Source organism: Echeneis naucrates, chromosome 20 (genome assembly GCF_900963305.1).
Source record: "Echeneis naucrates chromosome 20, fEcheNa1.1, whole genome shotgun sequence".
NCBI lineage: Eukaryota > Metazoa > Chordata > Actinopteri > Carangiformes > Echeneidae > Echeneis > Echeneis naucrates.
The window spans coordinates 14,501,421-14,552,151 of NC_042530.1; the positions used below are offsets into that span (position 1 = coordinate 14,501,421).

The following is a 50,731-nucleotide window of genomic DNA, read 5'->3' on the forward strand; positions in this document are numbered from 1 at the left end:
CTTACTGTGCATGTGGTGTCCACTTACTGAGCCAGCAGCCATGGAGCTGTGAGAAAAAACCCGGCCAAGCAGCTAGTGTGTCAAAACTCACACTATGACTCTGTGACGACAGCTTCTCTCATCACAACACACAGAAAAATTATTGATAATATTAACATGAGGTCATGATGTGATAAAAACAGATAAAGTTGTTTTTGCATTACATATCCATGAGCACTTGTGTAGAATCTAAATAGCATTAGGTGGATGCCGGACTTACAGAAAGGCTGTGGTCACTCAGATAACCAGTCTGTCTAACTGTGGTGAACAGAGAAGATTCTCAGGTACATGTCCAACCTGGAAGTGGAGGAGAACACAGTGTCCGGTTCCAATCCCTGTCAAGAAGTGACAGAAACACCAGCTGAATGGAGACAGCAGCATCACCATCAGACATGTTTTAGGCCAGCATACCTTTCTCTGAGGTTTTCATTTCAGAGAATTTGCATTGCAATTAGACTTCCTCACAGTATGGGACAAGGTCGCAAAGACAGCGCTGACAACAGTAATTTGGGCCATGCTAAATGTGGAATCCAAGGTGACCGAGTACTCTTAACAGAACAAAGCCTTATTTTCAGTCCAAGGATGTTTTCAGAGACTTCCTCTGAGCAGATCAGTCCCATTTTTTGATTGCTGGCTCATCAATCGCTTTCCTACACGTCATTCCTATTTTTGCTGTTCCCTTTCCTGTCTCTCTACATGTCCTATCAAAATAAGAAATGAATAAAATTGCACAAAAAATAGCCAAAAATAATAAATCATGAATATTTTGGACTTAAAGTTGGATATAAATTTTCAATTAAAATTGTCAAATTTCCTTCCACATATTCACACAATAATTTCAAAAGTTGCTCCTTATTGAGGCAACTTTTTTTTTTTTTTTTTTCTTTGTGGGGACATTTTGTAAAGGCATGCTTTGGCTGCAACCTTCAAATGCCTTGATGCTATCTATGATACTGCTTTTACATTCATACCAGAAGATGCTTGAAATACTCATTGCCTGATGATTTATGCTCCTGACCCCCCATGTTCATGCTGATCGAACTCATTCCATCCATGTTTTGACAGACAACACGAACAGCCAATGATGAAACTGCACTGCAAATTGTGTCGAGCTTTTGACTGGTCAAAATTGAGACTTTTCTATTTTGTATTACCTATTTTATTTTTTTGTAAGTGACTTAAAAAGACTGTAAAAAGAATTTAGTTGTCGATTTGTTTGTGTTCTCCTGTAACACTTGAGGCTTCTGACTGGTCAGAATTAAGATTTTTGTTTATTATATAATAATTGTATTTATTTGAAATACAGTTAAATAACATTTAAACCAACATTAACATAACATAACTTTAAATTTGGCAGAAATAGTTATTTGATTTATATCGTGGTAGGATTTTGTTCCATATCGCCCAGCCCTACCTTGGACAATCTGCTTTTAGCTTCTTTGCACCATACACCTAACAATATCACTACAATGCATAAAAAAAATCCTGTTTGTTTATTAATTGTATTTATTATAGTTTGTTTTACTTAATCGTTGAATACAATTTGTTTGCCTTGCTTTTACTAAACTTGGACAGAATGGGGGCGGGGTATTATTAGCTATTTTAGGCAAAAGAAGTTGAATAAGACACTACACTATGGACTATATTCATGCATGATGAAAGTTTGTGTGAAATAACTGATCTTGTACTAATCCCAGATATAAAATCTGCTGATACATACCATCACCAGGACCTGGTCGTGACAGAGGTCACTGCAGCTTTTAAGTGGCGACACGGTTAAACAGCTTCAAACGCATCCTTCCAATTTTAAGTGTCAATGGTCAACACCATATGCTGTCAGCTCCCCTCCTCCTTAGTGCGCCTGCGCTCCCTCTCCTCCTCCCTCCATCCTTCCCTCCCTCCCTCCGTCAGTCGGTGATCCTCCGCTCTCTACCTGACAGCTCGTTGGAAGACGTGCACAGAACCGAGTCCTCGGCGGCAGAGACTAAGGACCGTTCTGATCTCGGGCGTCGGAAGCCGGATAAGTTGTGTGCCATCGGCGGTCCTTAGCATCCCCCCGCCCCCAGTTTACAGGCAACCGGCGAGCGGCATGGAGCGCTCCTGATCGCGGCTGGGAAGCTTGGAAGAGCTCGGCCATACTTCCATCGCCACCTCTCCCGGTCTGTGTGGATATTCCGGAGGCCTGACCATGTCCGCCAGAGAGAAAGGAATCCTGACCAAAGACAGCGTCAGCCTGCTGCCCTGCTTCTATTTTGTAGAGGTGGGTTCATGCTGCGTGTCTGCCATTCATTCCCTGCACCTCCATCAAAGGATACTACAACACAGAGGGGATGCAGTCGCATGTCGAGGTGGTTGTGTGTAACTGTCACCAAAGATCCACATATATGCATATGACATGAAAACGTGTTGCTCTGTGTGATTTTCTTGCAAGTGTATGAAACATATCATCTTACCCTTCTATAATCTGAGCAATGTAGCCATCTGCATTCATCAGTTAAAAAAATGGTGGGATTTACAATAGTAACAATAAATCCATCACTCAGTCTTTTATCTTTCTTCTATCACTTTGAGCCTATATTTCTATGCATTGTACCAAAAGCCTATATATCAGTGGATGTCAGTTGTCCCCACAGTAAATAGCTGGTGTGGTAACTGTTGGATCATTCACACAATTGTGTATGTTATGATGTGTGTACAATTATAATTTTTTTTTTTTCTTGTCAACTTCTCCTGCAAATCAAACACAAGACTACACAAACCCTCCCCCATCCCAGACAGACACAGACACGCACTTTACGATGATTTCGACATATAGTTGCATTTTGTGTAGAGAGCAGTGCATCATGAGCTGAAAATGGCTGCAGCATCCGAAGCATCAAATGGTTTTACACACATGCACAGGCTAAGTAGATTAACACTGTGTGCAGTGGAAAGATGCTGAGAGAATTTCCAACAAACAGAATGGCAGCCTCACTCTGTCAGACAGCTTTAAATATGAGAGTGTGATGACAGGTTAGTGCGGCCATGATAGATGTGGATGGCAGGGCTCCTCAGTGTTAACAGCTTGTTTTAGAATGGTGTTAATCATCCTGATTCCACAGCAGATTGAATTTTTGTTTGTTTCGTATGAATAGCAGGCGCTGAAAAGGTTCATCGGTAAATAATTCAAACTGCCTGATGATTTCAAACAGTTAACTACAGATTGCATGCAGCTTGTTCTGAGTGTCACTCGCTCCCCTGCTGCGCTCTTTAAGCACGCTCTAATTCACCACTGGCCCGTGGCTCTCCAATCAAACTGGCATCTCCTGTTATAAATTTGCTTCTAACACTGTATGATGGATGCTATTGGGATGACAGCGTTGATGCCATAGATCCCTCCCCCTCTGCAGTGACTTGCACAGGGGATTCCCTCATTGTTTTGTTTTTGGAGCATTTTCTTTGAATTTCACTGCACTTTCAACATCCCCGAACAAGAAATGTTTGTATCAAGCCTTTCAATTTGCTAAAGCTATTTTTATTTTTACGAACAGAAGGAGCCATTTAAATTAGGTCAATGCTGAGAGTTAATTCTTCTCTGTGAACTCCACTACTTGTGTATTTAATTTGGCTGGCTCAGGCTCATTCCCTGAGTGTCTCTTTCTGTGTCTGTGTGTTTGTGTGTGAGACAGAGAGAGAGGCTGGTCTCCAGAAATCTGAGGTGATGGACCATTCCACTCAATCGCATCCTGTCATGCCATCGGAATGTGTCAATAATAATGTGTTGCTGCGATTTTACCTCCACAATCAAAAATCTTGGTTCATCCTGTCATGTTCCTCTGTTATCCTCATATGAAAGAGTCTTAAAGAGTTGGAGGCAGATCTCACCCCAGATATAAATGGAATAGAAATTGAATTTTGCTATGCCTTCATAAGTTCACCCTATTTGCTTTTCATTCATCGTTCATCTTCTACTGCTTATCAGTTTCCAGGTCGCGGGGTATTTGCTATTTAGAAAATTCAATATTCATTTACTAAATTCACTACTAATTAGTTTGGCTAAAAGATGTAGAACTTAAATTTTCTCACCTGACATGGTTTAAATTGTGTACAAATCCTGCTATGATAAATTTTTGTTCAACATGGTTTTTCCACATAAAAAGTGAAAAGAGAAAAACTAGAGGCTGTAAGGTCATCTTCTTCCGAACTGAGGACTCATCTCCATGTTTGAGCTTCAGTCAGACGCAGACTGATGAGGAAGCTGATGTGATCACAATCAGAGAGTGGTAAACATACCAGAATTGTCAGCAAAGTTAGGATAATTTATTTGCATACACTCGCTACCAATAGTACCTAATGCTTGCCCTCAGACTAAGGTACATTGATCAACATGAATTGAATTGATCAATCATTCAGCATTATGCTCCTTCTTGGACACTGTGTTCTTCCAGTTAAATGTTATCTGGCACAGCTTTCCCTGTACAACCTGCAGACCTTTCTGGTTTCTGATAGATGACAAACAACAAAATGCAATCGTATCAGGATTGTCCCTCTCCATCTTTAGGAATCTCTTGAGCGGGTAATTTTCTCAAAAAGCATCTCTAAAACCCAAACATGACTAACCTGCACTTACTAAGTGCGGCCAACGTGTTTCTTTATTTGGTCCACTTGCATTTATGAAATGGATCTATTACTGCATTCGTATGCCAAGGTCCCTGACTACACTAGAGCTTGAGTGATGTCTCTCACCTTTAAGACACTGTAGCCAAACACATCTGTGAAATGAGTAAAAGTAATTGTAAAGGGAACTTGACATATTTTAAACATCAAAATCAGTTTATTAAGTGTGAGCAACACTACTCACACTCACACTCAGACTTACAGACAATTTAGAGTCACTGATTAACCAATTTTCTTCCCACCTTGGAACAGTGGGAGGAAATCAGAGTACCCGTAGGAAACTCACGCAAGCAAAGAGAGAATATGCAAACTCCACACAGAACCCGCAACCTTCTTGTTGTGAGGCAACAGCGCTACCCACTATGCCACCTTGCTGTGGTCAAGGAAAGATGAATGACCTATTTTGTTTCATGATGGAAATTGTTTGTCCCACAAAATCAAGACATAGTGACTTTGTGGCATTGAATTTGACAATTAAAGAAAAAAATGTGACTCATGTGAACCTTCCATCTTTTAAGACATAAGGTGATAGAGCTTAATGCTGTCAATGGTCAGTGGGTTGTACTTTGGAAGATGCTCACTTCATTTGATTAACAAAGATTCCTGAACTGTCACAAGCTTCAGATAACAAGTTGGTATCATCTTCAAGACTTGTAATTGGAATAAAATAGAAAGAGAATCACTCAATGGCTAACGGGATTACACAAAGCAAGACCTGCTTCAACTTTCACATGGGCTCCTAATAATTGTGAGGAGACCACAATGTAAAACTGTGGATCTCCTCTGTAAATGTGGTTCAGGGGGTTAGCGTTACGGCCTGTAATCGAACTGAATTAATGTAAGAGACTAACGAGGTCCCTGAAATCCATTACTAGCAATCAGTTATGAGCCAGGTTCACGCTGAAGGACGAGCATCTGCAGATATGATCTGTGTGTTCCCTCTAACAGGCGGCTGCTCCACTTTTCTTTGGACTATGAAGTGCAGTGAGGCTCCACTGTGGCGCTTCAGGCTGCTTTTCCTCCAAAGTGGAACAAATGGAAGCATGAGGAGGGCTGAACAACTGTTATCTAAAACTGGGGAGAAACAAAAGATTAAATCACATGTATAATTGTATAGGGAGGGACCTGACCACCAGCCTAAATAACGGATAAAGAGTCTCTGTGTATATAAGTTTAGTGTTCCCTAAGGACTGTTCACTCAATGATTTCCTATGTTGGTTGGTTTATACCTCCCTTTCTCATACACATCATTTATATCTTATGAAGTAGCATGTTTTTGGTGCTGTACATTTTAAGGGGAAGCTAGAAAACATCAAGCTCTGGGAAAATACACGTGTATTTCTCTCCACTTCATATCCTCCTGACTACCAGGGGAAAAAAAATTGTCCAGTCACATGTCTATGAATATTCTCATTCATCCAGGTCATTGTTCTCTATCTCAAAATTGATTTGTGTTCAGTGATATCTCTTTTAATTTTTAGATACTTTTTTTTTTTTATCTTAGAAATATCACATGTCCACTTCAGTGGACATCGGAACCCCATACATGTGAAACTGGCATCATGTGTTTGTAAACTAAAATCCACTTCTTTATGGACCTGCGGTCCACAAGGCTCTTGCTCTTCATTATTAGCTCAGAAATAAAAGTGCTGTGATAATGTACCATCTTGTATGATGGCTTACATAGTGACAAGGGAGGGAGCTAAGTTACTTGAGCATTTCTTGTCTTGCTTATCTTATCTGTGCATTTTGTGGATAACTGTGTAGATACAGTGGATTCAGGATGTCTTGACCTTTGATGTCTACAGACATGTTGCCTTCACAGGCTCACAAACTTCTCAGTACTGATTGAAAGGTGTGGACTTGGGAAGTGCTTCAACCAGGGCTGATGCTGCTCTGTGGTGCTTCATATAGACAGAACAGTGGTATCCTATGAGGAGACAACACATACTCAGTAAGGAGCTCTCACTGCTTTCATCAGCTGAAAGAAAATCAGTACATTGGGAGCAATTTCTATGGCGTCTTTTATGTTAATTTGGTCGCTTCTATTATGTAAAAAAATATTTGTCAAATCTAGAGTGCAATTGATGAATGAAATTCAAGTTCACAACAGTTTGCAGCTCCTCCACAGTGGGAATGAGCGCAGGGATCAACTTCTCAGTTAGTGCCAACAGCGTTGCCTCCAACGCTGTGTGATGAGAATGTGGGTAGACACTAGTTCAGTATTATCACATGCAGAAGCCTTCAAATGAGACCAGACACTTAGAAAATAAAGTAATAAAAAATTCAATCAGATTAATTGACGATTATCAAATTGATAGACTTGGCTCTCCATAGGCAGTGAATAAAATATGAATGCTCAGTCCCAAATGTCTGAGCAATCTCAAAATCTCAGGCATGTCACTGCACAGCAAGACTAATTAGACTGGCAGGTTTCCTTTGGGAACTGTGCAACAACTTAAACTTCTTGAAGTAGCTAAAGAAGTACAAAAAACTACCAAAAAATAAATAAAGAAATAAATAAAATAAATAAAAATACATCCATCTTTATCCCACTTCTTGTTTTATTCATATTCTGTTCTTGATCTTTAAGATTTTCCTATCAATAACTTCATTTCTTACCATATAAACTACAATTAAAAATGTTATATATAAAAAATATGATATATAGTATATATTATAAATTTAGTTCATTAAAACTGTTCGTATAACCCCAATTTTTGTAGGATGCCACAACAGAATATGAATTAAACAGTTACCTCCCAAAGAAAATGAATAAGGACTTGTCATGTTTAATCAGTGATGTGTTCAATGTTTAGATCAATCTGTAGACTGCAAGAGATGGTCTAATGCCAATACTGCGCTTTAACAAAATTCTACCTCATTTATATAGTACTGAGGTACATATGTCTCAACATTAGTAAGAACATACTGACTGTGTGCAAATTTGTAAATAAAAATCATTTTCCACATGTACAAAAATATTTTTAAATGAAACAGGGATTTGCTGATACATAAACAATTTCCACCAATGCACAGCATATCTTTAAATACATTAATATGAAAATATAACTGCTAACATTTTTCATACCTTTTGAAACAAACAACAAACAATCAATTTTTTCATGTACAACAAAACAAACTGCACAAAAATCCACTTGTATTACTCAGCCAATATCAGAAAGTACCTGATTGCTTTTCTGTTTTTTTAAAGTAAGAGCATGTAGTCCTCTCTTCAAATCTAATTGGCACTAAATAGGGTTAACAGCTGTAAAACATGATGACCAGTGAAAGGTTTGGTCTGTGGTATTATAGCTGTTGGTGATGATACATCAAACATATTAAACCTTTCATACAAACCAAAGTGCTTCGTTATAGAATTACAAATCTGTTTCTGCTTTGAGAGTGTTATTCATTTTTCTTGCACAGATGTATATTTGTGCATTATCAGCGTAAAAATTAAAATTGCTGAAGTTTTCCCACTAGAAGTATACATATAAGCTCCTGGACTTTAGGACAGGAGTGATGAGAGTAGAGGGATAGCACACTGAGGTCAGCTACTTGGTCGAAGAGCTCAGTGGTGATCAGTATAAGGCCTGCAGCTATAGAATTTATCAGACGGGACAGAGACTGAACCTTATGGCACAGTCCTGGTTCCTGAGTCACGTGGAACTGCCAAGTTAAATCATTATTTGGAAAGGTGATTTTAAAAGCTCTGAGCCCTTCTGAGCTCAACCTCCTGTAAGCCGTCTGTTGGAGTAATGTGTATTTTGCATGGTCTTGAGTGTTGTTGTTCACTGTGATGAAATGTTGTACTCTTTGTCATCTCCTCAGTCCCCTAAGTAGTAGTAGTATTTACTCAGGATTTGCTGTTGTTGCTCTTTTAACTGCTGATATGGTCCTTTAGAACTTAAGTGATTAATGTTGAGTGATTCAGCTTCATTCATCTCTGCTATTGCATTGTTCACATGGGAATTAATGTACCTGCCTGTAATTTTAGTGGCCTCATTAACATCTATGTTATGATACAACAAATGTCCCAGTCAGTACATGGTAAGAAGTATTTCAACATCTCTGCCACGTATGAGAAACACATTTACTGTTTGTATGTACATTACATTATAGATTTGGTTGTGTCCTTTATTTATCATAATACTCATAAGATCCTGGATCCCATTGAGGTAATACTGCCATTGGCACAGCCATGATTTGATTCATAAATGCTGGGTGAAATTTTCATAAAGGTTTATAGTTGCACTTTCCTTTCCTTTCCTTTCCATTTTATTGCGCGGTGCTAATGCTGTTGGAAGCACACTGTCAACACAAACCTCAGGGTGTTGAAACTTTCCAGATCAAACGTTACATGTTGGTAGATTGTTAAAAAAAAATCTATATATTTCTAGTGGATATCACTATTAAAAGTTCATGGACAAAAGGCAAAAACATAATTCATTTTATGAATCTATCTTATCATACAGTACGAACTCCTTTCATGTTTTGTTGGTTAGTCTTTATCTGTATGACCCAGGTCAAATCTCAAGGTAAACGCTGGGAGAGCAAGATGCCCTCCTGATTTTGTGATGCTTTTAATTTCCATTCTCTCCCCAAATAATGTCTGTATCTTTCCAAAAACCCATATCCAATGACCCCAGGCCATTACGGGGCGATGACAGCCAGAAGAGACTGTTAGCAAGATAGGAGTGATAAAGAGTCTTTCCCTGTGACAGGGAAAAAAAGAGACGGAAGGTGGAACAATTGTCAGCTGATGTCGGGCAATGGAGCGTCACCACTGAGCTGAACTTTTCCAGAGCACAGCTGTTCAGAGACAGATATTGTGAGGAATAAGACATTCTGCGCTTTGGATTTTTTTCCCTCTCTTCGGATGGAACTGTTTACTCCGTGAGCCTTCAGCAGATTCTCTTATCACTGTCAGTAAAGTCAACTTGTTACTGCAATCAGTCAGTCGCTAAAGTCTAATAGTTCTAATAACAACAGAGAGTCAGTCACAGGCTCATTGTTCGAAACAAATGAAGGTAGACATGAAGCTTGAGCAGTGTTTTCCTTGTGAATGCTTAAACTTAAAATCAGGCTCAGCTGTATGTCTACCTGTTGTTGATTTGAGTGATTCATAAGCTCCAGTGACATATTTCCTTTCTTGACTGTGTCAAAAATGAGTTGCTTTAAGGTGCTAAACAGTTTTCATGACAGTTTACACTTAATTTTTTTCCAGTAGATTTTAGACGGAACCCAAGTCATAAGTGTCATAAATTAATGAATCTATTAAAATGAACAGTGCATTGTAGTGCTTTAATTTTATTCTGATGATATAACGCTAGGTGTACAGCCAATGTTTGCTGCCGTTTTATCCAAATCATCTCCATTTGTTGGCAGAGTTCACCTCACAACACATTCGACTTGAATAATTACCAGTCAGGCGTCTGAACTCACTGAGAAAGCTCCATCACTGTTGGCCCGGCACCCACCAAAAATAACTGCCAGCCAAAGCCCACTGGAACCTGCTTTCCATTTTTACGCATCTATTATTCAGAGTGCTCTGTATCTTCCCTGTTCTGTCATCTCTGTTATCACTGAGGGCCTGCCAGAAACACATGGGAGCAAGCCGAGGGATTATTATTGGGAAAACTCCCAGACGAGTGCCGTATGGTGGAGGGCCAGACACTTATCCAAATTTAAACATGCAAAGAAGCAAAATCAAATGACATGATGAAAATATTAGCCAAATGCCATAATGACTCCTACAGAGGGTAATGGTCCTTAAAGAAGGTTAAGAATGCATTTATCCAGAGAGTAGACTGCAGGTCATTCATTAAAATCTATGGTTTTTCTTTTTGGAAAATCTTTATTATTAATGGTGAAAGATGGGCGAACTCCAGAATGTGTTATGCTTAGGATGTTTATTCAAGCTCATTCAAGTGTTACTGCATGATGTCACCTCAAATCTGAAGCAACAGCCCCTGAGGATAGTGTTATATAAGATAAGATAAGATAACGTAATCCTTTATTGATCCTGTTTGATCCTTCAAACAGGAGCTCACAGTAAAAACAAGATAAGTCACACACGTAGACTAAGTAAAAAGAAAATAGGGGAGAAAACAATTTAAAACATAAAGGCCACACAGATAAATATGTTTTATGCAGCGTTCTTAAAGATGAATAAAGTGACTGGTGACTATGAACTGGGTAGTGAGGCAGTTGATCAGTCTGACTGCAGTTTGAATGAATGACCTGTTGAAACGCTCCTCCTTACTCACATTACCCTCGAAGGAGCAACTTACTTTTTCATTCCAATGTGGCCATTAGAATTTGAAGTTTTCTTTGACTGCATTGCCGAAACAAAACACAGCTCCAGTAAAATGAATTACAGTGAGATTCAGTATTTTCTAAAGTGACTCTCCATTTTCCCTGCTCTGAATGCCGCACAGTGCACCAACAGATTGTAGTTGAGCACAACTGATTTATTTCTACGTTTGTGTGGTACTAGAACTGGTAAAACAACAGCAAAACTAACAATAGTTAATTTTTCAGTTTTTTTTTTTAACCTGCCTAAAAAAGAAAACAAAACAAACAAAAAAAAACTACAGGAAAACTCAAGGTCAGCTTTTAAAAGATATTATACAATCATTATATTTCAGGTTGCTCTGAACATCTAGACAAGGTCACACGAAGTCAGCAAGAAATTTACAGCACAGAACAGCATGGCACGGTCCAGTTAGGAAGCAATTTTCAAGCGAGGGCCATCACGCTCTGATCCAATCAGCATCTGTCACCTAATTCAAATGCAAGGTAGGAAAGAGTCAAAGGGCCAATGAGCTGCAGCCTCCTCAGGCAGATAGGGAGGACAAAACTCAAGTACAAATAGAGTCACAAATTATGAGTCCAAGCATTAATGCCGCACAACACAGCCATGTTTTCTATAGTGAAGCTGTCAGGGTACAGCATGAACACACTCTGGAGATTGATTATGATTAACTTTTCTCCCCTGCCAAACTTTGAGAAAGGCTTGCTGCTTGCCTTTCTCTGACTCATGGAGACTTGTTGTCATGGTGATGGCAATTCTTATTGGTGACAGGCTCAGGCACTTCGGGTTTAAACAATCAAGAAAATGTCTTCATTTAAATCTCCACACATATTCATCCCTATGTTGCCACTGTCAGGAGAGGAAACAATTGTGTGGCAGGCAGATTTCGGATTGTGGTTGCTTCCATACTTTATTTAATTATTCTTTGCTAATCTCATTTTCAATGTTGTTTATGGCCGTCTGCTACACATGTAAATCTTGAATAAATGGGGAATAGGTTTCTGTGAACTGACCATGTTTTACAATCAAATGACCTATTAAAGAAAACATTGTGTACCATCATGAAAGTGTATCAAATGCAATCAGCTCCCACTGGCCGTGAATGAACGACACTACACAAATAAAAATACAAGATCATAGAATATCCTGCAGAACTGCAGCTTGATGTACAGAGAGTACAGTATTTCTCCTAGTGCAGCTTGATTCATGGAGCATGAACAGAGTGAGCTCTGACACCACTGACCTACATATTTCATTTCCACAAGCTGAGATGCTGGACGAGAGGTGAGGGAAGCTGCCAAGGAAGCAGAACCTGAGAGAGGGTGGGGGAGGGGTGTGGTGGAGGTGGTGGCGGTGGTGTGGAGCTCAGCGGGGGGCCTTCAGAGAATGGTTTCAAAATTGAACAAGTAGGATGCAAATAGTTATTCATCAATTGCAGTATGTATAGCAGGGCATTTTATGGGCTTTTATAAAGGAACAATAAAAACGCAAGGGAAAACATTCACCTTCTCGTCTCCTCTTTCAGAAGGCGTTCTGTCATAAAGTGGTTCTACGCTGTTAGTAAGGTTCACTTCGCTGTGTGCAGGTTAAATACAGCCCTCTATAGCATTTCTGCCTCAGAGGATATTGAAAAACAGTCAGGTTGCAGCTCCAACTGCTTCATTTACTATAAACAGCCATGTGACAGTGGATGCTGTCCCAGGGTTCACGTTTATGCTGTACTCAAAAAGACGCTGCAGTGTCTTTATGAGTGGCTCCTGCATTGATCATTCCAGTCATAGCAATTCAGGACATGCAGCCCGTTCCTGTCCATGGATTGATGCCATCTTATCTGCTCTTTCTGGCTCAGAGGGGATGAACTTTGCCATTGCGACTGCCTCAGTGCATCAAGACACAAAGCAGTGAACATCGGGTGTGTCCCAGCTGCATTTGTCACTTTCTTGGGTCCCATAGAAACACCTCTACTGTCATCTGTGCTGTTTGATTGTATTCTTAGCGTTTAGCCTGTGTGTGTCGTCAAATTTATGAGGTTTTTTTTTTTTTCCTCTGAATTTCCTTGTGTTTTCTCTGTTAGCATGTGTTTTGGTCTGTTGAGCTCATCATCTTTCTCAATGTCTTTATTTTCCCCCAGGGTGCCACAAATGCTAAATAAATTGATTTGCTCAGGGATAGATGAAGCCTCAGTCTTTGTAAGGAAGGAGGGAAGGGAAGGATTCATGAACAAAAAAGCTAGTGTGTTAGCAAGTAAGCCCTGGCACAACTGTGAGACACACAAAGTGAAGGAAGTGCACAAACAGGGGCTCTCAGTATAGTTGTGTGTGTGTGTGTTTAAGTGGGTACGTAAAAGTGACTCAGCTCCCAGCAAGAATGTGTTGATTTGAAGAGATCCCCCTTTGTTGGGCTCCCAGCGGAGCCGTCCTCCATCACACCGCTCTACTTAGCATTAGCTGAGCGAGGAGTGTGCCTGCCGCTGCATACGAGTGAATTGGGGTATTAAGCTGCATGATGAAGCCCACAATGCTGCAGGCCACATTCAGCTCTCACTGATGTATCAAACTGCAGTCCAAATGTTACCGCCTTCAGTGGCACACAGCTTTCTGCCTACACATACAGCACTCTCCTTAATGGGACAACACACAGCCTAGGGGTGTTTAGAAAACATTTGGGAAGACTTTCTGACATAACAGAACAGCTGACTTTTGATTCATTCATCTTCTACCATTTATCAGTTTCCGGGTCACAAGGGGTGCTGGAGCCAATCCCGGCAAATCCAAACTCTGCACAGAAAGGCCCCAGGCTCAGGAACCAAACCCACGACCTGCTTGTTACGGGGCAACAGCGCTAACCACTATGCCATCATGTTGCCCAAAACAAATAACTTCCATAACTTTTCTGCCTCTCTGCCATCTCTTCCTTATCAGCTGCTCCCAAAGAAATACAGTGTCATTTCCAGCTACTTATTGACATCTAGGTCTTACTTACTCCAAAGTACCATCTCAGTCTATCCAATTTTGTTTTTAGTTTACTTGCAAAAGGGAAAAAATAACAAAAAAATATTTGAATTAACAGAATGCAATGCAAAATTTGCAGTATCCAGATAGTAAGAATTCTTCTGGTTAGGGCTCTTGCAGTTATGTACAGATGCTGATGATTAATAATGACTAACAGAGCTCCTTATACACAAATATAGACAGCTTTGCCCCACAGAATCATACCAACAATTGAGAAGACTCTTGTTGTTCATGCAAGTTTGGAGAAATTCATTTAACGGTAGGTGTTCTATACCAATACAATGTGAATGTGGTGTGTACAGTAAAATAACCATTCATCAAGACCAACTCCCAGAGCGATTATTCTTTCTTAGGTATTCGTTCATATACTTGTCAGATGTGGCTCCATGAATCAGGTCCATGATGTCAATGCTGTGGGGTGAAAAAAAGTTTATGTGGGCTCTGTCCTCTTTAGCTCCTCGTCTCTGATCTCTCATTGCTCTTGACAGGACTGGACATCCACTGGTGACACACCAACAGCTCGTAGCTCACAGTATAGTGACACTGTGAAATCGTTGCAGCCAGCAATTCAACAAATTCAAAGAGGAAATTTACATAACCAGCCGAGCTCATCCCCAGCTATAGCTTCCACACTTTGATTTGCTCATCTGAGAGATCAGAACAGCCTTTATGGCTCTAACTTTATGTCATATTTGGGATTGAGCTGCTGTTTTATTTTATGATTTTAGGACCCCAAGCTGGCTGTAATAAACATGAATTGCCTGTTTCTCATTTTGTTTGCTCGTATGAGAAGAATTCGTACACGAGATTGGAGCTGAGATCAGTGGGAGCACTTGAGCAATTAATTCCACATGCCGACTTGCATCACCCTCAGCACCAACCTTAACACCCCACCTCACTGGGGTCATGAAAACTATTTTCCTCGCCTCCATCCTCATTATCAAATCAAATTAGCTTGTTCATTGAACCATAAGGTTATGGGGACATTTGCAGCGTTCACTGCTTATTTATCTATTTATTTATTCATTGGCAATCTGTTAAAGCTCCTTCTGCCCCAGCAGTTTGTGACTCTGAGCCAACCCCTGACCTTGTCTCTCCCGCTGTGTCCGTCGATAGCTGCCGATCCTGGTGTCGTCTGTGGTCAGTCTGTACTTCCTGGAGTGGACGGACGTGTTCAAACCAGTGAAGTCTGGTTTCACCTGTCACGACCGCAGCCTGAGCCTGCCCTACATAGATCCCAACCACGAAGTCATCCCGTTGCTGATGCTGCTCAGTCTGGCCTTCGCTGGACCCGCCATCACGGTGAGGATCAATGACAGGACAGAAAAGTAATTGTGTTTTTTTCCCACTGACAGTTTTTTTTTTTTTTTTTTAAGTCACTGTTTAATGACCTCAATTGATTTGGCTGTCTTGTTCGCTACATAACTAAGCTACTCAAACTTTCCAGTTTCATGAGTAGTCTGCTTATTAGAAAGAGCTATAAAATTATTCTGCCCGTTTCCAGCTAAATAAAATCCTTTGAGGGGAGAATGAGAGCAGGTGGAGGGGAGGTTCAACATAAATGCAAGCAGGAACATATGATACTCTATGAAGTTCATGGAAATATGGGGGCAGCAGGCGTTGCAGGAACATGGGGTAGCAGGATGAGGACAGGGATAGAGAGGAGAGGAACTGGGAGAGGCAGAGACTTCAGAAAACATATTGTACATTGTTGCACACGGTTAGAACTGGGAGAAACAGGGACTTCGGGGAACATGGTTAGTGCTATGTCGGGGCATGCAAGGGGGAGGGAGAGAGGTGCTCAGTGCTTCCCCCAGCAGTCTAAGCTTATAGCAGCAGAGCTAAGGAGTAAGTGAACTCTGACTTTTTAATTTTAAGCTCTGTCATACAGAAAAGTTTTAAGCCTGGTCTTGAAAATTGATGAGGAGTCTCACCCCAGACTGATACTGAAAGTTGGTTCCAAAGAAGAGGAGCCTGATAACTGGCAGATCTGCCGCGCAATTTACTCTTGGAGACTCTGGGAACCAAAAGTAAACCTCCATCTAGAGAGCTGAGTGGCCTACTTGGACAGTTTAGAATTGGACAATTCTATTCTGACCAATAACTATTGAATTTATTTCACATGTCATATGTTAGTGAATTTAGAAACATTTTGAAATCTGTAATCTATTGACCCAGTGGAGGGTTCAGAAAACATAATTTATGATATCAAAATTTTATTTGCTCAATATACAATATACTAATATAAAACACAGACTTTATATTAATAACAACTTTAGCATGGACTAACAATGTTTCATTAAGTACAATTAAGTTTTTGCAGATGATGAAGATCGATCAGAATGAAGCAGGAGCCCGATCTGCTGACAGAATTATGTTTCTAGCCCACAACATGTAAGAATGGTTTTCTCCACACTGATGTTACTGAGCGACAAAAGAAACCCTGCCACTTCAGCCACTGTATTCTTCACCAATCAGTGACTTTATTTTCTATGCCGGACGTCAGTCATGATCCATCCGGAGTCAGCTCTTCTGAAGTAGTGGTAGTAAGCAGTAACGTGCTTCCTTTGTTAAACTTCAGGGCATCACAGGAAGCTGCTTTCTGTGGAAGCATCACAAGTTTTACATTTTGTGCTGACAAAAAAATCAAAAGTTGAATTACTGATGAGTTCCTGACAGTTAAGAGTAACAACACAGCACACTGTGCATAACAGACTCATTGAAGCGCCATAATCATGAATGGAAATCTGTGAGATGGACACACACCCTAATTTTTTTTCCAAATTCTTTCTAATTCTAAATGTAAAATTTAAAATGGAGTATAAATATCTCAGCCCACAGTTACATCACTGATGAGAATCCACACTGTACCCTGAACTAAAACAACAACAACAACAAAAGCGAAAACGTCTGCTCTACCCTCAGTTGTGTTGTAATCTTTGGCGGAAGAGGCACAAAGAAGTAAAAACAACAGAAACCTTCCCAGAAGCCCAGCGTCTCACCAGCTTGATGAGGGAAAGCTCAACATCAAAGACACACACATCTCACACAGCTCCCTTTCATATCAGTCAGGATTTTTTTTTACTTTTTTATTTCCTTAAGTGTCAGACATCAATAGATTCCGTCTTCCTATCATCTGATAACACATTTTTCCTCCTTAGATATCACAACATCCATTTCCCTGCAACTTGTGGAACAGGAGACGACCTGAGGCTTCCCTGGCATTGGGTCAGGGTTCCTCCTGCGGGTGCTTTCACGTCTGAGCTGCCGCAACCTGCCTGCAGGGCTTGTGGGAAAATGACTTGGACATGAGTAAAAATTATTCAAACTCGGTCTGCATGAAAGCAGAGGAATGTGCTGGCTGGTCCTGAGAAAGGGAGCAGTTTTTGGATGAATTGAAAGACGGAGGCATAGCTTGTTAGAGACGCTTCATTTGATAGAGATTCTCTCCCTAACAAGACAGTGAAAGGATCTTAGTCAACATCATCAAGTCAGAATCGGAGAGAAAAGTCAAAAGCAGCTGTCAGCATGAAAACAACATTTCAACCAAAACATATTGATTCGATTCTGAGTCTGATCAAAATTTGCCAATGTTCCAACGTTTTGTTTTGTTTTTTTCCCAAAAAGTACAAATAATTTCAACTAACATATTCTGCTCTTAACCGCTGCAGCTAATTTCTGGCTAATTATCAGGAAGTAGAAGCAGTATTTAATTCATTCATTAGTTAGTGAACATTTACTTTAGTTTAAAATGAACAAATTTCACCAGAATTTGTTTAAGTTTATGTCTTTCTAAGAAAAAAAAAAGCATATAATTTTTTTATTCAGTTATATAAAAGGTAACTATTCAAAGAAATTTTGAACCACCTGACTTCACCAACGGGTCAGAAGTTTCACTCTCGTGGTGGAATGGACTACCAGTCAAAGGTTTCTACAGTCTTTATTAGGAAAGTGTGTCCAAACTTGTATACTGTATGCCTGAATATGGGAAGAACTAGTCAAAAACCACGGAAATGTATTGCCAAAGGAAAGCCTTTTCCTAATGCGGTCTTCACGTAATGTACATATGGATATAGCCAGACCAGCCGCATGCAGCTCTTCCATCCCTCTGCCGTGGCTCCCTGTGGCTTTGAGAAAACAATGTTAATAAATCATAGCTATTTAATTTTAATATGTTTCATTCAATTTAAGATTTTTTCTCAATGTAATAGTTATGATTCTGGAGATTTAGCTGATCTCGTAACATTGAAATAAAACATTTTTTAATATTCTGTCAGTCAAAATGGCGCAGCATCTTGTAAGCGTCAGCTGTTAGTAAGAAAAGCTTCTGAGGAAAATAAAACATGCATCTTTTACTGCATATATGCATCAAACTACACTTCTGGTATACATACATAGTATAACTGTATTGAAACTATATTTGCAGTCTAATCTTCATTACAGGTTCCAGATGGGTTTTATTTGGTGGGAATTGTGCCCAAATGGCTCTTTTAATGCTGAAGGTTTCCAACCCCAGATCCAGACCATAGACAACACCTGAGGGTGTTGACAAAGATTATGCATTTTATATTTAAAATTCGCAAAGGCTGGGACTCCAGTACATTAGACAAGCTGTTGAGCTCATTTAACAGCAGTCAGACATCATCAGACTGATAAACAAGGTGCTAATGCAGTTTTAATGAAAGTCAATGAGAACATTTATATATCTGGTTTACTATTACCCTGCGTAATTACAGACTTCTGATAGCAGCTTCTTGTATTTGAATGTTTCAGTGGAGAGTTTAAGAGTCATTATGGTCTAGATTTGTTTCTTTAAGATGAAGATAAGATGAAGCACAGTCCTTCATTTCTGGTCTCTGGTCCCGGTTTGAAATTGACACAAAAAGAAGCGAAAGGGGGAGAAGTGAGTGAAAACAGCTGTCTTATTTTCAAGAGGAAAATATGGTTTAAGTGTCTGAGATAATCCCTGGTTTAGAGAACCTCTAAAGTACAGTGTGTCAGTATTATGCAGATCCCTGGAGGCCCTCCTCTAAATACTCCTAATCCCTCCCTCTGTCCATCAGCGATGCTGCCTTCCCTCCAACCATTGTTCACTTCTCTCTCTAGCACATTCGCCTCCACTCACCTCCTTCTGCAGTGATCCTCGAGAGCTGCTCTGCAGATCGGCAAAGTGTAGTGCAACAACACATCATGTCACCTCTGAACGAGTGTGTATTTGCATTTGTCGGTGTATTTCACACAGGAAAAAGCTGTATGTTCAAACTGTCAAAGGCAAAAATGTGAGACTCAGAGGGTTTGCAAAAGTAGCAACCTTCACCCGGTGCATGGTGGGACAAGTTGTCCCCTGTGACCAGCATAAAAAATTAAAACTGTAAAGTTTGTATAACACTGTGTGGATATGTCCAAACCTTGTGTGAACATGTGTAACAGGTGTGTGTGTGTGTGTGTGTGTTCCCAGATAATGATCGGAGAGGCCATCCTTTTCTGCTGTCTGTCCCGGAGGAAGAACGGTGTCGGTGCTGAGGCAAACATTAATGCCGCCGGCTGCAACTTCAACTCCTTCATACGCAGAGCTGTACGCTTCGTTGGTATGCTGTTGTTTGTTTGTTTTTTTTTAGGCTTTTTTTTTTGTACACATCAGAGAAAAGCTTTGACAACGGTTCAACTTCTACGAAGAATGCGAATGATCACCAGCTCCAGGAATTTCATGTTGAATGTTTTAGAAGTCTGATGTGGAAGCAAATAATATGATACTTTTTATACATATGTTATGAAGTTATTAATTTATTCATTAAGTGATAAGAGTAATTGTGTTGGAATGGGCAAACACCCAAAAGGGTAAAGTTAAAAGGAAAAAGAAAAAAAAAAGAAGAAGAGAAAAACACAGTTTGTTTCCAACAACACAATAATGTCTCTGCTTTCTCTGCTGTTGGAGCATTTTTTTCCTGCTTTGATATCACGTCTTCCTGTGTCCACAGGCGTCCATGCGTTCGGTCTTTGTGCCACAGCGCTTATCACCGACATCCTCCAACTGATGACAGGCTACCCAACGCCGTACTTCCTCACTGTATGCAAACCCAACTACACCACACTGAACGTCAGCTGTGAACAGAACCCCTACGTCCTGGAGGACATCTGCTCGGGGGCTGACCCCGCGGCCATCAACCAGGGCAGGTAGTGAACCCCTGAGATTCTGCTGTCCTTGTTGAATGAGCGGGACTCTAAGGAGTCACTAAATGATGCCATGAAAAGGAAGTCTTGATGAACTCTGGCTGAAGTCACCAACACAGAGTCTGTCTCTTGATTTGACTCTGGTTGAACCAGGGGCTTCTGTGGAGTTTGAGTCATGTGAAATACAATACAACGATGTCTCTGGAGCTGCTTTTCCACTGTTGTAAATCCTGCGTAAACATCAGGCTTTTGTCAAGAATGTAGAAGGCTACAGTCTGCGTTCCGACCTGGATTAAATGACTCTGCAGTAGATGGCAGGTATTTATCGGCTCTGGCTCTGATTGGCATTGATGTACATTGATGTATGCGACACTTCGTTTTGCAGCCCTAAAATAACTTTTAAAAACACGGAAATGCCAACGAAAGCATCTCGCTCAAAGCCTCTGACAATGACAGGAGTGTGTGCAAACTTCTCTGTCGGTGTAATCGCATGTTCACTCTCATTAGAAATCCAAAGTTCCTCCTCGCTAAATTTGGTGAAGACAGTGTGTGGCAGCAGAGAGCAGGGGGATCTGGGCGAGGCAGGATGATGCTGGGTGTGACCTGTGCATTTGGGCCTCAAATAGCTTTGGCTGCAGTGTGGGGGGGGGTCTAAATATAACCTACTGCTCCTGGCATAAATATTGTCTTCTGTGCCAGGCTTAGCTTCAGTCTCGTTTCCAAAGCAGCATGAAAAAAGCTGTTTTTCTGCCATGTTTGTGCACCCGGGGTTGTTAATGACCTATTATTACTGCACAAACAGGATAGTATGCAACCTGCCTCCCTTTAGCAAAGACATAACAATAGGTCAGATTATAGTCCGGATGGGAGGTCATCCTAACGCATACATTTAAATTTCATTTAAAGTAATTGAAATTTGCAATAAGCGTGTATATTCCAATAATCTATATATTTTAATGTAAGGAAAGGCCAACAAAATCACCGGGAATCACTTAGAGATGTGTAGCACATACCCTACACTGGGTCGACACAGCTCCCCAGAAAAAAACTGCAGTTACCTGTCAGCATTACAGTAACGATTTAATAATACGTAATAAATCATTGCAGTATCAAGTATCAAGTCTGTGATCCACAAAATGAACTGCAATTAGACTGCTATACTGCTGGGTTATTGTTTAATTACTTTGTTTGTGAGTAGCATTTCTATGTTGCTGATTAATCTGGAGCCTTTACTACGAATATTTTGGATACTTTTGTAATCTACTACAGTGAATCATAACTCCTCAGTTTAATATATAAAGGAGAGAAAGTAATTAGAGCTGTGAAAGGTGCCATATTTCCCTCTGAAAGTTTTACTGCCGACGTGTAAAGTTAAAGGCCACAGAGGACACTCAAGTACAAGCGCGTTTAATGTATTCACTGCTGTAATGACTGGATATTGTCGCTGTGGTTCATTGTTTTTCCCCTTGAGGGAAAGGCGCATGAATGCCAAGGTTGTGTCCAGATTGTCTCTGCTGGTGAAGATTACAGTTGTGAAGTGTTAGTTTCCAAAAGACACATTTTTCAACATCAGGGGCGACTGCAACTGCCAGAGCCCGAAGGCATACTGTTTACAGGTTTTCCCATTCTCATGGAAGGGATGGGTGGGATCTCAGTAACATGGAAACACGAAACCTTTTTGGCTCAAATTTTTACTAGCTCTCAAGGATGACGTGTTATTTTGGTGTTCAAAGGTCCCAACGTGGAGGTGATTGTGACCTCTCAAAACACCATTTTGTGTTTTCTATTGGTAGATTTCAACTTGATTTGTTGCACTTCATTTTTTTGCGGTTAATGATGTCAGCTGCATTTAGAATGTGGGGGAAAAAAATACATTTATTGTTATATATGCATAATGACATGCACAACATGAATTATGTTCCATGCTATTTTTACGCAGAAGCAGCTTTAACGTTCCATATGTGAATGTAATTTTTATGACTCCACAGATGCTATAAACACCACACACACACACACCAAGCTTCAAAAACATGAATGCATCTAAAAATGCACACATGTACAGTCAGGGGTAAGTGTGAGGGATATTTGAAGGACAGAGTATGAGGAGCTGTCGGAAGTAGGTCATTGGGATGGTGCTCCTAGAGAAACTGGGCCACATGTTCACTTTCAGTACGTAGCACATCGTCAAGCTGCCTTTGCTGCACTGCAGTATATGACTGTTAAGGCAGACATTCTTTGGCTTTGTGTCTCTTAGTAGGTAGCCTCATCGCTACTTTTGTTTCAGTACTCTGGGTTAATTTGGCTTGTAATGTGTTACCAAATTTTGAGCAGCGGCTAATTTGGTTCAGTCATCCAGCCCATTATAACCTTTGTGTGTGTGTGAAGGTTGATGTTTGAGATGCCTCATTAATGCCTGTGTTTCTCTCCACCTCCTGTTGACTCACATGTTCAGATGTGAGCGCTGGCTGAGTGTGTTTCTCTTTCATCTCTTGCAGAAAATCCTTCCCTTCCCAGCACGCTACCCTTGCATCCTTCGCTGCTGTCTACATTTCGGTGAGTTGATGGTTCGTGCCCACGCTACCACTTGGCCCCGTTCATCCTCCCATGAAGCATCTAATGATACAGTGCAAAATTATGCAGCCAGCCACTTGCGAGTGACGGATGCTGAAATGAGATGAGATTTACTTTTATTTTTATCTTCGCTGTGTTAAATCCACTCATCCATGAAACGTTAACATTTCTGAAACAAATAAAAAAAGACAGGTTGTCCCACCAGATTAATTGAACTGGTTTCCAAGCCAGTGCACGAATGGGTTTGTCAGCTGTAGCACATTGAACAGATCAGTGAAAACTTGTCTGTGACTGCTATCATTATTAGTCAGTTTAAATCTACACGGTTCAGTCATTATTCATTACATGTGTTAACTAGGTAAGATAGCTTGTTGTTGTCCTGTTTATATTGTATCTGTCCTACTGCTAGTTTAGCCATCAACTAAACACTCATCAGACTCCTAAAGGCTGCAGAAGCATGTTGTGAAATATTCATAATATTGTGCTCAAATAAATAAATAAAACCAAAAAAAAAAAAAAAAAACTGACAAAACTACAGAGGAAGATTAACAGCGGAGTCCTTGGCTGCCATTTGAACACTTAAAGGTGCCTGTGAATGACACACACTGTCCTCCAACAGATCGAGATTACAGTACTATGTGTTTGTCACACGGTAGCCACACACTAATACATACTAATACTTCTGTCTTCCTCTAGATGGGACTGTCATTTAAAAATGATTTACTTCATGTTGTTGTAAAGGAGTCTGCAAGCTAGAGACTTAGATCAAGTGAGAATTACGGCTCATTTCACCTGGTCTCCAATACAATCTGACTTCTTTTTACAATCAGTGGTGCTGCCCCCCTGATGGTCATTAGATAGATTTAATTTAAATGTCTCATGTGTCCTCAGATGTACTTCAACAGCACTCTCACAGACTCATCCAAACTGCTCAAGCCCCTTCTGGTCTTCTCCTTCATTATCTGTGCCATCATCTGCGGCCTGACGAGGATTATTCAGTACAAGAACCACGCAATTGACGTCTACCTGGGCTTTCTGCTTGGAGGAGCTATTGCTGTGTACCTGGTAGGCGCCAATCTCAACAGCAGCAACGTTCCTGTGCAGAAGACCCATCTTTGGTTTTGTTACTATAACCAACAAATATTTCAACGAAAAGATTAAATAGTATATTCATTTTTATTTCGAGTTAGCCAGAACTCAAGCCAAGGCTCTCAGCCGCAACCTTACCACGATGTGATGAAGTTAGGACTTTATATATCTAGAGGGCTGGCAGAGGACACAGTGAGAGTGGCACAATCCAAAAACTCTTTTCTTTACTTTTGTTGGTAAAGAATAGCACATTTTCTACAACTCTGGGCCAGGGACAAGCTTCAAGTGTAGCTATTTTTCTTTTTCTTTTTTTTTTCTTTACCATGCGTCATTCAACCATGCTGAAGGTCTCTAACTGATCTAAGGCTTTAACCAGATTAGCATTAAATATGAGATATTTCTTACATTTAACTGCCCCCAGGATGTGTGCATCAAGATAACTAATAGGATAATTCAAATTATGCCCTGAAGATGTAAATATATGTCACTTTTTAAATATTAAATTCTTTGTCTGTGTCCGCAGAAATTTTCATATTTCAAAAAGTACATAGTCGTGATCATAACAGTAACTTCAGTCACCGCTAGATATGCAGACTATTCTGCAAGTTGTGCCATAGTCAAACTGACTGAACCTTATTATTATTATTATTATTATTATTATTATTATTATTATTATTATTATTATTATGTGTTGAAATCTCCATTTTAAAAGAGGGGAATGTGTAGAAATAGTCTGGACCAGCCAGAAGACAGATTTTGACAAGCTGTTGTTAGACAGTAAGTTATAGCAATGAGGAGTGGAGGGTGACTTCTGAATTCCATATCTTAGCTTTACAAATGACTTCTTGAGTATTTGAGCTTCCAACCCGTTTGGATTTGATTATGTTGAAAAAGTTTGGTTTTATTATAAAACAGCACAATGCAGTTCATTAATGAGTAAAGTTGAATCTCCTTTGGTTGGTCATTTCTAAACATATGGCTTAAACACAGTTTAAGTTTCACAGTTAATATTTAAATTAAAGATTATTTCTTTTTCCATTTTTGCAAGGGTTTGTATGCTGTTGGCAATTTCCAGCCCAGTGAGGAAGTGAGCAGCAGTCCCCCTCCACTGTTACACCGACCTCCCTGCTCTTTGCCCCACATAAGTCAGGAGGCCGTCCTTCACCACCTGCAAATGAAAGCTAGTATGGCTGGAGAAGCGTGCATACCCACCTCCCATTCAGAGGGCCTACTCCACCGCGGCCTGCAGCAGAGACCTGACGACAGCCTGAAGCACTCTGGGGCAGATGTCGAAGTCATCTCTGCTCGCAGCTCCCAGAGCAAAGACTCCATGGTGACTTTCAGCCACACACTTCCACGGGTGCACACTCCCCAGGCCATGGCGGCGTATGAGGAAGCAGCCAGGCGTCACGCTGCCACCCTCCATCATGCCTCCATGGACTCTAGTCGCTCAAAGCAGCTTCTGTCACAATGGAAAAGCAAGAACAACCACAAATGCTCCCTGCAGGTCCCAGACTCCTTCTCCTCTTCCATAGACTCGTCATCTGGCCAGTCCTCCCAGCATCCCCACCACCACGGCAGCATGGAGCTCCGATCCAGCTCTGAGCCAACAGCTATGGGTCTGAATGGAGGCTTTGATGGTCATGCTTACATGTCCAAACTGGCCACAGGTGCTAGCACCACCCTGCCAAGTAACTGTAGTGGCATCACCGGAGGGGCCAGGATGTCCATGCAGTCTCGACCTGGGTCTTCACAGCTGGTCCATATACCGGAAGAAGCTCATGAAAATTACACCGCCACTTCCCCGAGGACAGCGGGAGGCGGAAATGAGGGGATGTCTGCAGTGAATAGCACAGTTCAGGCTAACTGGCAAAGGGCAGCGGAGAAGACAACGGGCTTTAGGACTAACGATAATGGGCAGAGCACCCAGCCGAGAATCATGCAAGTGATTGCGATGTCCAAGCAGCAGGGCCTTCTCCAGACCCATTCCAAAAGCTTAGATGAGAGCAGCATAGGCTGCAGCGCCACTGGGAGTTGCCAGGGCTCTGCTCGCTACAGGGTGCTGACTGACCAAGAACCCACCAGCACCACGGGGCCCAGCTCTTTGGGCAGTACCACAGGTAGCATTTCAGGGAGTACAGGCGCAATCATCAGAGTAGAGGCCCACCCTGAAAACAGTAGGCCTATGATCCAGGCTCCATCCACAGATGGAAGCGGATCATGGAGGTGGCGGTCCCTGGATCATGGCACAGGAACTGGTGGAGCAGGATCGGCAGGGGGCGGAAGTTTGCGACAGTCCTTTGAGCTCAACGACTTAAATCGAGACTCTGAGAGCTCGGACTCGATACGTGAAGGGTCCATTGACAGGAAACGTGCCAATCACATTGTTACCACCACTGCCACTGTTAGCACTCCACCCATAGTTACAGTTCACACCCAGAGCACCGGCCAGTCTGAGCAGAGGCTCCACCCGCAGGGCCTCTCCACCATAAGGGTCACTCCAGGGGATGGTAGTGTTTCTGGATCTGGAGGAGGTAGCGGAGGAGGAGGAGGAGGTGGAGGAGGAGAGACTGCTTCGGAAACCCTCTCAGTCACCTCCAGCCGAGAGTCAACGCTGCAGAGAAAAGGCAATAATATCATCCTGATCCCAGAAAGAAGCAACAGCCCTGATAACACCCGGAATATTTTCTACAAGGGAACGTCAATAACTCCGGTTTTCAAGGACTAGCAGACTTCTGAGGACATGTTGCAAATAATGCAACACATCTTAGTCTTCAGAGAATCCCATATCTGTGAACAACAGTCAGTGTTATCTGCTATTGTACATATCCTGTCTTAAAAAAAAAACAAAACAAAAAGAAAAACGTTTTAATCAGCATGAGATTTTTGTACATGTTTACACTAAAGCACAACCTTTTCAGTGTTGTAGAGATAATCACTGTGTACTTTTGTGGTCACTCCTAAGGAAACCTATTGTAATGTTGATGCTGTGCCAGTGCTTTGGAGACAGGAGAATCTTTTTTAAGCAGTTCTGTACGTTTTGGATATAAAACATCACAAAAAAAAAACAAGAAGAAGAAGAAGAGCGTGAGTAGCACAGTAATATTGAAACTGTAGCAAAATACTGCAAAATACCTGTATCATAGCTGTGAAAACAGTGTTTACTTTCTTGCACTGTAAATACTGTGTATGTTCTAAAAGGGTGCTACACCAGAAAATACTATTTACTATACTGCATATTATATAATTTGCGTAGAAAAAGAAAGATTTATTTTACAAAGAGTGACAATTATGACAATATGTGACAGAGATATGTTTTGTATTTTGTCTCTTTTCTGTACAGATACCACATACTCAATACTGTTTTGAACCATAAGTGTGCTTAGCATTCCTTCTGTAGCTATGAAGTCAAATATGCTGTGACTTGCACTGAAATATGCGTTTACTGTACCTTGTATACTGTAAACCCTGACCTTATCTTTATGTCCTGTACTTACATTTGGACATCCACGTCAGCCTCATATCTACAGCACAAAAAAAAAAAAAAAAAAAAGCAGCAAAACACCAGAATATGTTGTGTCTTTTCAGCATAAGATTATGAGTGCATTTCAAAATCTCCATGTCATTGTTGACCTCAAGCTTTACAGCTGGAATCAGCAGGTTCCAGCTGTTACAATACATTCAGTACAGTTACATCACAGGGTTGGAAAGTGGGATGGTTCATTCAGGAGGGTGTCCGGCTCAGGATTTAAAATTGGTTCATATTTTGGGGAGACGTGGTCAGTTGACTGGCAGCCGGGGCGCCTCTAAGGTTGGATCAGCACCAAACTCTCTTTTAAATCACATGAGATGAGGAACTGTACTAAAACATCCATTCTTAAGGTAAACTCTGATTTCAAGGCTGCAATTAAGGAGGAGGATTCCTGTTCCATACCCGACTAAAAAATAAGTGGAAAATGAAAATAATAATTAAAAAATGATAGTAAATTAAAGAAAAGGAAGAGCCTGGAGCATCCCTTTGTGACGTATTTTGAAACTGCAGATGAAAGTTTGAAACCACCCCACTTTGCCACTCTGCATTATGTATTTGCTACAGAGATTGGTGGAAGATGTTTGTATCCTAGTTTAGCACAAAGGTAAGCCAAGTGCAATCTCCAGACCTTGTAACCAGTTTTTGTGTGTGTGTTTTTAAAGGCGACTAGTTTGCCTCTTTTTTTCCCCTGGTGATTTTAGCTAAGGTCACGTTTATATACCTAGGACCTATCTCTGTACCACATGCACAGGAATGAGACTGATTTTATTATTCCTCAAAATGTTTTAAGTGTTAGTGTAACAGCCTTTCTGAGAAAGCATTTGAGTTGCTTCATTGTAGTACTTCAGGAGCCAAATGCTCTGTAAAGCAACATGCTCACCATTGTAGCAAAATTCCGGCTCATTTTGTAGTAGCCTACAATTTCAGGTGCCACCTGTAACTTTACTTTTTTTGAAAACCAGACTATACAAAATTGCTGGAAATTTTAATACTTCAGTGTAATTATCATCACCAAATGAAAACCCATCGGCATCTTTGGCTGTGCTGAATGGAGGAGGGGGGTTTAACACTTGTTCCACGCACTGGAAGAAGAGCACCTTCTCCCAGTTTTGTGCTCTAAAGTCATTTCCTTTTCATGCCATAAAGTAACCAGCAGATTTTTCTACCAAATCTAACCCAGTGTAGCAAATGCTCTGTAGAGGCCCATTAGAGGCTGTTTGTTTATGATGGCAGTATTGTCTCAAATCAATAGGTTTATTAATGTACAGTATTTACAAGATAGTTGAGCAAAAGCTAAAGGCGGTCTTGTTTACATTGGTTTACATCACAAGGCATATCATTCATTTGTATCTCAGTGGTTATATAAGCACCCACTGGATATAAAGTAACTTAACACAAACACTCCACAATTGACACCTATGAAAATATTTAGCCAGAGTGAGTATGTGAGAATTTTTGCCAAAGCTTGAATTTTTCATAGATAAATATATAAATCATTTGGTGGGATTTTCAGTATTTGTATACAGTAACAAGCCTGCATTATATTGTACATGATTTATTAACATTTGCATGGTCACTTTTCTATAGTGCATATCACGAGATTTTTATCATTAATGTGATTTATTTACTGAAGTGTGAAACAGTATGTACTTTATTTACGATATGTGTTTCATAGTGAGTTATATGACAATCTTTTCTAAGTACTGTTTCCCCTCCAGGTCACAGGCTGTTTTGTTTTTTTTTTTTGTTTTGTCCCCCCCCCCCCCCCCCCCCCCCCAATCAATTATCAGATTATTTTCACATCTACAAATAATTTTGAAAGAGAAGTACAGCTATCTGATTTTTTTTTCTCTTATCAGTTCTCAAAAGAAGATATTGATTTTCATTGACTACTATGAAGTCTTTTGATGTATTTTAAGGCTTTAAATTGTACCCCAGCATAGTTTCTTGTATCCAAGCATTATAGTGATTAGGTTGAGGTGCACTATTTTTAATGCTCTGAAAATGTCAACACCATTTGTGGCACACGATTCAATTCATGTTTAGTTTTAGCACAAGTTAACTGGAACTTTGTCATTCGCTAGTCTGCGGACATGCTAATCAGCTTGTCCAGTGGCATCAAGCTGCATTTTTGAAGAGGCAGCTTTCCTACTGTGATATGCTGTAAACCTTTTGCCATTTGATTTTTTTAATTTATTTTCTATTTTATACTTGCAAATCACTATAAGGTCTCAGTCCTAACATCTGAGTAGAATTCAGTAAAATACCTTTAAGGATGACACAGTTTCCTTCTTTTCTATATATCTTTCTTAATGTCATCAAATTCCATGAAAAGACCAAAACCAGAAACATGTTAGTCCATCTACTTTCTGGTTTTTCTCTGGTTGCAGCTCTCTGTCCAGTTGATCCGATCCTATTTGAAAACCGCCCATAATTGTATGTTCTCATTTTCTTTAAAAGCCCAATAAATTACATCTTCTGGTAATGTAATTTTTTTGGAGTTCGCTTGTTAGGGACTACATTAGGCAACGGTACAACACACATGATGCCCTACTGAGTATTTGGACAGCAGGAGAGACTAAGTATGAGACGGAGTTAGATCCACAGAGAGTTCCTGTTATTAGGATGCTTCTATTGTGACATTAAGAAAAATTCCATGAACCCCACCCTTTATTATACTCTTGTACTTTCTTACCCTACAATTTAATCTGCAGACTAACACCAATCGTGTATATTAGCGAAAGCTACTAACCTACAGATGTGAAGATATACAGACAAGTGACAACAAACACAAAAGTACAAAAGCATGGGAGTTCAGGAAGAGGGCAAAACGCAGTAGGCCCACTGAAACCATACAGTACCATTTTAGCTTCGATATACAATACTTGATATATGTGAAACCAGCCTGTATGACATTATTATGAAGCTGAACCTACATAATGTGAGTGCTCAAAACACAGTTATATTCTTTAGATTAAAGCCTTAACATTGTCCATGCTCCTTTCAGGAAAACATAAAATAAAACAACTCCCAAAATCCCCTCACCCAGAGTAACGTATGGTACAGGCCAAAGGTTTGAACACACCTTCTCATTCAAATGAATAGGAAAGTGTGTCCAAACTTTCGGCCTGTGCTGTATCTAATATATATTGGATAAAAGGAAAAAAATATCCAACATAAATATTTCTATGGAAGTGTTTTAAAGGATTTATCTGATTTATAGTCTGTCCCAAAGGACTGTGAAATCAAAGAGTGTGATGTGACACATGGGTAGAAAAGTAGATCCAATGGGTAAAACTGTGAATGGATGATATCTGCATGTGTAGCCTCTTGTGTTGTTCCTGGATGAATAATAAATGTTTTCTGATACTGTGATCAGCTGTATGAATTCTATGCAGCAAGAAAAAAAAAAAGACTATAAAATGAATTTCAAACAGAGTTTAAAAGAAAAAATTAGCTTTTCTCTGACAGATATAGCAAAGTATATCTATATGCTTAAAGGCTGTGGAATCTAGCAATGGCATTGAGTAATCAGAGCACGTTGCTCAGGGTAGATGACAAATTGTGCATTGTCTAAATGATTGGAATAAATGTTTGCTATTGAAACCAGTTGATGCATGTTCTCTCATTCATGTAGCCATTGTTATTTTGGACCGACCTTGGACCGACCACTGGCATATTTATATATCATTGTATGAAAAAAAAATATTACCAGGCATGCATTAAAAATACTTGATGCAAGCTGTGTTTTCATGATATCCCAATTACTGTTACATTTTAACAAATGTATATATCAGGCTTTCAACCATGTACAGGAAGAAAGTAAGTGCAAGTAGTTCTTTAACATAGACAATGTGGCACATCAATATTGGATCATATCAAAGTGAATTGTATCACAATGTTAAAATTATAATAACAATTGAAGGGAAATTATTAAAGAGGAACAGCCTTTTTAAATAATAGCAAGACATTTGACTAAGAAAACTACGCACAGAAATGCCCCAAGCCAGGAACTGAACCAGCGACCTTCTTACTGTGGGACAACAGCGCTAACAACTATGCCGCCGTGCTGCCCCAGAACAAAATATGTTCAGTATTAATATTAGCTCATTAACGTAATAAACATCCAGAATGCACTATGTGTTTCCATAGTTTTGATTGCAGATGACTAACTATGCAAACAGTTCATTTCTATAAAACAGATTTGTCAGTGTTGGGTGGGTTAATCTCTTCTTAAAGCAAATATACTTGGGTTTTTACTCAGCAAAGCATTACTGAGCAAAACCCCAGAGCTGTCTATTCCCTTTCTGCCCCAGATGTGTCCTTTGAGATGAAAGCTCAATAATGCAGCATTAATTTCACACATATTTAGGCATGTTTTTTTCTCTCTCTCTCTCTCACTCTCTCTCTTTCAAGACGATCCCAACTGCACTCTGTTGCTTTGTCTCTGTGACAGTGTAACAAAACTTGTTAGCATTGCCATGTGTAATTATCGTCATTTGGTTTAAAGTAGGCCAGTGAAATGAGCCAAATGAAAGAGTTGGATTTATTGAGGAAAGCTGAGGATAAGAATCTTGGTTGCAGAACCATCAGCCAACTGGATTTGCCGTGGGAGAGTCTACAAAAGTGCATTGATGACATTTCAGTGCACGTATGGACACGCTCACATTACTTCCAAATACATGGCAGTGAGTGTGTATTTTTTTGCAGTGTTATTTTGTGTCTTACACACAGATATTTATACACCTGAAGAATACATCCTGAAGAAAAGTTAAAGTGCTGGTTATGGGTTGAGTGTCAATCCCATCCAGCTCTTCCTGCAACAGATTCACACTGACATCCACACTGTGAGAATATTATAGAAAATACTAAATATGAAAAACCAGTGGTTCAGATAAACAGTATATATTTTTTCAGTGTTCTAACACACAGCTGCACTGGTAGCAATAAAAAAAAAGTCTCTTTTCCAATAATTTTGGAGTAGATAGAGATATTTTCCTGCTCTAATCTGCATCAGTATACAAAAAATACCCAGATAAACCTGCACATTTCCCCCCTTTACTTTTTTTTTTTTGCATTGGCCACAACAGCGTAAACAGACCTGTCACATTCTCAAAATCAAAATCAAATCAAATCAGATTTATTTGTATAGTGCCAAATCATAACAAAGTTACATCAAGACACTTTACATATAGAGCAGGTCTAAACCGAACTCTTTATAAATTTATTTAAAGAGACCCAACAGATCCCCCGATGAGCAAGCACTTGGCAACAGTGGCAAGGAAAAACTTTTTTTAAGAGGCAGAAACCTCGCGCAGAACCAGGCTCAGGGGGGGCGGCCACCTGCCTCGACCGGTTGGGTTGAGAGTGGGAGAGAGAGAGAGAGAGAGAGAGTGAGAGAGAGAGAGAGAGAGAGGCATTGGAGGGGGGGGTGTAGGCAGGAACCTGTTGCTGCATGAAGTTCATGGAGTTGAGCTGTCAGCTCTCAGTGTCTGAAACTAAGCTGCTGCAGCCCCAACATGAGTTTTAAAAACAGACAATCAATGATGAAAAGAGAGGCAGCCAGCTAGTTCACTAGTTCTGCCTGATGTGAACATGTGTGCGTCCTCATGTTCACAGTCACAACTCCGACTCTCTGTGGCAGTACTGTAACTCTACAAGATGTCAATACTACATTGAAATGTCGCAAGCAGATAGATAGATAGATGGGTGGATAGATTTGGGACTGCTGTGTGAAGATAGCCATGCTTTATTGTACATGGTATGTGGCTGTTGTAGTTGATCTCATTAAAACTACAACTGAAAATTTTTCAGTCCACTGATGAAAAATACCCACTATACAGTACAGGCCAAAAGTTTGGACACGCCTCCGAATTCAAATGAAGAGGAAAAATGAGGGACCCTAAACCCTAAAAAATGAGGGAAAATAGAGGCTAACTGGCTATTACATTGAAGAAACTGCGATCATTTTCTGCAGTAAAGTCAATTTGAGTCCACCTTTACGTGCCCACTGGGTCAGCGGCCTGACATTCACAGCTTATGTTTCACCAGAACCGGACACCCCGTCTCCTGTTTCCAGCCTCTGCTATGAGCACCATATGATGGAGTTGGCCTGAAGCAGCAGTGTGCCGCTTCTTTAGAAAAGCCAGCAGGGCAGCACACTGTCTCAGAACATTTGTGGATGTTTATAAATAAGAAAGAAGGCTATTTGAAGGCAATGCCAATTTATTATTTAATAATGGTCATGAATAGTGTTTTCCCATCCTCATTCGTTTTTTTTTTTTTTTTTTGTAATGGGGCAGCTGGGGGTAAAAGTGGTTAGCACATTTGCCTCTCAGAAAGAAAGTGATGGGTGTGATTCCCAGGCCCAGGGCCCCCCCTGTGTTGAGCCCACATACACTGTACGTCTGAGTGTCGGAGAGAGTGGTTCTTCATCTCTGTGTGTTGGCCCTGTGATCTACGAGTACCCCGCCCTCGCCAAGGGCTGGGTGACCTGGAAACGGATAAGTGATAGAAAACGAGAGAGTGACCTGCAATAATTCACATTTTATCTTATAGTCATGAAGTTTAATCTCTGATTTACTAATTTTCCCCTTTTTGAAATGGCACAGAGTGGGTTTCCTGTAAGGTGTAAGACACTCGTGTAATTCCTCTGAGAAAGATATCTGGCTCATTGCTCCAGATGTTCACCAGCTGGCGTGAGCTGCACAAGCAATACACAGAAGGCTTGTTTAAAGGCCCCATGATTTACCCCTCTCTCGTGGGTTATCTCAAGTTTTGATATGCATGATAAGACATATTTGTAGTTTGTAGTTTGTAGACTCATACACCATCTCTGTAGATTCACATCCCCTCCCTCAGAAGCTCAAGGAATAAATGGTAAATCAACCAATCAGATGAGAGTCTCAGATCGTCTCTTCTGATTCTCCTCTAGTGGATTGGTTTTGTGAGTCATTGAATAAGTGAACAGTCTGACATCAAATCCCTGGGGCAAAGCTGAAGGTGGTGATTGCTTTGTTATGACATCACAACGTTACAGAGGTCCTGACGGCTCATTTCAAGGCTCGGTTTCTGAATACAGACTTTGAGCATTTCTCTGTGGACTGAGACCTTTGATTATTTCACACACTGGAGACCTGATCGATACAGAACAAATCTCCTGTTTTAGTGGTTGGGACCTAATTTCTTTTAACCCCACACGGACAAAATAAAGGCATGTTTCCTTGGTATCTGTAAAACTCTTTTTTTTTTTTTTTTTCATTTCAAAGCCCAGCACTACAACACTTTGTGTGTAGTACAGGTCACATTTGTCTGTAAAATATAATCTTTTTAAAAAGAAATTCAAAAAATATTTTCTGATTGCAGATAAAATAGACACATAACCTAGTTTGGCTAATAGTCTAGTTGCTAACAAGTTTAGGGTGCAGAGAAAAACAAACAGTGGCTAACAAATAGTACGCTAAGAAAAGTTAGCGGTGCACAATTAACTAGGAGCTGAAACAGCCTATTCATCTGTTGGCATGAAGAGGCCAAACAGTGATAGGCTGTTAGTTTGCCAGTTCACATGGAGGATAAAGCATTACCAATCTGAAAAAGATTTACCATTCTACTTTCAAAACATGCAGTCACGTCAGATTTACAGTGAATAATTCAAATTGCTGTGATTAATAATTCAAAAATATACACTGGAAATGCGAAAGCTGTGTCATTCAGAAGGATGACGAGCGTGACAAATAATTTAAAGGTGCATTGCGCCGTGTCCTACATTAGGTCTGTAGAGATTTGTTTCTGCTAGGAGTGAAGAAACGTGGTTCTCAGTGCCATGTTTCACTCTGAATTCACACCATCACAGTTGTTCATTAAATCTGCAATATATCATGTTTTGATATTTTCAGCTCCAGCGTCGGTTGTTGTTCACAGAAAAAAAAATGGTGTGATCCACCACATTTTTGCATTAGTTTACAGAACCACTGCTGCTCTTCCCTGTAGTTCCTGAACAGCTGGATTACCAGAGTGGCTCAGTTTATACCCAGGTTGTTTACATACTCTGTAAATGTAGCAACAATGTGAGACTGCAAACACCCCACAGATAGAAGACCTATTTACCAGAAACTTCATAGAAAGTATTATTTTGAGACTTTTTTTTATGACAGTTGTACTGAGACAGACAGATGGCAAAAGGCCAGCTGGACTGGAATCTCTGCCTTTGCAGCAAGTAGTGGAGAAAATCTTATCAGTCAGTCATTCAAAAAGGGTAAACTCCCTCCGTGAAACAAACATGACACAATATAGTGTGGCAGCTATTAAATGATAAGATCCACATTTTTCCTGATCATTATTTAAGCCGTAAGGAATGGCCGCAAATGTTTTTAGTTTGATACAAAGATGGTTCAATTAATGTCGCTAGTAAGCTCATTGCTTTAGCTAGCAAATACAGATGTTGACCCATGTGAATGTACTAAAAATTTAATCAGCCCCTCTGTTCTCTGCATAATGTGCAGCATGCTGTTTTGTTGTACATTTTTTTCATCCCCATTTTTATTTCTGCAAATCATATAGAATGACCTCTGTGTGATATGCCTTTCGTGTGTCGGCCCCAACACAGTGTATTTGCACATGCTCCAAAGACAACGTCAAGTGTTTGCAGCTGACGAAACCAGCTGGGACACACATGCATGGATGGATTATAATAAATTAGTTATTATGAATGCAGAAGTGAAGGTGGTCGCTTCAGTGGAAATGACTGTGCCCAGAGCCTGTTGCCATCGTTTCTACAGCAACGTGGTATCAAGGAAAAGGAGCCTAATCTGAGTGGTAGCAGATTTAGCATTTACTAAAGCGGGTCATCACTGCCCCGTGTTTTTTTTGGACCAAAATATGTTTGACAAAGACCCACAATGCCATTTTTGTTGTGTATGTGTTAGAGAGAGAGGGATTGCTGATGAGGAAGGAACGGGTTTTAGGATAAATTTCTATATTAAATCCAAATTAACCTTAAATTAACCTTTTTAAAATGTCATCATAATCTAAACTTCAAACCTTTTGTAGCTTAGCCCATATTCAATGAAGAAAAATTGCATTTACAAGTCATATTAAGAAAAGTGGATAGTTATCTCACTGGCTTTGGGGGGGCTTTGTCAAGCCTGTTCAAAAGTGCCTGGTGAGAAAACTAGTGACCTTTTGGGCAGACTTGATCTCCCAGCTAACTTACCCATTCAATGAGTAGAGGGCAGCAGCATCACAATGATCAGAAAGAAACATGAATGTGAATGTGCAAAACCATCAAATAATAAAATGGCAAAAAAACTGACAAATAATTAAATAAATCCTAAAACATTTTGAGGGCTTGAAAATGAACAATAGCTAAGTTAGCACCACTTTTTAAAAACCAACAGTTATCTCATAGCATCGCAGACATAAATTGCAGTGTGTGTATGGAGTTTGACAAATTGGATGTTTATCAGCTGAGAGGAGCAGTCCAAGACACAGCAGAGAGTGCATTTATATAAATGAAGAATTGGGTGTTTTCAGATGTTAAATCATACGTTAATGTAGATAAAAGTCGGTATATTTCAGCCCTTAGTCTGTTTGTTTTAAGTCCCACAGCTTTATGTGTGAGCAAAATATATATATTTGATGAGCTGACCTGTGTGGAGCTGAGCAGATCTCCCTCTTCTTCCAGCTAGCTACCTAGATTTTTTTTTTCTTCCTGTTTATTTTCATCAGGAATTCTATCATGTGATTGTTTAATCTCTTTAGGGCAGCTTTCTCTTATGCTGTGGAGACAAAAATTAAGATTTATGTGTTATTATTAAGGCTTTATACTTTAGTCGCTGTGGCGTGTTCAGTGACCTTCTAATTAAATGGCTGGACTAGACAGTGACTGGTCATCTCAATGATGAGTCACACAGACACAGACTCAGGATGACCTGCTGTGATTGGATGCATGTAATGAAAGGCAGCATTCTTCAGGCGGCTCCACTCCATCTGTCAGCAGTTAAAGGTTACGCCTTAATTTGTTTTCTCCCACATATGCAAAGTGACTGTTCTCACCAGACTCATGTCGAAGGAAAATGGTAGTTTATTAATGCTGCATCTTTGTCAGTCTTATATTGTAAAGTGCCCGTAAAGATAAGCAAACAAAAGGAAATATAAATGAAAAAATACAAAAGAGAGAGTGGGATGTGTGTTGGATCTTTTACAGAATTTTTTGCAGAACTTTCAGAATATTTTTGGTATTTTGTTAGTACTTCCTGTGTCTAAATAAAGTGTAACCTTGTTTATTACTGTGAATACAACAGGTTGGATGGGCCTATGAGTTACAGGGTTGAGACAAACAACCTTTATGGTTCACACACACCGTTTTGTGCTTGTCTTTGGCTTGGTGTGGCCAGCAAACTTTTTCAACTAACCTGCACACCTGATGAAATGATTCCGTAAGCTACTTCCTGCTGATCAAATGCCTGGCCCTCCTCTTCAGTGCCTCGCTTCACTCACAGTGTTAACTTTCCAGTTGTGCTTGGATCTCTCTGTCAGGTTGCCTCCTGCTATAGCCTGCATCTCTAGTACTTCAGTTCTCCAGCACTCACGAGCTCCTTTTAAGCCTCGATTTGTTCTTGTTCCCTCACCTGTCCAGCTCAGCCATGTCACGTTCCGGTGGTTTCCAGTCCTCATGCCCCTGCCCTGGATCTCTCTGTGCCACTGCCACCTGCTATACACCAGATTCCCCCAACCCAATTCAGCCTGCTGTGCGCCCGCACTGGTTAAACTGTCCCTGTGTTTCATTGCCTACCTTGTGGGTCCAGTTTGCCTTCTTGTCAGAACAGTCTCATAATGAATGAAGCCTTGCAGGGCTTTTCACAAATGCACATATTTTGTTTTGTAGTTATATTTTGGACTTCACATGAAATTTTGTGGCACGGAGCATACAAACATAGATTAAACAAATTGCATACAAATTGCTGAATGTGCATTTACGAAATTTGTATGTTGAATTTTGAGACTGACCTGATATCGCAGGCCAACCAATGTCACCATTGCCTGATAAGGCTGTCAATCAAATGTATGTTTCTGATTGACAGATTTATCAGCCCATCAGGTGTTGTTTCTTTTAGCCAATCATATGACTTCTTACATTTCGCCACACTTAAACCGTTAAACTGGCAACCGTTGTCATTATGGACAACAGCAATGCAAGTCCTCTCATTTATACATCAAGATTTTGATTTTGTGGTTTTGGATTTATTGGCAGCCCACTGGCCTTGTTCTCCATCTTGATTGCTTTAACTGATAAATATAACACTGACATCAGAACCCAAACCAGCCAAAGCTCGCTGTTGACGTCTTCCCACAGTAATTCCATGAGTTGCACACCAGCCATAGCATCAAAACAGAACTGCACATAAAGTAAATCCACCTTGACACCAGCAGTCTCTTTGGGATAGGACTGAATCCAGAGGGTTAAAGGGAAACACAATATGAACAGAAATTTGATGAGAGCCGATGAGAAAATCTGAAAGGGCACAGAGGTGCGACAGCTACGGATATGCCCACAAAGCCTCAGGGGCTAGCCTCTATCTAAATGTGCTTGATTAGTACTGACAGAGCAGAGATAGGAGAATGCAGTTTGTACTAGTGTGTGTGCATAGCAGTTAGTCTGTATGCTCCTTACAGCATCTAGCTGTGTGACAGCAGAATAGAGAGAAGCTGGATGACCCTGCTCATAGTCACGAGCTGTTCACCTCTGCCATCCATCAAATCAAAGTTATTTGCTAACCTGAAACTCTGATCTGGAGCAGTTTAAAAGTCTGCAGAGCCAAAATTAGCTTGACTGCTATTGACAAAGATTTGCAAATTTGTCACCAAATCGCATGGGTTGACAGAGCCTAGAAATAAATATTCACCGTCATACAACCCCTTTTCATTCTCAATTTTAATTAGCCCAACTTCCCCTCCACTGTAGCCATCTTCATCTTTTCTGCCTCTGTGTTGCCATGGCAACAGAGTCCCCATCTCAGGGTAAATTGTCTACAAAATGAAGAACCAAATCTGTGTCTTGAGCTGGAAGCGCACACAGATGTGATGATTCTTGCTTCCTCCAACCAAACATGGATAATTGTTACAGCAACATTTACAATCTTTGCTTTTCAGACAGGACAGAGAGATGGAACAGCGGCTGATGCTGGCGTGAATGAAAAGCAATCGGTTAGCATCAATTATAAAATACGATTATAAGAAAAGCAGGCTGAGAAAATATTCAGATTGTGCATGGGTCATATTAAGAATGAATGGGGAAGAAATGTGCTTCCCTTCCTCCCATGTGGGTTTTACATTACAGCTGCTGGCCTTGTCCTACTTTCTCAGACTAAAATGTTCAAAGGGAAAGGGAGAGAAAGGAGATGCAGCGAAAGCACCAGGGCTGCTCACATGGATTCCTAGTGCGGTCCGAGAGACATATGTGTCTCTCCTAGATGTCTGCCCTCCTCCAATTATTTCCTCTAACTAGGTTTTTGTGTTCAGATAGTGATGGATGGAACTTATTAAGCCCTCTGAACCCTCAAATGTTGCCTTGTGAATGTTATTGCTGCTTAATGATTTCAGCAAGACATACTGTTTTACTTTCTAGCAAGTCTCCATTGGTCCCTGTGAGTCATTTATTTCAGTCAATAAACTAATACACAAAGTTGGTAAAGATTTGGATGGTCCTCTTGGCTGCTGTGGGCCTCATAACAGCCAAGCGGAGTGTCTGATTCAGAGACTTGGCTGTGAGTTGCTTGTTTAGGAACAAAAGCCACATTGGATTATTCTGAGCTCAAAGCAAAGAGAAGTTGATGTAAGTGACAAGAACATAGTAAGTGCAACCGAAGGTTTAGGGAAGCTTTTTCAGAGAAATGTTGAGAAGAAGCTCCACACAGATGCAGTTTGAGTTTTTGAGTGACAACATTATAACCTCCTGCCAAATTTTGTGTATGTTTGTGTTTTTCTGCCGAAACAGCCCTGACCCATCAAGGCCTGGACTTCCGTTACACCTCTGTATCTGAACTGTGACGTCTGGACCAAGATGTTAGCAGCAGATCCATTCAGTCCTGGAGGTAGTGAGGTGGAGCCTCCATAGATCAGATTTGTTTGTCCAGCTCATCCAACAGATGCTGGACTGGATTGAGATCCGTGGAATTTGGAGTTGAGTGAGGCAGTGAGTGTTATCCAGCTGAAATGTTACGAACTACTGATTCCATGAATGACTAGAATTGGTCTGATCCATCCGTCCATCCATCCGTTTTGGTCATCTGCATGAATGACAGGACCAAATGATCCAAGCAGAACATTGTCCCAAGCATCAAACCAGCTTGTCTTCTTTCCATAATAATAGTAATAATAACAATAAATTTTTGTTTAGAAGCTGGAAGCGCATTACAGAGCTGGCACAACACATCCTTGCGCAATGCCCCCCGCCCCACAAAACCCTCAACCCATCATGCATCTGTGGGCCCTGGCTGCCAATGACACCCTCTGCTTACCCCTTCTGGTAGGTGTTGACTACTGCAAGCCAGGAACATCCCACAGCGCTGCAGTGTTAGAGATGCTCTCATGCAGCCATCACTGTTTGGTCCTTGTCAAAGTCGCTCACATCCTCACACCGGGCCAATTTTTAACACATCAACATCGAAGCAGGAAGGGACTAAATGATCACTTCCTGCTAACAATGACAACGTGTGAAATTCCTCCTTCATTGCTGCTGCTCCTCAGAATACACATGGAGACTTCCTGGTGATAAGTGAAAATAAGAACTCAACCTCTGATGTCTTTATAATGGCAATCTGCAATAATTATTCAAACTGATGGCATCAGACAGGAATAGGTTCTCTCAGAAACAATCTGATATTACTGTCACTTGTTTATATGCATCAGTGTTCATGTCCGTTTGTTCTTCATTCAGAGAAAAGACTGACTTTAACAATTGTAAATTGGTTAATCTTTTATTCAGACGTGACAAATTAGTTTAAATTCCATCTTGTTGAATGCTCTGGTCATGTAGATCTAACAAGTGTGTAAAGGGCTTATCAACTGGCCAGATTGAAATCACTTTGTAATGGTTTTGGTTTGTGTTTCTGGGTTGAGGCAGTTTGCAGAGATGAAAAAAAAAAGAAAAAGAGACAAAAATTCACATCTACAAGAGCGCTGGTATTTCACAATGCTCGTTGTTTATAGAACTACACCTCAACCTTACAAAGCCTGATTGTACAGCTACTATGTTATCGCAAATTAATTAAACAGAAGTTGAGAGAGAAAGTTTTCAGGCGCTAGAATAAACCCAGAGCATATAACGCTCAACTGAACCAAATAAAAGGTGCTGCCTGATGACGCCACCTTAAGGCGTTGCACCTATCATAAGGTACATTCACAATCAGGACTATTTTCATCAGATTAGCAGAGATTTCAAAGAGGCAAGGGAAGAACTGGCACCCGCCGTTCATTAAGTCTTTTTATTAGTCTTAGTTGGCGAGGCACAGACTGCACTCAGTGCCTCAGTGTGCAAGATAAATAATCAGAGCATATGGTGCTTCGTTGGCAGCTTAAAACTTCTGCTCTTCCTCGGCTTCTGTAATGGCTCCTGAGAGAGAGGGTGCAGAAAGATAATAAGCACTGTTTCCTTTGTAACAGTACAGGAAGAGGAACCTTGAGCTATATTAGGCGTCATTTAAATACATCTTATTTCTCCCACTTGGGATTTTAAGCAATAAAAACCTTTGTGTCTTTTGCTGTACATTTCTGTCTTGCCTTAGAAAACAATGAGTGACCTGCTGTTCCTCTGGTGCTGTGCAATGCTGATTTGATAAACCAGATCGGATTTTATGAAGCCTACATTGAAAGTATATACACTACAGTATGTATATTTCATGTATTTCATGTCCTGAAATATTTGTGCTATGCTTTTCTGTCTCACTGAAGAAGGGTTGTTCCTGAAGTTCCTTTCTTTACTTTCTTTCTTTGTCTTCTGTCTCATCTTCATCTAACATGGCCATCATTAGGATGCTGCCAAATTCAAACTGAGTGGTTTATAAGTGTAGAAGAGCAGCAATACTGACTGTGGTGAAGTATTTTTCTCAATAATGACTTGTGGTCTAAATAAAAGAAGATTAAAATGGATAGGGGTCAAAAGTAAAGGTGAAAAGTGGAAAAATCATTTTAAACCCACAGTTCTTATTCCACTTTATGTAGACTCACATTTGATTCTAGTTTGAGTTGCATAATGAATGAATGAATCTTTGATTCATCTATTAAGCATCACACATCAGTTCTTCTCTTTACTGATGAAAACAAAGCCCCATCCTTCCACTTATCAATCCCATCATTCATCCATATATTTATCCATTCACTCCTGCAATCATTTAGTCGTTCATTTTCCCATATTGTCCAAAAGGAGGTCACCCTCTCAGTATGGAGAATATGCTGATATGAGTTACACACACACACACACACTCACCATGTGGTTCTAGCTTGGGTGACATCCTCATTTTTCATAGGAACATGCCTAGAGTAATTTAGAGGACGTATTGAATATTCAGAGACCCACAAAAAGCAGTGACATCCCAACAATTACTGTCCTAAATGTGGTAGACAAAAATTCAAAAATTCAGTTTACAGTTGGTTTTATCTTTTTGATCTGAAATCAGCTGCTGGAAACTGAAAGGTGCAGAAAATCAAAAGCGAAAAGCAAATAACATTTTTTTTTTTCTCTGTGGGTTCAGAACTATAACCAAACATTTTAGCATGCAGTGACACGTATCCAGGAGTCCACCTTGACTCAGGGCCTTTGCAGCAGTGCAAGAGAACCACTTGTCATTTAATACAATGTTAATATAAAACATACTAATTCATGGAACTTTGTTATGCAAGCTTGTCAGTAACGGTCCACTGACCTCAAATTAGATATTGTAAAAATAAAACAATAATAATAAATAAATAAATAAATAAATAAATAAATAAATAAATAAATAAATAAATAAATAAATAAATAAATAAATAAATAAATAAATAAATAAATAAATAAATAAATAAATAAATAAATAAAAACAACCCAAAAACTTAATAAACTGATAGACTGATAAATATCTGATGTTTCTTTTGGGAGAAAATTAATTCTTGTTGAGCTGCATCTAGCTACATACAATAACAAAAAAAAAAAAAATCATTCAACTCTCAAACAAACCTCTGTATTGTCTTTTTACAGCTTGTATTTTTGGAGTCATTTGAGTGACCTGCTCTCAAATGTTACCGACAATGACTCGTTGGTGAGTTTAAAATGGTGACACCCGGAGGTTAACTTCTGGAATTACATTTACATTAAATAAAATTATGCACACCTTTACAGCAACACAGTGAAAAAAGAAGAGTCAAGATTGCCACGAAGAATAAAAAAAAGGAAGGAGAGATGAACACAAGTTGTTTTTGTTTTTTATTCAACATTTTAACAGCCTCTTTGGGTCTTTATATATTGATTGTGTCTTGAGTAAACTGAAGGTCTGCTTCAGATATTAAAACGCCATTAGAGGGCACTGTTTATCTTTCAGCGTAACTTTCCTGTGACAGTTTGTCTCCAAATGAACATACATTATTGTATCATAATATGCGAAAATACTTTATAAATCAGCTTCACAGACAAATACAGACCTGAGAGAAAATAAATATTACTGTATATATTATGTTATATATAATTAAAGTATCACATAAAATCTATGTAACAACAATATAAACTACAGCAATAAGTAGACTGAAATTAGAAGCCAGAGCCAAATTAAGACATACTGATATACTGATATCCTCAAAAGCCAGTGTTGTATTGAAATGACAAGAAGCTTTTCAAATGTGGCCTTATGTACTGGAATAGCTGCGTATTCATGAATCTGTGAGAATGTTTGGCCTCATATAAACACACTGTCTGCCTGTGTGTGATACAGTGAGTGTGTGACAGCAGCAGGGCTGTGGGATGAAATGTATGCACGTGTGGGTGGATGAATGGATTGTTATTTGATGGAGTACAGCGGCTAAAGACTCTTGATTTTTGATTCTCATCATTTCAACACTTGTCTGTTCAAGCATAGGATTCCTCTCTTTGAATGTAGCCCTGGGTGATAAATAATTTGCTCTGCTAAGAAGCAAGCTTCGAGTCTTCAATTCTTTGGTCCAAAACAGTGCAAATTATTATGGATGTACAATTTATGGTCGACAGGAGACAAATCTTAAAGCAAGAGATTCTACTATATTTCTCTTATTGCCAGTAAAAGTGGGTGTATATGCAAGACCAGACATATGTGCACTGAGCTCTTTTGTTGGTAAGCACCTAGTGATGCTTGATAAAGCAGGAACAAAATGTCCTGGGGATGGGAGCCAAAGAGAGTGGGGGACTTTTGTTTTTTTTTTTGTCACTGTTTCTCAATCATGAGAGAGGGTATACACTCGTACAGAGCCACCTAATGCTGCACCCAGCATCCTTTTAGAGCTCTGTAGCGTTTTTATGTGCCACTACTTTTATTCCTCTGATCCTCTAAGTAGAAATGAATCCTGTGAAAAAAATACACCTTCCTTGTTATAGCCAAGAATTGTGTCAGCACTAAGGATTCTGCTTCTGCTTCCCCCATTCTGACACTCACACACACACACACATATATATATGTTGTATTGGCCATCCAGGCCATCCAGGATTGTAATGCATCTTCCTCCAAATTTAGCTTGGCATCCCTCCACCTCCCTGCTTGTGTCTTCCATACTCAAATCACTATCATCACAATCATAAACTCTCTGCTCCATTCACATAAGCTATGAAGTTTCTTAATGAAAATGGCATCATTCCTCACAAACCAGCACCCGATCCCTTTACTTGCTTGTAAAACAGCCTTATTGAGTACCCTTATTGTGATGAATACTGTAATCTTCTACTTTTATTTTATTGTGAACCAACAACAGATCAAAATCAGTGTGTTTCCCTGTAATATCTTAACCATTCAGCGTAAATGTTAAGATAGTGTGCTTTGTTAGTGTGCTTTGTTATAACTCACACTTAACTCCCCTGCAGGACAGAATGTGAGTGGGTTTGGTTGTGTCATGAAGGAGAGACAGGCAGCCCCTACATCAGGCTCCAAACATTTCCATTCATTAACATCACAGTGGAGAATGTGACATGGTCATGTGACAGGGGAGGCATGCAGTTGACTGTTGGAGGTCCTTTCCTGTTTATCTCTGTCGTGCTTTCACCACTCCCTTTCTAAGTAAGCAGGAGAACACACAGTGGCCTTCAATTTATTTTAAAATATAAAGAGCTATTAAAAGATTAGGTTTGTTTTGATTGTTTAGATTTCCCAGAGCTGCTGCCCCACAACAGGCAGATTGCGGGTTCGGTTTCCTGACCTGGGGCCTTTCTGTCCAGAGTCTGCATGTTCTCCTGCATTGGTTTCCTCCAGGTACTCCGGTTTCCTCCCACCATCCAAAAACATCATGTTTGGGTTAATTGGTGACTCTAAATTGTCCGTAGGAGTGTGAGTGTGAGTGGTTGTTGGTCTCTGTATGTCTGTGTGTGTTGGCCCCTGTGATGGACAGCTGACCCCGCCCTCACCCAATGTGAGCTGGGATTGGCTCCAGCAACCACGCGACCCGGCGGTAGAAGATGAATGAATGAATGATTGGAAGAGAATTCCTGGCTGAAAATGATGTTTCTCAAATGAACATAGCTGCTACCATTGCTGTGTCACAATTCATCCGCACCATACTCACACTCGCTAGCACAATGGTGCATTCAATGGACATATATGCAACATGCTCACAAGAAGTAACCAGACAATGCTCAAAACAGATAAAAAATAAATGACAAATCTTATCTTGGCCACGTTAGACGCATTGTGGCTTAGTTTACATGTTGCATGATGCAGTGGACGTGCATGGAAAGAAAAGCAATCCATTTAGCTCAGAGAGCAAAGCAGTGAGCAGGTGGGAAACAATCAAATGTTACATTGCAATGGAATGCACAATGGCAGTGTTCGATTTGGCATATTCATTTTCCTATCCACCTACTACCCCACTGCTATTTCATATATTTTATTGAATCAAAATGGGATGCAACTCAACCTATATTTTTTAACCAGGATATATATATATATATATATATATATCCTGTGCTCAACATGTTTTGCTGAAAAATCCATTTCTTTTTTTTTGGTACCCCTATGTGGAGCATGGGAACACAGACCATAACCATAATTACATGTGAACAGTGCAATTTGAGACACAGCATTTCCTTCTTTTTTTTTAATACCTCCTGATCTAAGTGTGTTGTGTTGCATCTGAACTTCTTCCTAATTGTTGTTTTTTAAAGTCTTTAAATTTTTGTGTGACTGTGTGTGTGCTTGATGTGTTAGATGTGGCTTGTATATACATCATGTAAATCATGTTCTGCACAGTTTGGTGGGTAATGCCTGTGATAACTTGCTCTCCCATCTGTTGTACAGCCTGTGCCCTGATCGTATCTCCAGCGAAAATATGAGGCGTGGTTTTGTCATTGAAGGCTGTGCTGCTAAACATTTGCCACTTAACATTCAATTTCATTCATTTTCTGCTTTAGCCTCTCTTCGTGTCTTTGTTTAAAATGAGCACTGTGGTTGGGCCGCCTAACTGGTGTGTTTATAAGGGGCTCTATCTTTAGACTGGCACAGCTAAAACACTTCACTTTAGCCGTTGCCGTGGAAACGGGAGTGCTGGCCTAACAGTACCAGAGTGGTACTAATGTACTGAGGGTGGGAACAAGGATGATGATGAACTGATCAAGCTGCCTGTGCAATGAACAACTGAATGAGTGAAAACACGGTGTCTTCAATTTGGATTGTGTTGATCACATTTACGAAAGTCATGAAATGTGAGAAAGTCCACAACTGAATCAAACAATCCAAATAATGTGTAGTGATGAGTGCTCAGTAGTTGTGTCGCCAGTTGAAAGCCATTGACAAAATATTTCTTCTGCCAGTGAAGTGAAACGCAAAAACACAAAATAGTCCAATGACAACAAAATCAAAAATAATCAATACAAAAGGCATTACCTAAATCATAAAGCATGAGGAAGAATACTGATGAATACTGATGACAAATATCATCACAATATTCATACTCTGTTTTACTTCTGTATGATTTTGACCCATACACACTTTGTGCACTTTTCCCCTGACTGCTGTTACAATTACTCCCCATGCCTAGCAACAAGCAGTAACTATGGGTCATTATGGTCTGCTATACAGGCAACTTTTGGCTTAGTTTTTCGCTGAGCATTATCAGTGTTCAAAGAGACTTAAAAATTGCCTGAGATCTTTCAGTGAGGAGCGTCACAGTTAACAGCACCAGACAGCAAAAAATGTGAATACAAAATGACTGACTGCGAAGTTTGGTTGGTAATAGAGCTCATTATTCCAGTTGATAAAGTATTACATATTTATTATTAGACAATAAGGTATTCCATAATCTTTTTCAAATTACAGATATTTACTGATAATATTACAAAGGTGCTGCGTGTTGGTCGAAAAGTCCTTTTATTCCTTGGAGATGGGAGTTGTCCCCATGAAGAAAAGTGAGCACTACTGTATGTAACAACACTCACTGGCAGACACAGAAAAACGCGGTGGAGGCCATAAATTGCTAAACAAAATTTCACAGACAGATCCATAAGTTTAAAGGTCTGTCACAACCCAAACCCCTGCAGTGTGCTTGACAATAGTGCAAGACAAGATTTCCCATCTCTGGAAAGACATTGTGAGGCTGGCTGAATAAATATGTACACTAACTCACATCAGGAATTTGTGTAATTCAGGTTCGAAATGGGGGTTTATAATTTGACACCGACTCTCTAGGTGAGTACTTCATTGAGTAGGTAATAAACTTCATCCTTCAGAAGCTGCACCTTGATATCACTTGAATCACAGCGGTGTAGCTTGTAGTGTGACGTGTCATATTGTGGTCTCCAGCTGGTGCTAACAACTGAAGAGGCCTTCTTCTTGTGGGAAACAAAGGATCCCTGACCAGATCATCTACCGACTGAGTTCAAGAATCTCAAGAGTCATCCCCCAACTAATGGCCTTAATGATTTCAAAGTCCAGACCATCTTATTACACTTCAGTGTTGGCCGGCCATTGCAGCCATAAAGGATTGCATCTTGACCTGGCCTCTGAACTGAATTACCCGCTTAGTTAACACCCCCGCTGGCTGGGACAGGTAAGTATTTTCAACCGCAAAGTCAGTCCATACACCTTCTACCCATCTAATGTGCAGCATATCATCCTGTCTTTATGTATTTATCAGCAAGAAGCATGAAAAGGCAAACTAGACAAATCAGAATCCAGGGCTGTGATTTTATCAAACACTTTTCAGCATTAAACATACATTCACACATCCATGTGAAGACAGTGGATCTGTGACAGATTTTCCTTCCCTCTGGTTTCACCACCAACCCTGAGTAACGTTGCTATGGCAACAACAACCTCTCCAATTAAAGCTTTTAAGCAGAGCAGTATTTCAAGAGAAGACTGGAGCACCATTTTCTCATGTCAGATGGACTGATGGCTTCAACATTAATGTGTATGATATTCTGGCAATCAAGAGTTCAAAGTGAGCATCCAAGCACACACTCCTCGCACTCTTTGAAGGTAAATATGGAGAGGATTTGTACAGTAATTGTATGTCTGTGCATGTCCATCATGGATGTGGACAGCTGAACACACATGCATTTAAGTACCTACATTTCCATTGTGCTGGGGACACAAAGAACAAAGATATACATCGACTTAATGTACATTACTGAACAATATTATCGACTATGTGTTCAGGCCATTACAACCTAAAGTTGCAATGTTTTGTTGTTCATATCACTGGATCTATAACCAGGAGACCATCGTCTGGCTGTGCGCTTCACGGCTCATTGGAAACAGACTTATGTTTGTTATTAGCAGATAAGCTTCTCATCTAAAGAGAGATTCTTACACTACATCTTTGTCAAAGTTCATTGTGACAGTCTGCTGGGTAGATTAATAATAACATAAGAAGGGTGACCCAACGACTATTGTAGTTCTTCTCAATAAATTCAATTACTGTATAATGAGGGCAGAATCCAGTCTGACAAGGCAAGGCAAGATTATAGTGTGTATTTTATACAAGGTTCAATGGAAAAGGCAATTCAGTGTGCTTTACATATATACAGAAATCATACAGAGAAAAGCAGAATAAGTAGACTTAGAAAGATTGTGTGTCAATTCAGAGATATTTCTTATTCAACTCAGACAGTAGCAGCAGAATTGTGGTGACCTATTCAATCACACAACATTCAGCTTGGTTTGACTCAATCCTACATGCACAAGAAATATCCTGATTATGTCACTGAGAAATAGAAAGTAAATAAAGTTGGACGTCGCCTCTGTCACATCACCCATAAGTTTCTGAAGACCGCATGTAAAGCTCAGTTTTACCATCTCCAGCATCTCCACCGGCAGTGTCTTCACCAGAAAAAACACTTTTTTTAAGCACCCACCCGCACTTGTCAGTGAACTACATAGAAATTTGAGTGTTAATGAAATAATAGATACATTAAATAGAAAAGTTGCCAGGAAATGAGATACTGAGGCCAGGCTTTAAGCACATTCATTTATGCTGTGAAGTTTCTCATAAGCTGTGCATTAATCTCTGTAGATATTTTAATAATATCATAGTCGAATATTTGTAAAAACCTTTGACTGGCTAGTGGAGTACAAAAATGAACAAACAAATTTTAGAATGGATGTTTTTGTGAGTTCGATATAAAGCAAGTGTACTCTGGCTGGTACAACAACCCAGAAATAGGTATGCTCCTGATTTGATATTGAAAAGGGGCTCATTTTCCCCTGCCTATCAATCCGTTATATGTCGCCAAATTAAATGAACCTCATGTAAATGAAACACTTAAGTCGACTTAACTGATACTGCCACCACTTATCATAAAGACTCTTTTGCACTTCTTGGACCTGCTGAACTGTAGCTCATCAAAGAGGGAGCTGAAGGTCTCGCCAACGCTGTAAGACAACTGCTTAGTGGCCTTTTAGCCTACCAAATTTTGCTGCCTAACTATTTAATGAGCTAAACACAAAGTCCTTCTTATTGTTCATAATGACTGTGTTTTTTTATTCATGGACCCTAACCCCATTTTCCTGCCCACTACCTGAGAGGCGTGCAACAAAAAACAAAACTGCTGTTGGGATTGAACAAATCTTCATTAGACTAGATAACATTGAAATAATCCACGGAAAGAGAAAACCTTTTATGCTTGTACACTTAGTGAGCAGC

At 40.1% G+C, this 50,731-nt stretch overlaps 1 protein-coding gene across 1 annotated transcript; it reads left to right on the forward strand.

Annotated features, from left to right (window-relative positions):
• Nucleotides 1-2,227: 2,227 nt before the first annotated feature.
• Nucleotides 2,228-26,584, forward strand: plppr4b (phospholipid phosphatase related 4b). The gene is made up of 10 exons (XM_029529427.1): nt 2,228-2,299; nt 15,142-15,327; nt 19,484-19,613; nt 20,004-20,199; nt 22,692-22,749; nt 23,659-23,832; nt 24,905-25,940; nt 25,998-26,242; nt 26,309-26,366; nt 26,418-26,584. The coding sequence occupies exons 1-10, from the start codon at nt 2,228-2,230 to the stop codon at nt 26,582-26,584; spliced, it is 2,322 nt and encodes a 773-aa protein (XP_029385287.1).
• The last annotated feature ends 24,147 nt before the right edge of the window (nt 26,585-50,731 follow it).

Bases quoted from the DNA above. Each gene is read 5' to 3' on its own strand.
- plppr4b (XM_029529427.1), top strand. From the start codon at position 2,228: ATGTCCGCCAGAGAGAAAGGAATCCTGACCAAAGACAGCGTCAGCCTG. The intron at 22,750-23,658 runs GTGAGTTGATGG...ATGTGTCCTCAG, and splicing joins TCGCTGCTGTCTACATTTCG to ATGTACTTCAACAGCACTCT. The intron at 26,367-26,417 runs GTAGTGTTTCTG...GAGGAGGTGGAG, and splicing joins AAGGGTCACTCCAGGGGATG to GAGGAGAGACTGCTTCGGAA.